General features: G+C 36.4%; 4 protein-coding genes across 4 annotated transcripts; 3 read left to right on the top strand and 1 right to left on the bottom strand.

The window, feature by feature from the left end:
- The first annotated feature begins 7,194 nt into the window (after window positions 1–7,194).
- Window positions 7,195–15,128, top strand: LOC132561324 (arginine kinase-like). The gene is made up of 6 exons (XM_060226047.1): window positions 7,195–7,440; window positions 10,204–10,463; window positions 10,720–10,868; window positions 12,278–12,443; window positions 13,340–13,544; window positions 13,791–15,128. The coding sequence occupies exons 1-6, from the start codon at window positions 7,248–7,250 to the stop codon at window positions 13,934–13,936; spliced, it is 1,119 nt and encodes a 372-aa protein (XP_060082030.1). The 5' UTR covers window positions 7,195–7,247; the 3' UTR covers window positions 13,937–15,128.
- A 6,571-nt stretch (window positions 15,129–21,699) lies between these two features.
- On the top strand, window positions 21,700–45,455 carry LOC132561305 (taurocyamine kinase-like). The gene is made up of 12 exons (XM_060226026.1): window positions 21,700–21,870; window positions 23,134–23,393; window positions 24,197–24,345; window positions 25,082–25,247; window positions 25,523–25,706; window positions 26,017–26,184; window positions 34,807–34,944; window positions 39,729–39,988; window positions 40,233–40,381; window positions 42,709–42,874; window positions 43,360–43,540; window positions 45,309–45,455. The coding sequence occupies exons 1-12, from the start codon at window positions 21,726–21,728 to the stop codon at window positions 45,452–45,454; spliced, it is 2,112 nt and encodes a 703-aa protein (XP_060082009.1). The 5' UTR covers window positions 21,700–21,725; the 3' UTR covers window position 45,455.
- A 1,177-nt stretch (window positions 45,456–46,632) lies between these two features.
- Window positions 46,633–58,664, bottom strand: LOC132561338 (beta-1,4-N-acetylgalactosaminyltransferase bre-4-like). The gene is made up of 7 exons (XM_060226061.1): window positions 58,358–58,664; window positions 56,114–56,346; window positions 53,640–53,827; window positions 52,901–53,023; window positions 52,599–52,694; window positions 47,552–47,696; window positions 46,633–46,650 (listed from the first exon to the last, which is right to left on the bottom strand). The coding sequence occupies exons 1-7, from the start codon at window positions 58,662–58,664 to the stop codon at window positions 46,633–46,635; spliced, it is 1,110 nt and encodes a 369-aa protein (XP_060082044.1).
- A 4,089-nt stretch (window positions 58,665–62,753) lies between these two features.
- Window positions 62,754–68,486, top strand: LOC132561337 (secreted effector protein PipB2-like). The gene is made up of 2 exons (XM_060226060.1): window positions 62,754–62,775; window positions 67,873–68,486. The coding sequence occupies exons 1-2, from the start codon at window positions 62,754–62,756 to the stop codon at window positions 68,484–68,486; spliced, it is 636 nt and encodes a 211-aa protein (XP_060082043.1).
- The last annotated feature ends 3,603 nt before the right edge of the window (window positions 68,487–72,089 follow it).

Below are 72,089 nucleotides of genomic sequence, written 5' to 3'. Positions count from 1 at the left end.
GTCAATATATATAAACTTTACTGTTAGACTGGCTATAATGTGGTACTTACACCGTCAATATATATAAACATTACTGTTTGGACTGGCTATAGTGTGGTACTTACACCGTCAATATATATAAACTTTACTGTTAGACTGGCTATAGTGTGGTACTTACACCGTCAATATATATAAACTTTACTGTTAGACTGGCTATAGTGTGGTACTTACACCGTCAATATATATAAACTTTACTGTTAGACTGGCTATAATGTGGTACTTACACCGTCAATATATATAAACTTTACTGTTAGACTGGCTATAGTGTGGTACTTACACCGTCAATATATATAAACTTTACTGTTAGACTGGCTATAATGTGGTACTTACACCGTCAATATATATAAACTTTACTGTTTGGACTGGCTATAGTGTGGTACTTACACCGTCAATATATATAAACTTTACTGTTAGGACTAGCTATAGTGTGGTACTTTCACCGTCAATATATATAAACTTTACTGTTAGGACTGGCTATAGTGTGGTACTTGCACCGTCAATATATATATAGTTTACTGTTAGACTGGCTATAGTGTGGTACATACACCGTCAATATATATAAACTTTACTGTTTGACTGGCTGTAGTGTGGTACATACACCGTCAATATATATAAACTTTACTGTTAGGACTAGCTATAGTGTGGTACTTACACCGTCAATACATATAAACTTTATTGTTAGACTGGCTATAGTGTGGTACTTACACCGTCAATATATATAAACTTTACTGTTTGGACTGGCTATAGTGTGGTACATACACCGTCAATATATATAAAGTTTACTGTTATACTGGCAATAGTGTGGTACATACACCGTCAATATATATAAACTTTATTGTTAGACTGGCTATAGTGTGGTACTTACACCGTCAATATATATAAACTTTACTGTTAGGACTGGCTATAGTGTGGTACTTACACCGTCAATATATATAAAGTTTACTGTTAGACTGGCTATAGTGTGGTACATACACCGTCAATATATATAAACTTTACTGTTATACTGGCTATAGTGTGGTACTTACACCGTCAATATATATAAACTATACTGTTAGGACTGGCTATAGTGTGGTACTTGCACCGTCAATATATATAAAGTTTACTGTTAGACTGGCTATAGTGTGGTACATACACCGTCAATATATATAAAGTTTACTGTTATACTGGCTATAGTGTGGTACTTACACCGTCAATATATATAAACTATACTGTTAGGACTGGCTATAGTGTGGTACTTGCACCGTCAATATATATAAACTTTACTGTTAGACTGGCTATAATGTGGTACTTACACCGTCAATATATATAAACTTTACTGTTAGACTGGCTATAGTGTGGTACTTACACCGTCAATATATATAAACTTTACTGTTTGACTGGCTATAGTGTGGTACTTACACCGTCAATATATATAAACTTTACTGTTAGACTGGCTGTAGTGTGGTACATACACCGTCAATATATATAAACTTTACTGTTTGGACTAGTCACACTATGGTACGTATGTAGTCAATAAGTAAAACCTTTCCTGTTTTCTTTTGTATACAGAAACGTATTTATATAGTCAATATAGGCAAAGCTTTACTAGTTAATTTCTTTTAAAATATTTGGCGAGGTTACAAAGATAGACAATCCCCTGAAACCTGTCAATCGTCTAGGTTGTATTACTATTAACACCTTTAGTGTCGTGTTCTGATTCAATATTAATCAATAGTTATAGATTTTAAAAGTGATGACGTCAGATGTACTGTATTTTCTGGTCTGTTATGTTTCGTACTCTGGTCTATATTCAATGTTAAACCTTTGTGATATAATTTTCCGCCCCTTGTGTTTGAATTATCTATAATTAAAAATATCAAAGTTCTTGCAGTCCTGAAGCGGACAACTTAGCATTGGAGTCACTTCAAAAAATTATATATCAATTATACAAGAGATGAAGGATCATTCGTGTGTTACACACTACAATACAGTTTCCGCATTCTAACCGTCATTATATTGAGATTGGAAGTCTATCTAACTAACTTCATTACTTTCTAACAGGTAATCTTGAAATATGATACCAGTCAATAATGGGGTTGAAAATGTTCCATTTTTAGTAAATATATGAAAATAGCTGAATTTTGTCTTCCTTAAACAAAGAGAATCACTGTTACATGTGTACATCATAATATTTGGTATACCTGTTGGTATATAACAATAGGTTGCTTGTGTAATAAAATAGCAGCTATACTTGTGTTAATATGCTACAAAGGGATCATTTGTATATAGCAAAAGATCATAACAATTTGAGATAAGTATCGAAAATGTTTGTGTCAAGCAAGCATGTGAACTTTTGCACTTTTGAAAAAATGTGAAATATGCATTGAATTCCGCAGAAGCTTGTATCATTTTAAAAAGTCTGTTTGATGTGAAAATTGGTCAGACAGAAATGACGTGACTGTGACCGATTTCTTAAGTCTTTGACAAGTTGTTTTCAACTCATATCTCAAGAGTTGACACGTCTAAGACAGAAAAAAAATACAAAAACTACAACTTTCTCTCCAATATAGGAGTTGTTAGAACTAAGACAATACAACCTCTATTTTTGCATCCCACTATTGACACAGGAAGTTTTCTTTTGAGTCCATACAAATTTGATATTTTGAATATTTAGCACACTACACGCGCTCTTGCTATACAAATAACCTTATGTCTAAATGACTGCTTACAGGCCCAAAGTAACAATACCTTTCCGCTGAAAGAGAAACAATCTAATATATTCAATTATTTATCCGATATTGGCACTGACGTTCGGGGCGAGTTGATGACGTCAGATCGAGCATTCCATACGTTTGTAAAAATGTCGTAAGTGAGTTGCGAATGATAAAGGAGCTTTTGAAAATTTTTTTCTATATTCTTTCTTCGACCTCTGAGTTTTCCATGATTGTGCAAAATGAAGGTTTTGTTATCCGATTAAACTACTGTCGTTTTAAACAGATAGACAAGCAATTAATTAAAAAAATCGTTTTTAATCTATTTTCAGCATCGCTTCAGTTGTCAGTTACTAAGGTGAAAACCAGAAAAGGATCCTATTGTGTAAAGTTTTCAGAATTACTTGAACCAAATATCAATTTAACAATAAATAAATGGATTTAAAGTTATGCAATAGCTAAGTCATAGTTATGAAAAGCATGCATACCCTGCGTATGCAAGGTGGTCATGCAAAGTCGTCTATTCGGTTTCCAAACACGGAATGTTTTGATGGAAAATTGAAGGCACTGTTAAAACGACAGCGGAGACGTCAGATTTGAAAGCAAGGAATATGCGATTTTAGGACGTTACAAACAAAGAATCGGGTATTGCGGGTATAATACCTCAAAACGCATGGCGTGTCTTAAAGTGAGTTACAAATTTTTGAAAAAGAAAACAAAATAAAAAGGGAGGATGAAAATATCTTTATTAGTGTTGCTAGGCTACATTATCCTTAAAATCAGACTCAATATCATGTACATGGACTTCTGCACAGGAGGGACAGAACTGTGGAGAGGCAAGTTATATTACTGGTACACATGTCTGTAGTCTGTAAGATATCAGTACACGGCGAGCAGTATTCATAGAAAAACCACAATAATCACAAATTAATGTTTAAACTGTTCGAGGCCAATCTTGTTCCTGAAATGGCTGCCTTGTTTTTCTCCAGTTTTATTTTTTGTTTGTTGAAAAGAAGATCTTATCAAAAGTGGTAACAAAGACCTTACCATTCTTCAAATCGTGACATGACATGCTGATGACGTCTTTCTTAAAGGCATATACCCACCAGAGTTGTAAATCACGGACGCAAAATATTCTTCAATCTCGGCTAAACCACAATATCTGCCTACAACGCTGCCAACAGCAATATCTTTCCACTAAGCCATATAATTTTGATTTTTTTCGCTGTTGTAAAGTTTCAGTCTCTGAAAAGTCCAAATCTCACTTCCCAACTTCTGACAAGTGACTAATAATCTTACAAAACAGGGTTTCGAGAAATGCAGGTCGTCATCGTAATCTAATTGAGAAATATTCTGTTTCCTTGTTCGTATGTAGTTATATGTGTTTGTTAGTATTACACGTATTTCATTGTTATAAAACAGACTCTCTTTACTATTACGTGGATTGACCAAGATTTCATGGTAGGCGCAGAAAACGCTTACTTATCAGGAACGCCTGGTCTTCTTACACTTCCAGTTTATGAAGTGTAGTCGTGACTTTTTCTTCATATTTGCCCTCGCTCTGTCGATCTTGAGTGTCATTTTGCTTTGTTACTTTCGGAATTTCTTGTAAAATTTTATTAAGTCGCTTGTTGAGTTCCACAGCTTCGGAGTGACTATACATTATATGAACCATGGTATATCCAAACACCTTAAAGCTTACACGTGTAAGGGTCAAAGAAAGATGGTCCGCTCGCTTTGTTGATACTGATTATCTCGTCGATATCTGGATCGTTGTAAGCCAGCTCGTGTCTATAACGGTTTTAGTAAGGGTATATAGCTGTGTTGTGCCATTGAATAGAGGTCTGTTCCTATTTCATTGGGTTTTCTTTCCAGAGTGACTCCCTATGTCGTATATTTGCAAACTCCCCCTTTTCCTCTCTCAAATTATCGTTATTACTGCTTGGTCAATAGAAGCTTTGTAATTGAGTAGAACTCATTTCAATAAGTAGATAACGTAATTAGTATGAAGCCATACAAACTAAGTATTTCGCTAGGGTTGACAGTGAACTTCGGCCGAGCCAGCCATCATGAGGTTACAGAGAAAACCAATCTCTGTCATTTATGTTGTTAATGTCTGATTTAAACGATACCTTCTATTCTGGTTTGGTGATCAAAACAGCATGTCGCTGCTGATCAAATCACTTGTAGTAAGTCTGATTATCTCAGCAGTCTTTAAATCTCAAGTTCATTTAAAACCAGCAGTGAATAGCACGCGGTTTAATCAACGATATCGCTAACATGCGGAAAATTGCATGTGTACTATTCAAATCTGAATATCATCGCCTTTGTTGATTACAAAATTATTACATATATGACAATTTAGTATTGTTTGTCTCTAGAAATATGTTCAAGGATATATGACGTGTCCCTTTTTAAACATACATTTAGATGTAGGTCTCATTATGTGCAGCGACAGCGTCACAAAATTTTAGGATATCGATAATTACATATTGAATTGAATTTCGTTTTGATAAGTTAATAAACAGTTAAATTGTTTTCAACAACATAAAAGCCATTGATTTGGTTTAGATATGCAACCCACATATCCGGTTAGATAAGATCTATGTTTTTTTTTATTTTTATGAGTTTTCTTCCTTTTTTGAAAAAAAATGTTTCCCTAATATGTAAAACTTAAACATCTTTAAGATGATAGCTATAACAGAGCCACGATGCGAGTCTCCGAGAGCTGTACTACCCTGGAATGTACAGGTGGGCTAACTAATATCCGACAAACTGGGTGTTCCGGATAAGCAATGACGTGGCAGGGTCGTCGTTTAGTTATCTTCGTGGCACACACGTCTAAGATCCCTCGTACAATCAGGAATTTGCTTTAGTTATCTGAGTTTGTGTTTTATTTCGTCTACATCTTGACTTAAAATATCTAAACATACCTGCAGGTCTAACCTGTAAACGATGTTTTTGGAATGTGTCGTTTAGCCTTTGTATATTCTTCTCTGCAGGGATATTTAGTTAGAGCGTGTTGGTCATTAGTGATATCGACATAGCAAGTATTAACACTTTACAGGGCAACCACTTATGTAATTTTACCCATTTTCTTATACATTGATTTTGATTTGTCTGATTTTGTTTCGTAAGATTTAATTAGTGGTCTGTTGTCCGTCAGTTTTGACAAATAAACACTTCAGTTAACACCTGATATTTTAGGGACATTTAAATGACAAAATTAAAGATCATATGCATTGCTATTGTAGGTCCGACCACGGCATGTGTATTGCGTACAAAGCCTGTTCCATTCTCTAGCTGACTGTAAACTCCGCTACCGAATCAGAACGATCCTTTATCGACCACTATTGTCAATCTCAAAGAGCTTCTAAAGTCAATCGTTTTATCGAATAAGAAATCTCCAATATCTGTCCTCAGTGATCAATGCCAATACACAGGTATAGTTTTACATGAATAGATTTAACGAGTGCCTGAATTACCATCCCCTGATCACGTCTCCGGGAGGTCATGCCCCCTAATAGGGGCTGTGTGGAAGGGAGGTTAACACATGTGTCATTATTACTTATATCTAGTGGGAATCCGGCAACTAATTGGCATGCATGTCTCGCCGTATCGAATGACAGTCTCTCTGAATGTTTATTAGTTACCAATAGAAGCCGGCAGTACAAGATAATGGCTGGTGAACCGTCCCTAGATACATTCGAGCCAAAGTTTTATGTCGTGAAAAAAATATTCAAATTTATTTTTTTTTCTAAATTGAAATATCAAATGAATCATAAATACAGCACTGGGATAGCTCACTCACATATAATCCCTCTGTAAAAAATTATGTAAGGTATATATATTACTTGCTTCCACTCAATCACACTATGTAAGCGTTCAGTTGATGTTATTAATTTATAAGAGAACACCACAAATATCTATGTCCGAAATCCACGCCGGTAATATCATAAAGATTGTACCTCAATTAATTATCGGATAAGTTATAGTGTCATTTTTAGATAAATAGATAAAGATATCGATAAACGAATTAATAAATCAATAGATAAATGAATATACAAACAGATAAATAAATAAATAAATAAGTGAAGTAGAAATTAACTAACTTAATTCTTATACATATAGCATTCCATGTCCTGTATTTTATCTCATATTTTCACACACTAAGTAGTGCGTATATGGAATTAATCCCATTGTGTGAATGTAAAAGATAATATGCATTGATTTGAATATTTTAGGTGGGCTATTATGGTATATACATGTACAGGTATCGAACCCTGCAAGCACTCACATGATCTAGAGCTTCTCTGGTCTACACAAAGCGCCGTTGCGATGGTGCTAAACCTGTGTTGTTCTTCCAACGTAATCATTCACAAACGCTCTCAGGTGAAAAAGGCACAAACGCTAGTAGGAAGGTTACTGGATCGCAGGCTAGTGTTAAGCCCCGCGTAAGGCCTTTTAAACCAGAAAGTTGAGTGAAACGTTTTCAAGTTAACAGCAACATACATCATCATGTGTGGGCAAGCTGGAAGTAAGATAGCCGACAGCAACGAAGAGATCGAAGATGTAGAAGTATTATGGGATATGCTACAAAAAGGGGAAACGAAATCCCTACTGAAGAAACATCTGACAACCGAGGTGTATGAAAAGCTAAAGGACAAGAAAACGTCTTTAGGAGGAACACTAGCTCAATGTATCAATTCAGGTAAGAAAATATGGGATTTAACAATATCTGTACCCAAGGACGAGGACATTTATTGTCGTACATAACGAATAACAGGAAATTGTTTCTGACGTAATAACAATCATTATCCGGATTATATATTCATTACATTTAGATCGATTGTTAATTGTAGCCTGTATTATATATTCTAACTAGAATTCATTGTGGAGAGTTTTATAATTTTATTATTTCATCTTACGGAAACACGAAAACCTTGAACGACATGACCAGCAGTATTACAGGGAAACATGATTATAGTAATTGATCTACAATCGGTTTACAGGTTCATTACGGCGTATTGTAAAGGGCTCCTTCACAGTGGCCCATCAGCATAAATATTGTAATTCCTTAATCCAATGTCGGAGTGGGATTTACGGATTGTAGGTACAGTTGGGCGGTTTTAATGTGAAAATGGACATTGTTAAAGGTCCCACTGATGATATAACAGATAGTGTGACTTCCTATCAAATGTCGGACATTTGATAGGAAGTCACACTATCTGTAATATCATTTGTGATATAGTATGGATTAAGGATTTAAATATCTTTATATCAAGAATTCTTTATTTTAGAAATGTCAAATACTCTTATACAATTATGTATATCGAATTGTTAAAAAGTTGACGAATCCAATTATGGTGATCCTCTGTCGAAGGAAGTCACCATACGTCATCAGGGATTCTTTATTTTGTATAAAATATCTTATTGTATGTAAAAACGTTGTACTGATATCTACCTTCGTATTATTTTCTTAGTTTTTATTTGGATCAGTGTCGTTTGAACGCTTATCCCGATTTTAGAAAACAACACGCGATTTACTTATGAATCAAACATTTAGAGGCTGTTGTAGGATGATCCTTTCATATGTTTCTGACATAAAGCAAACATGCAGTAATTATTAGAAAACACCGGTAATGATTACGACAATTTAATTAGGACAATTAATCAATATCACCCAACCTAACTTTAGCGTTTTAAAACTTGATGAAAACCGACCATCTCATTGACACCAATATCAACAGAGAAGGCAACATTAAAGCCTAGTATTACATGCACATTAAAGGGGTTACAGCCACAGGAAACACTTTTTGTTAATAGAATTTTTACTTTATATAAGCTGATGAAACAGTGAAAGACAATTTTGAAATGACTTCTCATTTCCACTTTGCATGTTAAATGTTTAGCACTTTAAAAACTTAAATGGATGAGAACAATGGATTGAGATACGAACTGCATGACATCATGGAGAGTGCATTTCTATATGAAAATATTCTACCTCCAACATAGATATTTACAGTAAAGTAGTTTATTCATTACTATTGTATGGTAGTTAGATTTATGATATTTACTCAATCGATCCATCATACTATATAATTTCCCTATTTCGATTTTCTATTTACTTTCTTAGTGTACAAACACCAGAGCGAAGTGTCAGTTTTATTATCTGGTTTAATACTCCGGAAGGTAACGACACAGGTGTAGCAAAGTAAACATCTTTATATACTTACCTGGTCACCAGTGTACCACAATGTACAGGTACCCCAATATACTTACCTAGTCACTAGTGTACCACAATGTACAGGTACCCCAATATACTTACCTGGTCACTAGTGTACCACAATGTACAGGTACCCCAATATACTTACCTGGTCACTAGTGTACCACAATGTACAGGTACCCCAATATACTTACCTGGTCACTAGTGTACCACAATGTACAGGTACCCCAATATACTTACCTGGTCACTAGTGTACCACAATGTACAGGTACCCAAATATACTTACCTGGTCACTAGTGTACCACAATGTACAGGTACCCCAATATACTTACCTGGTCACTAGTGTATCACAATGTACAGGTACCCCAATATACTTACCTGGTCACTAGTGTACCACAATGTACAGGTACCCCAATATACTTACCTGGTCACTAGTGTACCACAATGTACAGGTACCCCAATATACTTACCTGGTCACTAGTGTACCACAATGTACAGGTACCCCAATATACTTACCTGGTCACTAGTGTACCACAATGTACAGGTACCCCAATATACTTACCTGGTCACTAGTGTACCACAATGTACAGGTACCCAAATATACTTACCTGGTCACTAGTGTACCACAATGTACAGGTACCCCAACATACTTACCTGGTCACTAGTGTACCACAATCTACAGGTATTTTATCAATATACTTACCTGGTCACTAGTGTACCACAATCTACAGGTATTTTATCAATATACTTACCTGGTCACTAGTGTACCACAATCTACAGGTATTTTATCAATATACTTACCTGGTCACTAGTGTACCACAATCTACGGGTATTTTATCAATATACTTACCTGGTCACTAGTGTACCACAATCTACGGGTATTTTATCAATATACTTACCTGGTCACTAGTGTACCACAATGTACAGGTACCCCAATATACTTACCTGGTCACTAGTGTACCACAATCTACAGGTACCCCAATATACTTACCTGGTCACTAGTGTACCACAATCTACAGGTATTTTATCAATATACTTACCTGGTCACTAGTGTACCACAATCTACAGGTATTTTATCAATATACTTACCTGGTCACTAGTGTACCACAATCTACAGGTATTTTATCAATATACTTACCTGGTCACTAGTGTACCACAAACTTACATGTTTTAAGTGTCACATAGAATTTTTATATTCCGGTGAATAATCTGTTGATGATCTTTTGATTTTTTATTTGTAATTTGCAGGGTGTAAAAACATGCACAGCGGAGTAGGTCTATATGCCTGCGATCCGGAGGCCTACTCCGTGTTTAAAGAATTGTTTGATCCGCTCATCATGGACTATCACAAAATTTCCAAGGTTCAACATCCGAAACCAGACTTCGGAGACGTGGATAATCTTGATTTCAGTGATTTGGACCCATCTGGAGAAGTTATTGTTTCCACCCGAGTTCGAGTTGGGAGAAGTCACGCAGGATATCCTTTCCCGCCAGGATCGAACGAACAGGTAAAACTGGCATAGTAGAGGAGATAAAAAAAAGTCCTCTGAAATATTAATGGAAATATATCAGCGATGTAACGAATATCGTGACGGTATTTCTGTGGACATCACGTCCACTCTCTCGTATGCATGTATATTCACGCAAGAAAGTTATCTGAATTATGATATACCAATGTATATTTGACATTAAATTCACTTATATGGTAATTATCTCAAAACTGATGTTACAAATGACAATAATCTAGTCTGTTTGTGTGTACAGAAGCGTCGCGAGATGGAGGCGAATACAATCAAAGCCCTGGAAAAGTTGGATGGAGAGTTACAGGGCAAGTATTTCTCACTTGAAACGATGAAAAAAGAGGAAGAACAACAACTGGTGGCAGATCACTTCCTCTTCAAGGACGACGACAAGTAAGTGGATAACGAATATTCGGAACAAATCGGGATATCTTTGTAGTGGTTCATTATTTCAATAATTCGTGTCATTTCCTAATGAAACGAAACGACTGTTATTTGAAATTAGTTACGACATATACTTTAGCAGAATCTTAAAACACTTGTGGTACATTATCAGTACACTTGTGGTAGTGGTACATTATCAGTACACTTGTGGAACATTATCAGTACACTTGTGGAACATTATCAGTACACTTGTGGTACATTATCAGTACACTTGTGGTACATTATCAGTACACTTGTGGTACATTATCAGTACACTTGTGGTACATTATCAGTACACTTGTGGTACATTATCAGTACACTTGTGGTACATATATCAGTACACTTGTGGTACATTATCAGTACACTTGTGGTACATTATCAGTACACTTGTGGACATTATCAGTACACTTGTGGTACATTATCAGTACACTTGTGGTACATTATCAGTACATTATCAGTACACTTGTGGTACATTATCAGTACACTTGTGGTACATTATCAGTACACTTGTGGTACATTATCAGTACACTTGTGGAACATTTATCAGTACACTTGTGGTACATTATCAGTACACTTGTGGTACATTATCAGTACACTTGTGGTATATTATCAGTACACTTGTGGTACATTATCAGTACACTTATGGTACATTATCAGTACACTTGTGGAACATTATCAGTACACTTGTGGAACATTTATCAGTACACTTGTGGAACATTTATCAGTACACTTGTGGTACATTATCAGTACACTTGTGGTACATTATCAGTACACTTGTGGTACATTTATCAGTACACTTGTGGAACATTATCAGTACACTTGTGGTACATTTATCAGTACACTTGTGGTACATTATTAGTACACTTGTGGTACATTATCAGTACACTTGTGGTACACTATCAGTACACTTGTGGAACATTTATCAGTACACTTGTGGTACATTATCAGTACACTTGTGGTACATTATCAGTACACTTGTGGAACATTATCAGTACACTTGTGGAACATTTATCAGTACACTTGTGGTACATTATCAGTACACTTGTGGTACATTATCAGTACACTTGTGGTACATTTATCAGTACACTTGTGGAACATTTATCAGTACACTTGTGGAACATTATCAGTACACTTGTGGTACATTATCAGTACACTTGTGGTACATTATCAGTACACTTGTGGTACATTTATCAGTACACTTGTGGAACATTATCAGTACACTTGTGGTACATTATCAGTACACTTGTGGTACATTATCAGTACACTTGTGGTACCAGTACACTTGTGGTACATTATCACAACACTTGTCAGTCTGTGGTTCTTTATAGTTTCCGGATAATACAGCTGTGTTTTGTCTTAATTATTATTTTGTTCCACAGATGTCTCCGATCAGCATGTGGCTACAACGACTGGCCAGCTGGCCGTGGAATCTACTTCAGCAACGATAAGAAGTTTCTCGTCTGGATTAACGAAGAGGACCATCTCCGCTTTATCTCTATGCAGAAAGGAGGTAACCTTGCCGAAGTCTGGAAGAGACTTGTTAAGGTGAGAGCTTAAAGTTGTACGAAATGATCAGGGTAGCTCGATATTTGTAATGGTTAGCGCAACATCGTTAAATGAAACAAAATCGGATACATTACAAGGCATAAGTATCATTAATATAAGAGTAGTGGTGTGTAATTGGTTAGTGTCGCATCCGTAATCTAAGAGATAGCATCCGATTGGTCAGTATCACAGCTGTGACATTGTTGATAGGTAAATATGGTTTGTCAATTTCGCAGCTGTGACATTAATGAATTAAGAGATAAAAATAATGTGTCATTAACGCAGCTGGTACATTATTGAGAGAAAATACCTCATGGATCAGTATTGCATCTGTGATCGTATTTGATTTGGCATAATGCCCTTTGATTAGTTAATATGGAATTAATAACATAACAGAAAAAGTATTGGATACGTGTGTACATATAGATTACTTCCGATCACTTACGTCTCTTTAATAGTTTTTTATCGGCATGATTTCAATGAAGCCATAATGAATTAAAAATCCAATGTTATACTGTGTAAATGTGACGATCAGAAATAAAACCGTATTTGAAAAGAATGGTAAGCGATTTGGCATATCACTAAATTAGGCAGATACTGTACCACACGCTTAAAGGGAACTTAGAACTAGTTGACACCGGTAGGAAATATATTGAGATGGAATTTAACTAGACAGTTTAAAATCAATTTGATCTATACACAAGTATTATTTCAGTGTCATGTTTTTGATAATCAATATCTACCCTGATCCGAGCTCTTTATGTAGAAGGAAATGTTAACACGCTTTGCTACTTTCATAGCCTGAATAGGCCCGCAATGGTGACGTCATGTGCCCGGGACTCCCCGTCACCATACTCGCAAATCGATTAATAATCTTTCTGGTTGTTCTTATACAGGCCATTAAAGTGCTCGAGGAGAACCTGACGTTTGCACGGGACGATGGCCATGGCTACCTCACGTTCTGTCCTACCAATCTTGGCACTACGTGCAGGGCTAGTGTCCACATCAAAGTGCCGAAGTTGTCCAAAGCTCCACGTGAAAATGGGGAACCGGGATCTCGTCTGGATGAAGTGTGTGAAAAGTTCAATCTTCAGCCAAGAGGTAAGGATTGAAACCATAAGTCCCTAAAAATCACGTGAATCAATAAATCAATATTTCTATCTCCTCCCTACTGTCGGTGCTATCAAGTTAAAGCAATATGATGTCAATGCTTGGAATGGTACAGAGAGTGGTCCATAGTGGCCCATGTGTGCATTCGAGATCAATCTATACTTAAGTTGTCCATCCATGATGTCTTGTTTTGAAGCTGTGTGAGTAATATTGTTTCATGTTTATGTTTTGTTTCAGGTATCCATGGAGAACACACGGAGAGTGTGGGAGGAGTGTATGACATCTCCAACAAGAGGCGAATGGGTCTGACGGAAATTGAGGCTCTCATGGAAATGAAGAACGGTATTTTGGAAATTATGACCATAGAGAAAGAACTGGAATAAGCCATATTGACGCAAATTCACCTTAAAACTGATTTGATTATATATCTGTTATGACGACAACTACTGTTGGCCTTCGTTCTGAATTTCGCCAACAACACGGGGGACATCTAATAACGTTATCTGTGATAGTACTTTCATTCTAATAACATATAAAAATAGAGACAAAGGAAAGAAGAAATTCTCGAAACGGTGTTTGAATACGTGTGTGAACTGGAATTCTAACATCTGACATTAGTAATAGATAATGACTTCGTGATTCTGCCGAAGTTTTGATTGGTATAAACCCAATCTCTCTGTGTACGGAAGCTGAGTGAATATAGATAAAACTCTATGTATTAACATGAAGCCAGTATGGAAGACAGCTGTAAATATTTGTATTCAGTACTATATTATTGTTTGTGTGCGCTAAAGAGACCCGTTGTTGTAAGTTCACGGGTCAGAGGAGCATACGGGGTCCGACTGTGTGTTGTGCTATAAACAAATCTTTTCCTTTACAATGGTGCCAAATGAAAACGTCATTTTAGAAGTAGATTTCACAACATTCCCAACATTACTTTTCACAAAGCATGTTGATGTCATGTGTTACGCTACTGGTGTGATATGGACCAGCACACATAGATAGTCCGCTGGAGAGGAAGCGCACGACTTCCATGCTAATTATGCAGCGAAACAGGAAGTCGGGGTGCGCACGTCTGGATGAATATGGTTTCATGGGCACTGACCGGATGACTTTGATATCTAATATCCATGCATGTTTTTCAACAACAAAACATTGATTTTGTTGTTAATTAGCAGATGATAGATGGCAGTCATTCGTCAGATTGAATAATTAAAAACTGTAAAGTTTAATGAATGGGATTGTTTTTAGAATATGTTGTGTTATATACAACGCTTGAGTTTGAAGAATCCCAATGTTAATCAATATTTGACTAATCCAAAACATATATATCCATCACGTTATATAGTTACAGTGTCAGATACCGGACCTAATCATGCTTATCGCCACCTGGCGAGTAATTGGAGAAATAACTACGTATATCGGAAGTCCCCCCCCCCCCATTCATAAGTTTAATTCTATTACGCAAAGTGTAGATTTATAATCTTAATGGAAATTCAGTCAGATGGATATTTATTTGTAAACAAAGATTTTAAACGATGTTGTGTATCAATAAAGAAATTTGTTTAAATATGACCTGGTTTATTTTCATTTTTTTTTCATTCGTAAGCGATCGTATTCGGAAAAGATATTGATTTTTTTTCGAAATTTAAATGTGCCTGGAAAAAAATCTATATATTATTTAAAATTCATTCTATTGACCTTCGTCCTAACATGTTACATATGATGTGTCTCAGGATACATATCTTATGACTAAAACAGTGATTACACTCAGTATTGATGTGTCTTAGGACATATGTCTTATGACTAAAGCAGTGATTACACTCAGTATTGATGTGTCTTACGATAGATGTCTTATGACAAAAGAAGTTGTCACACTCAGTATTGATGTGTCTTAGGACATATGTCTTATGACTAAAGCAGTGATTACACTCAGTATTGATGTGTCTTACGATAGATGTCTTATGACAAAAGAAGTTGTCACACTCAGTATTGATGTGTCTTAGGACATTTGTCTTATGACTAAAGCATTTGTTACACTCAGTATTGATGTGTCTTAGGACATTTGTCTTATGACTAAAGCAGTTGTTACACTCTGTACTGATGTGTCTTAGGATATTTGTCTTATGACTAAAGCAGTTGTTACACTCTGTACTGATGTGTCTTAGGACATATGCCTAATGACTAAAGCAGTTATTACACTCTGTACTGATGTGTCTTAGTATATATATCTTATGACTAAAGCATTTGTTACACTCAGTATTGATGTGTCTTAGGACATTTGTCTTATGACTAAAGCAGTTGTTACACTCTGTACTGATGTGTCTTAGGATATTTGTCTTATGACTAAAGCAGTTGTTACACTCTGTACTGATGTGTCTTAGGGCATATGTCTTATGGCTAAAGCAGTTGTTACACTCTGTACTGATGTGTCTTAGGATAGATGTCTTATGACTAAAGCAGTTGTTACACTCAGTACTGATGTGTCTTACGATAGATATCTTATGACTAAAGAAGTAGTTACACTCTGTACTGATGTGTCTTACGATAGATATCTTATGACTAAAGAAGTTGTTACATTACATCCAGTTCTAATGTATCCTAAACAAGCAACATGTATTAGCCTGAATTAGGAAGATCATTATACTCAATAACATTGTGACTTAAAGCTTGGATGGATAAATCTGAGTCAGGATTAAGAAATACGCCCAGGACTGACGTGTCTTTGGTTAGTATTGAAGCAAAGATCTGTATACACTTTCTTAACATGTGGTGTGTAACTCCAACATTTAGGTTTTATTGAGGTTCAATGTTACAAGTATACTGTAGCGTAAACCCAAATATGAGGAACAAGCTGAAAACAAACAACACGTGAAAAGCTTCTTTAAGACATTCACACAAGGAAACTCGATTGATGGAATACATATGACCATTTAAACTAAATCTTTGATGAAATGATAAGGATATTCACCCAATAAATCTTAATGAGATTAGTGTCCTTGATTGTTAAGGACGGTATATCGGCTAGCGTGTTTTATGTTATCGAGTTATCTATGATAAAGGCTCGCTATAGATGTACTGTCAGAGCTTTGTATCACATTAGCACTGTCACAATGCGATCGTCAATGGTTACGTTAGTGTAAAGGTTCCGGAAGAATGAAATTGACGGACTCGTGTTTTAGAATAAAAGATGCACTTTGACCCTTGTTGAGATAGCGTCGTTAGGTAGGCTAATACACTACATACTTTACACTATTTGATATTGAGACACACACGAGGACCACTACAACTAACCTTGAACAGTAGTCTACATTCGGACATTCTGTACGCATACATTTCACTATGACGGTATAGAATAATTAATCATTACAAACTGCAGTATCATATATTGCTTTAGTCCCATTTCCGATATTATCTTTTCAACATGTCAAAAGATTTTCCAAAATCATGTATTGAATCACTTTTCACGTCTTAAGCCAAGCAATGTGATAACCGAAAAAAACATCAGAACGGCGGAGCCGACGAAACTCCTGAGCATTAGCCATGTTGAAACTGGTTAAGGATTTAAAAATCAACTGTCTTATATACTCTATCTACATGGCTTAGATTGAACAATTTCTCTAATCAGCTTTGATTAATAATCAGATGATCCAATAAGCTTTGATTAATATTCATATTTTCACACTGCAGGACTTCGATAAATATTCACTATTTATTAATTATTTTATAATTAACTAATAAGGCATCAAACTGTTCATGAAAACAAAGACAATTCTTTAATATACACAAGCTTCGATGCTTGAGTGTAATGTTGGAGTTACTTCTAGGTATGGTTAATTAATTGAAACAAACTATAACCCTCAGGTAAAGAGTTGTGAAAACTACCTGTACCTGTGATATTTTCAAATGTGGGCTCGGTGGGAATAAACCAAAAACCGGTATCACTGTATCATTCAGATAATTGGTAAGTCATTTTAGTCTTTGAATAAAAAAATCTTTCTGTTCTGAGTGTTGTAGAATGATGTCATTGTGAATGCACCGTGAATCATAGGGTCATACTTACATATATACAAATAGTCTTCAAAGTTCATTAACAGCTCGTCATGACGCAATAGCCTCGTAAAGGTCAACATGGTATCAGTACGGCCCGTCACGACACAATAGCCTCGTTCAGGCCAATACGGTATCAGTAACGGACCGTCACGACACAATAGCCTCGAACATGCCAACACTTATCATTTACGGCCCGTCACGAAACAATAGCCTCTTACAGTTCAACACAGTATCATTTGCATACGCAGCTATACATTATCTATTTTTTTCTTTACATTATTATCTTCTTTTACTTGCATCAAAGAGTTTTTTCCAATTTCCGTTTTGTCGACAACTTACTGTGAAATCATCACTCAACCATCAAGTCAAATTTAGCTTTGAGTCATTGACAAAAACGATACAGTTAATCCAAACCGTTTTGAAAACTCGGCTCGAAAATTAACCGGTTGTGCTCTCCATTGAGCCTGCAACGGTTGCAAATGTTGCCAACGTCGCTGCAAAATTAAACGTAATACAAAGGGCAACGATACCGGCAGTTCCGGCGACAGAGTACAACGGTAACCTCAGTAATTACATACACGGTTATGTTTTTGATTGTCTGAGTTCATTGATACATAATGCATCATTTCATTTTTTTTCAAATTCATTACCGTAAAAGTTGAGAGCTTGTTTTCAAACAATTAAATACATGAATTAAAAGGTAATGACATCACTGGAAATTTGTTAACATTAACAATTTTTAAAAATTTTTATCCGTACAGTGACGATGTAAATTTTTCATCAGATGGTAACTTCCTATGTTTCATTTACAAGCTGCAACGATTTAACGCCGTATTGAAACCGTCGTGACATCGGATTAAGAGGATTCAGAAACAGCTCGATATACATTTAAAGTTGCGATCCACTGTATTATATAACAGGACAGCGACAAGACGAGTTTGGTTGATATGATGTCATTATTCTTCAATACAGGTAACTTGTGCCATTGTCGGGGGATTATCTGTATTGTATTTGTTTAATGCGACAGCGAGTTAGATTCCAGCGTCGTTAGGTTCTCCACGATCAACACAAACGAAACATTTACTGTCCGGGAGGTCCAATGTAAACCTCAGCAGAGTTCAATATACAGAGCACAGATATCTAAATTACTATGATATTGTTCCGGAGTATATCAAATAAAACTCTGCCGAACAGAGTATTTTTAAATTGATCAGTGCACTGTTCATAACCAGACTAATCAGACATGCGATGCATGTACTTCCCGATTTAGAGACATTCAGTAATTTTCTTTACAGCTGCAGTGTTAATTAGAAACTAAACATGATCTGTCAAGTTCTTTCAGATGTAATTGTCGTGATCGAACTATGGGATATCTTACAAGTTTAAGACACATAATGGTGTACCAGGTCAGGGAAATGATACGACCCGACCGGAAACCTAGTTCCCAAACTCTCTTACCAAATTAACACTTGTTTGCAACAGGGTACCCGAGTTTAAAAAAAAAACAGTTTCTGGTTCACAGCTGTAAGTAAATGGTGTCTTCTGTGAAAGTCTTCGTTAAAGCAAGGGTCTTTTTAAAATGAATTTTACACATAAAACATGTTTGATTTCCAAGCAACCTTATCGAACAAGAGTCATTTTTTTGATAACTGGTATGGACACTTTCTGCAGCCATCTTATTTTGGTAACTGATGATGTCTATTTTAAGATTCGCACATCGCCGTTGTTCGATGGACCTGTGGGGTAATAAGTGACGTGCATGTACATGTGTAGATCAGGGTTTACCCGTGTATGTTTGTGTATCTCACCACGAACAGGCGTATGCCCTTGTAACTTGGTTCAAACAATACCCGAGGTTAACAAATATAAAATTGTCGATATACCGTGCTTGTATTAAAACTTCAATATACGGCTTTAGACGGCACCCACAATGACATGGCACCGTTTATGCAGACTTGCAAATCTTTTCAAAAGAATAAAATAGCGTATTGATAACGAGATTAAAGTATAATGTATAGAATTGATCAATACACATACGTACCAGCATTAGCCAATGAGACGAACTTTTACAGACTGGAATAGTCGACTTCGCCAGCGCGACACCACCTACGTGCCGACCTGCTCCACAAGGATACACCACTGTCAGCAAATTCGTACAGGTAAATTATTTAATTTAATATTAATTCACTTCTAATATATATTTCGGGCCGGTTTTCACTTTTCAAATGTTCCATTTATCCACTAATCGTAAATATTCTGTGAAAAACAATATAATGATATATTTCCAGTCTTCCTTCAAATGTGAAACGTGTGTCCTTGAAATTACAATCTATTGTAAATATTGTAAATGAAAAGTTACTGATACAAACTTTTAATTTCTGATATTGCATTTTAAGCTGTACAAGGTTTACTTTATTGTATGCAACATTTTAATCATTATCTTTTCAAAAATAGACATGCTTATTAGATATAAAATTACTTATGCAGGTATAGCGAAAATAGTCACGTGATTAGATACGACGGCCAGCAGTGGGTTATAAATATTGGGATTTTACCTTTATTTGCTTTGATCAGGAAAACAATCGTCTTTACGTTTCTCGACGTGGTTAAAAATCTGATCAATTCATTTGCAAATGTTTAAGATCACCTAGATATTTGTTCTTGAATATAACCAAAGGATGGCCTTGTACGTGCAACACCTCAAAGTCATTATAATAGAAAGATTTTTACAAATTTCTGGGCTTGTTTCTGCTAAGTCGTAAAATAAGACAGTTACCCGAAGCCTTACACACTATTTTGTAAACATAATAATTTCCAGCTAACTAGATGAACTAGAGAAAGATTGACAGCATATCATTGATCAAGTATCATGTAGACCTAAATCTTTACTAAGCCATCGAGATATTTTCATAAAATTTCAACTTTGAAACTTTGTTTTATTGCCTTTAATTGGCCATTTTATTGTGTGTATAAGCCTTTGTATTGAAAGATGCACATTGAAATTATCTTTTGTTTATTGTTGTCTACATTAGTTAAAATATATTGTCGAAAGTTCACTGAAGCAGATTAAATGCAAGTTACGTAAACGATAGATATCCTTTCCTAAATGGAACAATAGCTTTAAATACATCAGAAGAGTATAGACAATAGCTGACATATATACGTACAAAGTCAGCGACAGAGGCAGACCCATTCATCCAACATAGACATGTAAAGATTGTACAGGCAGATAAACAAACGCTTGGCAGTAAAGACCGACTTATTGATGTAAGATAAGAATGGCCAAAGTACTAGTCATAAACCGGGTATTTAAATGTTTTATTTGATAATCACGTGTGTATATATTTACCCTGAAACTCCGCTGCCACTGTCGGAATACACCTGCAAGATATGTTTAAGCTGATTTCGACAGAAAATAGCTTTTTCATTTAGTACTTTCATAATTTAGTATTTTCATACTACTTTACATTTAAAATTACAAAAAACTTCAAATAAGCGATTTTATTTGTAATAATGAACAAGTTTCCATACAAACATCATTAAATTTATGGACTATAACCGCTGAAAGTTGAAACTTTATTTACGCGAGGAGATTTTTTTTTTGCGTCAAGCGTAACGTCAACATCATGTGATAAAAAGATAAAACAGGAAACTCCTGAGGTTCCGATAGTCTGAATTTTTAAAAAGTGTTAAATAAATGTTGCAGGGTCAATAAAATGCAGGGCCCGTGTCATAGAATGTAAGATGTTGATGACACTACTTTGTCCCTGTGACGCGAGACAAAATACAGCGACTTTTATTTTAGCCATTGTTCATATATTCTCTACCTCGATTCCATGCACCAGTTGGCCGACCATTGACGATAAGTTAGAAAATGCAGTCTGACGGTGCAGATTGTGATGACGTCATAAACAATAGATAATGTTTATTACGTCATCACTTCAGTTTGGAAACCATCCGAATTTTATAGCTGGTCTTATTTGGATGCCCCAGACATTGGTAAAGTACAGTTTAAAAATATATATGTTTATATTACATTTACTATCTGCCGTTGTAGACTGAAACTTTTGTTTGTTTGTTTGTTTGTTACAGTTTTGTTTGCTCAAAGCATAAACAATCATGTCTCAAGATGATCTCTGGAAGAGACTGAAAAATGGTGAATCCGGCTCCTTACTAAAGAAACATTTGAGCGAAAAAATCTACAACGCTGTGAAGGATAAGGTCACTTTCCTAAAGGGCACACTAGCTGACTGCATTAGGTCAGGTAAGGTGGTGGCAATGCTGATTTTTTGGGGATGGTATGATTAAGTAGAATTTACTGTTGCTCCAAAGTTTCTTACTCCAACCACAAATCGGACGCCCTAAGTTTATGTGTGAAAAACAAATTGCATAATTGTGAAACTGCTAAATAGTAAGACTCGTATAGAACGCTCGGGTTCTCTTTCATGACAACTTATTTTTTACAAGCATTTATCGTAACTTTTAACCGGTGTACTTGGTGTTGCCCGCCATACAGCAATTCAAGATCCAGCAGATATCATTATTGGCAACCGTCGATATTGTTGTATTCCTTTGTGACTTACGCGGTTAGACCACATGATACACGAACTGGTATATTGTGTACGTTTGAATATTAAAGAAGTTATTCAAACGATGATCCCAAGGTATTTAAAAGGTGTAAATTCAATGTAAATTATAAGTAAGATGACTACCAATGTGGTAACAGGTAGTATAGATTCAGGGTGGAGATCTATTTAATATAACTGCGTTTACGTAGTAAACTAAAAATTTTGTAGATAGTCAAAAAGTAGAAAAAAAAAACATTTTTTTTCTTGGTATTCACAAAAACATACATTCAGATTTCATTTCCTTCATTGGTTACATGTCGGCAACGCACGTGTCTATAGTTCAGCAATGCGTTTCAACAAGTAGGGGTACCCGAAAAGGAATGCCTCTTATATTTTTTTCTTTCTTTTTTATTTTTTTTTAAAAGCCGACATTATCTTCAATATTTTTTCCATTTTATAAAACTAACTTTCCCATTAATCCCAATCACTTATCTGTCAGAACAAATTTCAGTAATACCTTTCATTGTTTAAAAACATTGTAGAATTTGTATTGTCGCATGACATCATTTTCCGTTTTTTTATAATTTCACTTTTCAAAATTTTAATGAATATGCAACATAGGAGACAAGGACAAAAGTACCTTATTTCCTGTTTAGAATAGTTAATAATTACTTTTATTTGAAAACAAAAAATATGCATCAAATGTTTCAAGTAGCGTCAGGTTACACGTGTATCAGGTGACAATCTTTAGTTATTGGTTGTATTTTGGTTTTAAGGCAGAAAACAAATGTTATATCTCAGCATGATGTAGAGATCACATTCCCCTTTAGCCAAGCAACTTTAGTCCACACGTGCTTGAGATAGAACCGTGGCTAGTTGAAGGTCAAGCGAGGACAGGGCATTCATCTTATTTCTGTACAATGATAAAAGTGATATATATGTTTTGTTGTGTGTTTCAGGATGCAAGAACTTAGAAAGTGGGTGTGGTATTTATGCTTGTGATGCTGAAGCCTACGATGTCTTCGCAGACATTTTTGTCCCAGTCATCAAAGACTATCACAAAGTGAGCGAGATCAGCCACCCCAATCCCAACTTTGGAGACATCGAAAACCTTGGGTTCGGTGACCTTGACCCATCTAAGAAGTACATTATCTCTACACGTGTACGTGTTGGAAGGTCGCTGGCTGGATGCCCATTTCCTCCTACAGCAACACTGAGGGTAGGTCGATTAAGATTGTGGAGGGTTCGGGGTGTTGGTTAACTTGTGAAGACTTCGAAAGCTAATGTTCGAACATAATCATGCATACAACTATTTTCATTTGGCATTCATGAGAACTATGAATGCAATGAAATCAGGATAAAGATTCGCACTTCAAGCTGAATCTTCCTTTATCCAGTTGTTATCCACTATATCCATGAATGCCCATTAATGTCCACTTTTCATAAGGGGAGGCAATCTCTATATGTTTACATCAATTACAAAATCCCTATGACATTGGCAGTGTATATCAGATATAGAATTTCTCCGAAACAGAGGTCACAAATCAGCTGATTTTTTCAGGTCTGACTGAAATGAGCCATACGATAACCTACTCAAATTACGAATGAAATGCTGGAGTCACTCGATATGTCATTATTTTTACCCAGTCTTAAAACCCTTAAAATTAGCCAAAATGTTATGTGATAAAGAAGAGTTAGATTCACTGAAAGGGAGATAACTTGGTAAATTACTACTCTGGTGCTTTGAATACACTTATCTTGAATATGCACAGGTTTATATTATATCGAACTTCGTTTTCAAATATGATTTATTTTCAAATAGCGCGGACATCTGAGATTTTTTGTATCCTGTCCGATATTGATCTTTTTCAGTCGAGGGTTGAAATTCTAAATCGAAGCAATTTGTGGCCGAATTTAAAAATTTGATATAAACACTTAATATATAAAACAAGAATACTTAAGAATTACAAAGCCTTTGAAATGAGAACAACTGTAAATTGTTATGAATGAATTGCTACACAGGACCGAATACAAATGGAAGCTAAGAGCAAGGCAGCGTTAGCGGCCCTGAAGGGAGAACTGAAAGGAACGTACTATCCCCTGTATGGCATGGAGAGAGCCACACAGGATCAGCTCACAATGGATCACTTCCTCTTCAACGACAGTGACAGGTAGTATTGTTTGTGCAAATTGATACGAATATCTTAAAGTTGTGATGTGTCACAAAATTTGAAAAAAATGTAGCTAGTAAAAACACGTGTGGGAGCACGGATATCATTCAGGAATTGTTAATAACAAATCTTCGGTACTTATCTATGTATATCGGGATAACTACCTATCCATTTGAGGTGCTACATAACAATACATATATTTACATTTGATCACCACAAATTCTCACAGATCTTTAAAAAAAAAACAACATATTACACAATAAACATCGTAAGAACAACGGCGAGTTCAACGAACATATACCGAAAGTAGAGTTTGGTGCCACTTGGGCGTCATTGACAACGCGAAGAGCAACAAAATAGTTCCAAGAGCAAATGATTATTTTCATGTTTTTGTTTTACTCTTTGCATTGATTACATCATATAACATTACAATTAGATATATTCACTTTACATTTAAATATAGATAAATACAAGCATTGAGGTCAGTCAACTTCATCTAGAGGAAATGGGCTGCAGACGTAAAGATTACGTATAGATATAACTGTTTAAAAGATATAACGAGTGAGTGACACCGATGATTTACCATTTAAATGGTAAATCATTTTTGTTTCATGTAATACAGTAGGAGTTAATGTTGTCTGTAAATCGAACAGGAATGCGGATTAGACATCCTGAAACGGAGTCATATACATTGTACTCATATCGATAGGTTATCTTACTTGTTTCCTACCGTCAGATTCCTGAGAGACGCCAGTGGATACGACGACTGGCCAGTCGGCAGGGGGATCTTCCACAACCCTAAGAAGACGTTCCTTGTATGGGTGAACGAGGAGGATCATCTCCGACTTATCTCTATGCAGATGGGCGGTGACCTTGCAGCTGTCTACAAACGATTAGTCACGGTACTTGTGATGTATTGAAATATGTCGATATTTTCTATGTAACCAATATAGCAGAAATCTTCTCTGTAAATCGATCTTGTTCAAAAATATTTTCTTTTGTTATAAATTTGAACATTTTCTGAGTTTATGATATTTTTATGAACCGTTGAATTATTGAAATTAATACATTCACATTCAATGCATTAATAGTACACAACATTGCTAACAGTAATCCAAATCGTTGCTGGAATATTTTCCATTGAAAGTTTTATTTATTATGATTGTTAACCCTGCAGGCAGTTGAAGCGTTGGGGAAAACTGAATTGAAGTTTGCCCATCATCACAAGCTGGGATTCCTAACCTTCTGTCCAACGAACTTGGGAACCACGCTCAGAGCCAGTGTTCACATCAGAATCCCCAAGCTTTCCAGCAGCCCCGAATTCAAAGCCTTCTGTGATCGCTATAACCTACAAGCTCGTGGTAAGGTTAAATATAGTTATTATGTTCAACACTTTTGATACCAATCACCTATGCTGAGGCTTTGAAGTGTCATAAAAAAGTTTCTCCTTATTTTCTAAAAATTCCCAGATAAAATTTTATTTTGGATTGCTTTAGATAAAAATGATATATCTCAATCGGTTCGTAAGAGCTAAATAGAAAATCTAGATGAGATTCCGGTTGGAAAGTTTTCACCTGTAATGGATATACATACAATTTAATTCTAATCAGTACCATTATGTGTGGGGATCTATTTAGTTCCCGAGTGATTGGAAAATGTTTTTGCCTGTAGGCATCCATGGAGAACATACAGAGAGTGTAGGAGGAGTGTACGACATTTCCAACAAGAGGAGACTGGGTCTGACCGAGATCGAGGCTGTACAGGAAATGAGAAAAGGCGTTGAGGCTGTGATTGCAGAGGAGCGGAAGTTGGACGGTTCCAGTACACCAGCACCGGTTGGCAGATTCGGACGAAAAGCATAAAAATTGTCCTCATTTCATGATGAGTCTGCAGATATTATGCTGGAACATTGCAAACCGTGTGCAAAAGAGATTTGCTGTAATTGTGCCAATACAGAACGTTTTATATGTATATATTTCCAGTGTGAATGAAATAACTTAGGTCCTCAAAATCTTGTCATTTTGTCGGCGAGCAAGACAATGACGTCAGAGCTTATCTTAATTAAAGTGTTTAAATGTTGTTAAAATAAAATACTGAGCTATGCTTTATTTTTGGCCCCTCCCAGCCCATAAAACACAGAGGGTGATGGGTGGGACAATTAGCAAGACAGGGGGTAACTGAGTGTAACACATTACGAGGAAATGAAGTACGACAGTAGGGAAGAGGTGGTGGATGAGACATTATAGGGAGGTGATGTAAAACTACATGGGACTAAAACTCCATTCATACGACGCGATTTGCATACCTCAGTATATTTTACACATATGTAAATTTACTTACATGTGCAATTTTTATCGGGAAACTGATTTGCTCATATGTAAATTCTGCACAGTTGAGTATATTTGCACCTGATCAGGACTAGGTGCAAATTAACGTTTTGTCACACCATCAACTAGGATTCGTTGTGTGTTAAACATTTTAATTGGTACCCCTGGTTTAGGGATGAAACCACCTCACATCACCGACCGTCGGGTCGTGTCAGTACTTTACATCCGTAGCTATATGTGGCGCCTGGACTCCCGAGGACCCAGCACCCAGGGGTATCCCTAGTTTTATTACTCTACACACTCACTCTCGCACGACTTCCTCACCTGTCACACCTAGACACGTACACGTCTCAAGACAACACCATATAAGGACAGAAAAAAGACATTCTACTGACTTGCCTGGAACACTTACCTACAAAGTGAAAATAACTGTGATTGATTACTTTCCCTGAAATAAAATCATTGAATAAAAATTATTCTCAACCACAGGTTAGTACTTACAAGCAAATACTATTGTTCAAAGTGCAAAATTAAACAAAACATTGGAAAATTTGTAACATTCCAGAAATGTATAAATGTAACATTTAAAGTGTAACATTATTCCTGAAATAAATGCATCTGAAATAAAATATCAACTTGTGCATATACAGTCTCTACAATAATACCCACTCATTTTCCACTATCTGGCCCACTACATAATCATTGTATCGGACCGGTCTACGTCTTTCTCTTGTCGACCTACATTCCTAAGGACTTTCTATTGGTTCTGGACTAATGACACCCTCTGGAACAGGGGAGACGACTTCACTGGGATGTGATTGTGGGGTCTCCACACTGTTACCAGATTTCGAACCAGGGGAGACAACTCTACCATGTACCCAACTCTGGCTCAACCCTGGATAACGTCCCTCCAGAACCTGACTCACTCCCAACTTCCATAGAATCCGACAAACTTGTAAACTTACCTGTTGATTCCCTACTAGTAACAGGTATGAACTCTTGAGCTCGAGGATCCAGTGCCCTACTCCAAGTGACCGGTCTTACACACTCAGTATCAGAATCCAAATCTGCATGCATACATGTTGTCGCAAATTATTTACTTCCGTGTGTAAATTTTGTCGTATGAACACGCAGCAAATTTACTTATGTAAGTATTTTGTCATGTGTATTGCATCAGTCTATATTTTAAGCGTTGTTATGGTTGTGTGTGCTTTGGCGGGAAAAATACGTCTTTAAACACGGCGCCTTTCAAACGACCAAACGAATTTTCAATGGTCATTCGTGCTCTACTTAAACGATAGTTGAAAGTAGACTGAGCTTCTGTAAGGGTAGATCTGTTGATGCATGGCTTCAAAGCCCAATCTTCAAAGGATACGCTGGGTCGCCTGGACTACGGGCATAGTACTTTCACCAAATGGCTTTCGCCACTATGAAAACAAGGAGCCATGATCTCCTTTGAGATAAATTTATGTCTCTAAAGATATAGCTGTGGTCGCAAACACCCTGCAAAAACAAGAAGCAAAATCCTTTCCAGTTCAAGTAGTCTCCATGGGAATGCGTAGGAGCTATGATGGGAATATGCAAGCCAGGGCCAAAGCATTTTCAAATTTTTCACAAATTTTTATTAATGTTTCCTATTTCATTCGAAAATTCTCATACCAATCTTCGTCCTTAAAGTCATTAAGTACGGTTCTGTCGTACCATTCAGTGTATCGGACTTTCCTTCTAGTTTCCTTGATTCGGGAACATCCAATAGCTAATCCTATGCCCAAATAGAAAGGGGATACCCTTTTTCTGTGAAAATTCACCAGTCTGAATCGGTCCATCTCCTTATTTCAAATAACAATTTGGGGATTTACTGATGGTACATAAATCTCTTATGAACGCATAGCAAATCAACTTTTCCTTATGTGTGTAAATTTATTGTAAATTTGCATATTTAAGCAAATTTTCGTCGTATGAATGGGTTTAAGACAAGAGGGGACAGTGTGTGACATTACCGGAGATAAAGTAAGACGAGAGGTGGATGAGAGTGACGTTATGGGGAGGTGAAATAGGACACGAGGGGACAGTGTGTGACATTACTGGAGATAAAGTAAGACGAGAGGTGGATGAGAGTGACGTTATGGGGAGGTGAAGTAGGACACGAGGGGACAGTGTGTGACATTACTGGAGATAAAGTAAGACGAGAGGTGGATGAGAGTGACGTTATGGGGAGGTGAAGTAGGACACGAGGGGACAGTGTGTGACATTACTGGAGATAAAGTAAGACGAGAGGTGGATGAGAGTGACGTTATGGGGAGGTGAAGTAGGACACGAGGGGACAGTGTGTGACATTACTGGAGATAAAGTAAGACGAGAGGTGGATGAGAGTGACGTTATGGGGAGGTGAAGTAGGACACGAGGGGACAGTGTGTGACATTACTGGAGATAAAGTAAGACGAGAGGTGGATGAGAGTGACGTTATGGGGAGGTGAAGTAGGACACGAGGGGACAGTGTGTGACATTACTGGAGATAAAGTAAGACGAGAGGTGGATGAGAGTGACGTTATGGGGAGGTGAAGTAGGACACGAGGGGACAGTGTGTGACACTACTGGAGATAAAGTAAGACGAGAGGTGGATGAGAGTGACGTTATGGGGAGGTGAAATAGGACACGAGGGGACAGTGTGTGACATTACTGGAGATAAAGTAAGACGAGAGGTGGATGAGAGTGACGTTATGGAGAGGTGAAGAAGGACACGAGGGGACAGTGTGTGACATTACTGGAGATAAAGTAAGACGAGAGGTGGATGAGAGTGACGTTATGGGGAGGTGAAGCAGGACACGAGGGGACAGTGTGTGACATTACGGTGAGCTAAAGTAAGACGAGAGGTGGATGAGAGTGACGTTATGGGGAGGTGAAGAAGGACACGAGGGGACAGTGTGTGACATTACTGGAGATAAAGTAAGACGAGAGGTGGATGAGAGTGACGTTATGGGGAGGTGAAGTAGGACACGAGGGGACAGTGTGTGACATTACTGGAGATAAAGTAAGACGAGAGGTGGATGAGAGTGACGTTATGGGGAGGTGAAGTAGGACACGAGGGGACAGTGTGTGACATTACTGGAGATAAAGTAAGACGAGAGGTGGATGAGAGTGACGTTATGGGGAGGTGAAGTAGGACACGAGGGGACAGTGTGTGACATTACTGGAGATAAAGTAAGACGAGAGGTGGATGAGAGTGACGTTATGGGGAGGTGAAGTAGGACACGAGGGGACAGTGTGTGACACTACTGGAGATAAAGTAAGACGAGAGGTGGATGAGAGTGACGTTATGGGGAGGTGAAATAGGACACGAGGGGACAGTGTGTGACATTACTGGAGATAAAGTAAGACGAGAGGTGGATGAGAGTGACGTTATGGAGAGGTGAAGAAGGACACGAGGGGACAGTGTGTGACATTACTGGAGATAAAGTAAGACGAGAGGTGGATGAGAGTGACGTTATGGGGAGGTGAAGCAGGACACGAGGGGACAGTGTGTGACATTACGGTGAGCTAAAGTAAGACGAGAGGTGGATGAGAGTGACGTTATGGGGAGGTGAAGTAGGACACGAGGGGACAGTGTGTGACATTACTGGAGATAAAGTAAGACGAGAGGTGGATGAGAGTGACGTTATGGGGAGGTGAAGTAGGACACGAGGGGACAGTGTGTGACATTACTGGAGATAAAGTAAGACGAGAGGTGGATGAGAGTGACGTTATGGGGAGGTGTAGTAGGACACGAGGGGACAGTGTGTGACATTACTGGAGATAAAGTAAGACGAGAGGTGAATGAGAGTGACGTTATGGGGAGGTGAAGTAGGACACGAGGGGACAGTGTGTGTGACATTACTGGAGATAAAGTAAGACGAGAGGTGAATGAGAGTGACGTTATGGGGAGGTGAAGTAGGACACGAGGGGACAGTGTGTGTGACATTACTGGAGATAAAGTAAGACGAGGAAGATGAGTGACATTACGGGGGAGGTGAAGTGAGACATGAGGAGGATGAGTGACATTACGGGGGAGATGAAGTGAGACATGAGGAGGATGAATGTGACATGACGAGGAGGTGTAGTAAGATATGAAGGGATCGCGTTTGACATTACGGGGAGGTGAAGTAAGACATGAAGAGGATGAGTGTGACATTACGGGGAGGTGAAGTGAGACAAGAAGAGGATGAGTGTGACATTACGGGGAGGTGAAGTGAGACATGAAGAGGATGAGTGTGACATTACGGGGAGGTCAAGTGAGACAAGAAGAGGATGAGTGTGACATTACGGGGAGGTGAAGTAAGACATGAAGAGGATGAGTGTGACATTACGGGGAAGTGAAGTAAAATAAGATGGGATGGGTGTGGTATGACGTGAAGTAAATTTAGAGGTGGATGAGCGTGAAATTATGGGGAGGTGAAGCAAGACAGAAGAGGTGGAGTGTAACACTACGTCAAGGTGAAAGGAGGCAAGAGTGGGTGAGTATGACATTACGGAGAGGTGAAGTAAGATTAGAGGATGATGAGCGTGACATTATGGGGAGGTGAAATAAAACTGCAGGGGAATGAGTGCGACATTACGGAGAGGTGAAGTGAGACAAGAGGGCGATAAGTGTGATACTACAGAGAGAAGTAAGACAGGAGGAGGGTGAGCGTGACATTATGTTGGGGTGAAATGAGACAAGAGGGGTATCAGTCACATTTCGGCGAGATGATATTGACTAACTCTCCCACTTCCCCGCCACCCCCTGGTCCCTAGGGGTCAAATTAACTTTCCGAATTAAAGAAATGCTAATAGACCTGCAATAATGCTTCAGACCAAATTTAGTTGAAATCTAAACAGGAGTAGCGTTTTAAGTATAATATTGTCTAACACCCCCGTTTCATGCTCCACCTATATGTTCCTAGTTGCCGAATCAAATTTGTGAATTAAGGAGATGATCCTACATCACTAATGATGTTTCGAACCAAATTTGGTTAAAATCCGCTGAGACATTAAGCAGAAGTAATGTTTTAAAGGAAAAAATAAGGACGGTGGACGATGCACGATAGCAATAGGTCATATTGACCCTTCTAGTCAGATGACCTAACAAGAGGGTATGAGTGTGACACTATGGGGATGTAAAGTAGGAGGAGGATGAGTGTTACATTATGGGGAGGTGAAGTGTTACATTATTGGGAGGTGGCGTAAGACAGGTAGGTGAGTGTGGCATTATGGAGTGATCAAGTTCGACAAGAGCGGAATGAGTTTGACATTACAGGGAAGGTGTAGTAAAACTACTACATCTGTACAAGTAAACCTCTTTTTCCAACTCTTACATATTGTAACAAGACACCTACGTCTGTAGAAGTACACCTCTGACTCCGACACTTACATATTGTAACAAGACACCTACGTCTGTAGAAGTACGCCTCTGACTCCGACACTTACATATTGTAACAAGACACCTACGTCTGTAGAAGTACGCCTCTGACTCCGACACTTACATATTGTAACAAGACACCTACGTCTGTAGAAGTACGCCTCTGACTCCGACACTTACATATTGTAACAAGACACCTACGTCTGTAGAAGTACACCTCTGACTCCGACACTTACATATTGTAACAAGACACCTACGTCTGTAGAAGTAAGCCTCTTTTTCCAACTCTTACATATTGTAACAAGACACCTACGTCTGTAGAAGTCAGCCTGACTCCGACACTTACATATTGTAACAAGACACCTACGTCTGTAGAAGTACGCCTCTGACTCCGACACTTACATATTGTAACAAGACACCTACGTCTGTAGAAGTAAGCCTCTTTTTCCAACTCTTACATATTGTAACAAGACACCTACGTCTGTAGAAGTCAGCCTGACTCCGACACTTACATATTGTAACAAGACACCTACGTCTGTAGAAGTACGCCTCTGACTCCGACACTTACATATTGTAACAAGACACCTACGTCTGTAGAAGTACGCCTCTGACTCCGACACTTTCATATTGTAACAAGACACCTACGTCTGTAGAAGTAAGCCTCTGACTCCGACACTTACATATTGTAACAAGACACCTACGTCTGTAGAAGTACGCCTCTGACTCCGACACTTACATATTGTAACAAGACACCTACGTCTGTAGAAGTACGCCTCTGATTCCGACACTTACATATTGTAACAAGACACCTACGTCTGTAGAAGTAAGTCTCTTACTCCAACACTTTCATAATGTTAGACATTTACGTCTAATACAATTCAATCTGGGACTTTTCTACTTGAAAATAACACTGACTTTTTCATTGAAAATAAAATCTACATTGCTTTATTTTTATTACCTCGCAGTGAATTAATTTCCGGGTTGAAAAGGTTCTTCTTGAGACGAAACAAAAAATGTTTATAGAATAATTTCATTAATATAAGTAACATAGTGATTTGGTATAATTATTAAGACGAGGCATTTGATTAAACGCCATCAACGGTTTCTTGTGATACGTTGAAATGAAGAGATTTATCAAGACGTGGCCTGTCACTTGGTCGCTGTTAGCATATTTTGCGAACTTTCATCTTTTAATATCTTGATAAAGTGGAACTCGTGTTGAATGTTTAATGCTGTTTAAACAGAACAAGTAGATTCAATGTTACCACAGATTTAGAATGGGGATTAGCCATGTTAAGGCTGTCTCGTACTACGTGCAATATAACTCGATACTACAGACTACTGTGGGTACTTGTAGGTTTGTGCATATGGCCATCTATGACAAAATCCATATCAGATCAGCGTTATAGGTCCTATCTAACTTGCTGCTGAAGTGCTAGACTTCGGACGCTGTTTGGGTCTATCTCTTAAGAAATTACTCAGTGGCGAAAAAGGCACGCCTGAACAGAAAGAGATAACTTAAATGCTAGAAATTTGTTAGAAACAAGGTTATCAATGGCCATAAACTTGCTGTAGATTTAGTTTGTTCATATGTTGTCTCTTGGTACTTCTATGCCTACGTTATTTGTGCGTCTTGCGTCCTAACACATTTGGATCAGTAGCTTCAAATCAGTCAGTCTTCATCTTTATGTGTTTGTTACCATTTTTTTTAACTTCAATACATTTTCTGTATATTTATGCAAAATTTTCATACTTGTATTCATTATAACTTCATTACCTAGTTTCCACATTCTCTTAGCCACAAACCTCGGAATGTGATAAACCGTTGTTACAAGCTGAAAGTAGCCGATAACGTCAGGATATCAGATGATGTCGGGCAGTGCTGAATAATCACCATGTCCAGTTGTTTTGATGTTGAGGATGTGCATAAGATTGATCATAGATGAAAATCTCTCATCTTCATACGGCCGGTTATACAGTGAAACCTCGCTTAAAGAACAACTTTGGCCATTACGCTATTAAGACCAGTCCTCCATCACACATCTCCAATCCTCCCCACCTAAAAAAAAATAAATAAAAAATACTCTTTTGTATGCTTTATGATTAAGACCTCACTACCAGGCTGAAGATTTCCTGTCAGTTAAGACCAGGTTCAAAAAGTCTGAAATACTGGTCCCAATGAATTTCACCTCACTAATAAGATCGGCACTGCCCCTACAAGTCACAAAGATCCAAAAAATATAAAACGTACCATTAAACGATATTTAAGTGACAGATTGGATTCTCATGAAAAAAAACGGACTGTTTGATGGCAACGACATGCAGGATTACAAAAATGGATACAAGTGACTGTAAGAGAAGTCTGTCCGTGTTTGTTCAAACTCGCCATTCAGCCCACCCCCTTCTCCAGAAAATTCGAGTCCAATGGAACTACCTAAAGTAGCCATACATTTTTTGCCACTTTCTTTACTTTTAAGAATTAGGAAATGTTTTAAACAAACAGGTTGGCCAAATCAAATATGTTCATAGAATGATTCAGCTTTTTATTTCTCGGCGTTGTCAACCTACCATGTGCTTTGGCTGTTATTTGGTTTTGGCGGGAAAATGTGTTACCGGTGACGTCACAAAGGAAAACGTCACAGTTTTTACTACGTCATCGGCTCAGCAACAGTCGCTTTGTTTTCATTCTGTGAGGTTGTGTACATAGAAACACCGCCGTAGTAGAACATTCCTTTTGTCTTTTGAACATGGCTTCTTTAGAAGAGTTGTGGGGTAAACTGAAAGCAGCAACCGATTCTAAATCATTGCTTAAAAAAAACTTGACCGAGGAGATATACAATGAGTTAAAAGACAAGAAGACAAGTTGTGGTGGAACACTGGCAGAATGCATACGATCAGGTAGGCACTGTAATGTAGCCGTTTCTAGGAAACAAATGTAGAATCTGAAAGTGAATTTGAATGAGACTAGGTCTAGGGGGATCTATGATTATCAAATGCAAACGGCTTATAAGCTCTGGTTTACTCTGAATCATCAATTATAAAAGTTATTTTTAATACTTTAACATCGTTTTCAAACTTTAACACAAATGATACATGTAAAACAAATTGTGTTCCACATACAGAATTAAGGTATATTTGGAACTAGTATTTACTATTTAAAGGTCAAATTGTTATTTCTTAAAATAAGGCTATTTAAGGGTTTCATTCAAATTTGGCTAACTGTCAGCAGCGCACGTGTCTATAAATAAAACCGGTAGGGGTACCCAATCTGAAACTTCTCTCATATTCTGTTCTTCTGTAGAAATAACACAGCTTTGATATTTTCTCCATTTTATAAAAGTTAAATAACTTTCTAATTAATCTTAGTTATTGATCAATCAAAAATATCAATTTCAGCGATACTTTTTATTGCTTTAAAACATGATTAAGAAAACATGGCCTGTTAAAAAAATACCTCAAATATTCATAAATACATGATTTCTTGTTTCGTATGATTGATATTCACTTGTATATGAAAGAAAATCAGAACAAAAAAAACAGAACTAGTAACTTCTGTTCAACTTAGTTCATCTACATAAAATATGCCAAACTAAAAATTGTTGAAACGAGGATGAAGTATTAGCAGGAGAAATAATAACATATTCGTTCAGCCTGTTATGCCTGTAATAGACTTGTTATAATGTTGGTCATAAATACAAATTTAGTGTAGTATGTACTTAATATTCCTAATCATATAAAAAGACATTTTGTACAAAACTAGAATTGTTTGATTTATTTGTGTTCAAGTTTGACAGCAGCGTAAATCCACAGAAAAATAAATTCTGAATGAATGATATTTTGAAAATGGTTTATTTATCAATTTCTAACCATGTAGTCGGACCCAACATTTCCTTGAGACTTGACTATATTGCCATAAAAGCAGTGAAAAATATATATAGGCAGGAAGCTAGTCCGATGGTAAGTGAACTTTTTTGGAAATATACCTTGCTACAGTCTGACAATTAAACAATAATTTAACCGGTTTCCGATTTTTCTGAAAATTTCGCCAATTTCGTGCAAAATGATACGTACCGAAAGTGAATTCAATTTTCCCGATGTTATTTCACTACAGGTTAGTAAGAGTTATCGCTCTTCTCACACCCGCTCGAGTTTCTAAAGTAGGAGGTTACATTAGTACGTCACAGGAAACGAAGTATAATTTATAGATGTCTTTTTTTATTATTATTATGTTTATTCAGGCAAAGGCATAATAAAATTACACATTACAAATATCACATTACATAAGCAATTCAATAACAATGAAAATCAGTAATAAATTATTGTGGATTTCTTAAAATTATTAATTATAAAATATAAGATATCACAGAATTTCACATACCTTAAAACATCACAGTTTAAACTAGTATCGCAGAAATTAAATTACACTATGCTTGCAAATCTTCTAAGTAAAATAGTTGAAAATTTTAGAAATATCAATAAAAAAGAGAGAAATTAGATAAAACCAGATGAAAATGCCTTTGGCCTTGGGTTACCCATAAAGCCTATAAAATAGGCTTATTTCCAATGGGGTCCATTTAAGGTGTAATCATTCCGGTTGAGATGTAAAGCCATGGAAAATGAGATTGAATTAATTTTCGCAGCATTAACTATAAATGAAACAGAGCACTACATTTGAAAGAAAATTACATTTACATAGAAGATATGAAAACAAATACTGAAAGTGAATAAAATGTTTTGCCACATTTCAGGGCATTTATGAAAAAGGATGGGATTTGAAGAGATATTACATAATAATATAATATGAACAATAATATAACATCACTACCCGTTTAACCAGACGCAAAGAAGTGGAGGTTGAGCTCAATAGTAGACGAAGAGGTTGTCAAATTCGCCTTTTGATTGTAGCATCAGAAATTGTTTTACTTTGTTTTTTAAATGATATTTATTTTTAGAATTTTTAATATTTTCTGGAAGGGAATTCCAATCTTTTGCGGCCGAAGTAGAAAAGGAAGAACTTTCTATGCTTTTAACGTTTTTTATTGAGAAGTTCATCGTTCCAGATCTAGTACCAAAACAGTTTTTGTTTAGAGAGTAAAGTTCATATAAATATTGTGGACATTTACCATTATAGATGTTAAAAGTATGGTTGAGGCGAAGTTGACGGACCCTTCGTTCTACATTAAGCATGCCTAGTTTTTCTAATTCAGTGACAGTGATCCTTGTTCTGTTATCAAGGTTAAGAATAAAGTCTAATTTGTTTATCAGAATGATGGCCGAAATGGAGGGAGCTGTCTCTTACGGGAGAAAAGTGTAATTTGCTCATTGTTTTAAGCAGGACTCGGAAAGAAAAAACCTCAGAGCAAACAGGACATAATATACAAATTGTTTATTGCGTTATTCAAAAGTTTAAACAGCAGGGGTCGGCAAAGAAAGCCACACCGTGAGGTAGGCCAGAATTATTCTCATGTTGGGTACCCGTGAACTTTGTGGTATTGGTAAAGCTGGTAGCAAGCGTTCTCTTAATGATACAACCCGTACTTGTACTTTCAATAAAAAAAACCAGAAAGTGTCCAAAGCTACTTTAACAAAGAAAAATTAGTGAAGAACATAGATATTATATCTATGGTCAGGAAGGACGTTTGAATTCGTGATATTAACATAAAAAATTGGAGTCAATCAAATAGATACAAAACTTTTAAAGAATTAAAAAAAAAGTTATTTATAGTGATGAATGCAAAGTTGAAATCAATTAAGAAAATCGTGTTATGGTGTGGCGACCACCCAGTGAGGAATGGACTTGTAGAAGCCCCGGCTGAGGGATACGTCCGAGTTTAATTGGGGTTGTATTACATGACATGGTGCGGGAACCTTCACCCTTATTACTGGTAATATCAATGCTGAAAATCATATAGAAATACTTTAACATTTTCTATGGCGTGTAATGGCTCTTCATTATGTAGCGGTATGATCAAAACCGCGGGTGTCATTTTGTTTACTTTTATTTAAAAAAACAGAGAGAGAGAGAGAGAGAGAGAGAGAGAGAGAGAGAGAGAGAGAGAGAGAGAGAGAGAGAGAGAGAGAGAGAGAGAGAGAGAGAGAGAGAGAGAGAGAGAGAGAGAGAGAGAGAGAGAGAGAGAGAGAGACAGAGAGAGAGAGAGAGAGAGAGAGAGAGAGAGAGAGAGAGAGAGAGAGAGACGTTAACACATAACGTGCATAAATGGTGCACAGGATAGCACAGATGACACTACATAATTCCGTCACCACAATAGCAGATACAAATGCCAGAAATATTCAGAGACAGTCTTACTGACAAATGAATTCAACCTTTCACTTGGAGAGTTAGAATTCGAATGTACCGAAATACTAAGGACAAATAAACCCACAAGACAGAAACTTTCAACCTATCTAACAACTTCGTCAAAGTCCGTCAAGTGTCACATGTCCAGTCCGTAGCTGACCACAACTCACGTTCATATATACAAAGCGTGAACAAAGAAACCTACTCGCGCTATACTCGGTATACGTACCGGTATACATTAAAAGGCAAAACGTTACGCGAGTTTTATGAATAATATACAAAACAACCAATTCAGTATATTGTACTAAACGACAAATAACTATATTTATATCCCAAAGAATTTGACAATCAATATAATAACTTAATAATTTTGACCCTGTTACAATTACCCCAATAGCTACATATTTCAAGATGACAATGCATCCGTGCACAGGACTCGTATATTTAGGACATTTTATTGAAGGAATTTACATCAACGCCATAGAATGACCAGTCCGGAGTCCTGATTTAAATATTAGCCATTCAATTCATTCAGCACGTAAAGACATAAATATCCTTACATAACACTCAAAATCTGCATAAATCTATAGCAAAACGTGATAAGGCAGTGAGAAAGACTAAAAGAAGCATAACAAATTACGATGTACGTGATATATATATGTGTATATATAATTATCTATCACGATTTTAAAATTCCAAATTCATTATAACTAATAATGATATTATTCTCACATTTGGCACAACATATATGTATATGTGCCTGATGTTTTGATGTTTAAAATTATACATCATTTTTTGTTTTTGTTTTTATTATTACACAGTTTTGATATTTATCTTGAGGTCATAGTCTGCAGAAAGTGTTTTGACAGTTATTTTGGCGAAATAGGGAACCCTGTCGTACATCCATGGTTGCAACTCTGAATAGAGTCACATTTCATAATTATTGTAGTAAGACATTTTTTTTCTCTTTGAAAAATTCTTGAAATTAGTACTGGAGTTAAAAAGGGCTCTCCACTGTTGGCTTTACCTGTATTGTTTGAAGTCAAGAAGTTAAAATTAATTTTAAAAGTAAAATGGCAATAACTCTTACAAAAATATAAGTGGAACTTGATCTGCATCTTATTACTCAAAAATATATCAAACGCGTATTCATTGTCATTATCTATTAAAAGATGAATGAATGGAAACAAAAACGAAAAAAAAAACAAAAAACGAAATTATGATGAATGTATCAATAGCATAATGATGGAAAGATGAAAATACTGCCAAAGGCAATAGTACTTCTACATACCAAAGTCGTAACATGGTAGGGGCATTCAAAATGATATCAGTAAAGACAGTTTAACGAAATGAAATCCTTGAGTGTTAATAACGTACATTACAGGTTGTGAGAACACTGACAGTGGTACGGGAATATATGCTTCTGACCCCGAGGCCTATGATACATTTGGTGCCGTTCTCATGCCCGTGATCAAGGACTACCACAAGGTCGCCGATGTCTCCCACCCGGCCTGTAACTTCGGGGATGTAGATAACCTCAACTTTGGCGACCTTGACCCCGAAAACAAGTTCATCGTCTCCACACGTGTGAGGGTTGGCAGGAGCCATAAGAGCTTCGGTTTTCCTCCAACATGCAACAAAGAGGTACATACCGGCAATCTTGAATTTCGGCAAACTATACAAAATGTTGCAGTTGATATGTTTAATGTTATTCTTGTATTATATTGCATTTTTCTGAGTAGCGTTCATTAAATGTACTTATGTGTAGACTCCTTTAGAAAAAAAAACAGCTACAGATCAAATAATAATAATTCCTGTGTGTTGCTTAATACTTGCATGTTCTATGAACGCCTTAAATGAATCATTTGGTGTTTTCTGGTGATTACAGGATCGTATCAAAATGGAGGAAATGTGTAAAGCTGCACTGGATTCTCTGGACGGGGAACACAAAGGCACATACTTTCCTCTGGTGGGAATGTCTGATGACGTCAAACAACAGCTTACAGCAGACCACTTCCTGTTCAACGATAAAGACAGGTGTTGTAGTATCAGAAATCCTAACTTAAGGAAGTTAGTTTGCCGCGTTCAAAACTCAAAATGGGCCAAATGTTACTCCTCTTGGACGAGTTATGGTCGGTCACATCTGGCCACATTACTGACAATATAGAATTGTGATGTAGTTGTGGTGTTCTGAAAATATGACGGCAGTTGGGTATCTTAGCAGGCATCTTAGTGAAATGAAGTTAAACATGCGTTATAAATCCTTATGTATTGCAGCCAAAATGGTATATCTTTACTAACACTCTTTTGAGTCTGTAAAAGTGTATAACAATCAACTTCCTGTTCAAATTGAGCAACATGTCATAAAGTTACGAAAACTTCGCCGAGTGGCGTAATAATAAGAAAAAATAAATAGTGAGGCAAATACTACGGCTGGATGAAGAGCGACATTTTCCCCATCTGTTCCGCAATATGTTTCCCCCTGTTTCGTTCTGTTGCTAGATAATGACGATGTGTTAGGGACGAAATAACAAAATGGTACACATCAGTCACCTTTTACGTAAAAACTTTATATTCTCCACATGGATGTATATTTTAGGATGGAGTGAAATGTCAACAGATGCCGGAATCGGTAGGATATCCCCACAATACCATTCACTAAAACGCCGAATTCGTCATAATTATTCATTTTGAGAATTGCTTGACAGGGTGATTTTAGAATTTGTACCCAAAATGTCGCTGGGAAAACTAAGAACACAGCTGGCGTGTTTCTAGTTATCGACTCGCATATTTCCTACACAATCACTAGATCAATAACCTTCATGCCAAAAAAGTAAAATCAGGTGTTAAGCAATATTTCGTAACATAGTGACCCCCACGAACGTTTTTCAATAAACTTGAAATGGCGTCAGCCGTTAACAGAGGTGGTATGAGGGGTAGTGCAATGCATTATGGGAAAGATAAGTTTTAAACGGAATCATTGCCAGTTTTACGATTGCCATGCAATATTGGCACCAAATTACTGTTCCACTTATATATAGGATCTTGCACGAGAAGAAAAAGGGACATTTCTTCGTCAAAATTGAAGTCATTTCTGCTCTATATCTATGTTCTTCTTTGTTTATCACCATGCTATTGGAGAGTTTGTAACGTCAATTCATTATCGAAACCTGAAATCATTATTTTTTTTCAATGCCTGCGCCAGGAATCGAACCCGGAACCCCTGGCTTACCAGTTTGACGCTCAACCAATCGAGCTATAGAGAAGTTCCCGGCGACTCCTTTCAAAGACCAAACACAGACAAACGACTAACCGCCAAACCAGACGAGACAATACTGACCGTTACCATATATGGAACATTACAAAACAACTGCACACCATATTAACATAACAATACACAAAACGTATGATGTAGATATACAGACAAACAAATAGACATTTACAAGTCCGCGCGCAAATAACGCTTACCAGTTTGACGCTCAACCAATCGAGCTATAGAGAAGTTCCCGGCGACTCCTTTCAAAGACCAAACAAAGACAAACGACTAACCGCCAAACCAGACGAGACAATACTGACCGTTACCATATATGGAACATTACAAAACAACTGCACACCATATTAACATAACAATACACAAAACGTATGATGTAGATATACAGACAAACAAATAGACATTTACAAGTCCGCGCGCAAATAACGCTTACCAGTTTGACGCTCAACCAATCGAGCTATAGAGAAGTTCCCGGCGACTCCTTTCAAAGACCAAACAAAGACAAACGACTAACCGCCAAACCAGACGAGACAATACTGACCGTTACCATATATGGAACATTACAAAACAACTGCACACCATATTAACATAACAATACACAAAACGTATGATGTAGATATACAGACAAACAAATAGACATTTACAAGTCCGCGCGCAAATAACGCGTACCGATTAATGCGACAGTTATAAAATATACTAAATGAAATCAAACACCTATTAATTAACTTTATTAAAATGACAGATTTTACACATTGTTACACGAGCATCGTAAAACGAACACATTTTAGATCCGCGATGCTTACCATCAATAAATACTAATCGGTACGTTTAATTTATAATGTGTCTATACATGGGATGTTATCATTTCTCAGTAGGCTTCAAATGACCTTTCTTCGCGTGTGTGTATTTTCATGGTGTATTATGAAGTTCAAGCAAACGTTGTTACTTAGTAACTTAATTTAGAACCTTTAGGCTTTTCCGTCAAACGCTTGTTTCTCGATTACTCTAACAGTAACAGTAGATCTATATTATATCTTTTTTTCACCAAATGTCCAGACTTTGTATAATAGATGCTGACATTGACCATTGCAAGGTTTCTGAAGGCCGCTGGTGGATATGACGACTGGCCGCACGGCAGAGGAATCTTCCACAACCCCGACAAGACCTTTCTCATCTGGGTTAACGAGGAGGATCATCTGCGAATTATTTCCATGCAGATGGGTGGTGACCTTGGAGCTGTATATAAGAGACTTGTCAAGGTTTGTCCATCAAATTTTACTGTTGATCCCAATATCTAAATTTGAATGTAAGTCATATACTGCAATAAATTTAAGTTTTGATGATCATTTTTTTTTAATTCTGAAAAGGACACATTTAATAGATGTTTGAGCATTTGTTAATTATATAGAGTAAAATACTATATTGATTAAGGAAGGTCAGTTACACAGTTTTGTTGTATTCAATAGGCTTTTGTCCGATTTGGACTTTCCTTTAAATTTGACGTCAATCTTCTGTGTATGTAGTCTTGTCCCCATGACTACGATTTTGTCACGACGGATATGCGATAAATGTTATTTACAGTATTTTGAATTACACATGTTAGTTAATGTTTAAAGTTACAACTGCATTGTCACGCAAATGTATCTATTATCAGAATAAATGGAATTTGTGCATTTTGGTTCTAGCACATGTTGTTTTAACTTGACTGCATTGAATTTGTGTCTGTACTTCACACTTTTTTCAGGGGATCCAAAAAATGTCAGAAAAACTGGAGTTTGCCCGTCACGACAAACTAGGCTTCTTGACATTCTGTCCTACCAATCTTGGAACAACTCTCCGGGCCAGCGTCCATATCAAAATCCCTAAGTTAGCTGCTACTCCAGAATTCAAGGAATTTTGTGATAAATATAACATCCAGGCCAGAGGTAATGCTGTTGTTCTAGAGCAATGTATTGATATAATTTAGTAGTGGAAGTGATGCATTATGTAATACTGATGTTTGATGAAGAAATTGTTATTATGTGCCCCTTTTTTATCCTAACTGTTGTTTACGTACACTGTAAGTAGGGAAAACCACATTTGGAAACAACAAAGAAAATACCGACATTTTATCGGAATCATAATTCAAACACAAAATATATTTACACGGAGGCTCATGAAAATTCAACAAGAATTACACCAGATGTGCCAGAAGAGTAAGCGTTTTCTGCTCTTCGACAACACTCACCATGTAAATGTTGGTCAATCCACGGTGTCAAGTTTCTAACTGAGAACATCGGAACCACCAGGTATACTAACGAACATTAAACACGACCAGCTTCAAACAACTGTATCGCACAAAGAAATCGTCACTTGTCGACATCTTTGCTTGACAGTCGTGAAACAGGAAAAAATCGCTACAATATCGATTCAACTGCGAAATGTAAACAACATAGATTGGGGATGCAGGGATGTTTCTGTAGAATAAAGAAATCGAAATCATCACACTTATGATACAGCTTAGTGGAAAACAGTCTCTGTTGGTTTCGTTGTCAGAAATGATTGAGGTATGCGAATGATGGGAGATGGGCATATTCTATGAACATGGTAAATAAAGCTCTTGTAATCGAAAGACGAGACGTCAGAAATATATCTGAAAGTTGAGTTCTTATGAAAGTCACGAACAAAGAGACGTCAATGATAAAACCGTATCAAATGAACAGAAAATCGAATGATGCCATTCTCTGTTCAACAGTCACCTGGGGCAATATATAAAGAATACATGGTTAGTGTCGTAAGATATAATCTCTATTCTGGCGAGGATGATGAAAGACAAACTGGCGAGCCACTTATTTTCTCGCACCTCAGGGATATCTCGCGTAATACCCATCCCAGATCTGTCTAGTTCCGTTAAAAAATAAGTTTTTCACTGTAAAATGTATTGTATTTTCCATAAACGCGGCCTACATTGTTAATGCGGCAATATCCAAACGTTTAAAAGTTGAGAGGTTGGGTGGGTAAGTTGAGGCTCCCACGGGATACGCCAAACTCTGATGAAATATTCAGAGTCTTTGGTGCGAGAGTAAAAATCTATTACATATAACTGAGCGAGATCGGGGTATCTATCTCGGGCTAAGGTCCTGTAACATCCTAACCTTGGCTAACGCTTCGATTGGAATTGTGTTACAGGATCTTAGCCCTCGACTGAGATACCCGATCTCGTATCGTTACAGGTAACATATTTTATAAGTCTTTCTGTCCCGAGCCAAAATGCATCTTATATTTTAAGACACTGACCATGTTTTATATTTGTCCTTAAACATTGATTGAAAATGAGACTATTGAAACTTTAAAAAGTTTTGTTATCCAATCTGTGTTTACCTGACATTGCAGTTACGCTGAATTTTGCCTGATGACGAACGCAGGAACAGTTCCAAACTTCATCGGATATAACAGCGATTTTATCGAATTTTCATTAGCCAACTTGTTAATTACAACATGTAAAATCGCCTATTTTAACAACTGTTTATATTTCTAAACGTAATATTTCAGTAAATTCAGAGAGTAATTCTGTCGAATTATCGCACGTAGTTAAATACAGCTGTTTTCCGTCACTGTCTAGTACAGCATGTGGCAGGTGTATTCCGATAACGGCAGGACCAGTTGCAGGAAAACCTTCATTATCCTATACTGAAATAATAACCTCCATTGTAGGTATCCATGGAGAGCATACAGAAAGTGTTGGAGGAGTGTATGACATCTCCAACAAGAGGAGACTGGGTCTGAGCGAGTACGATGCTCTTCAGGAAATGAAGACAGGCGTGGAAGCCGTGATTGCAGAAGAGAAAAGATTGTCATAGATTCCTGGTGCAGGTGTAGATGGTCAATACTCGGATAATTATCTGTCCATCAAACATGCTCTTTAATAAAAATATAGATATATTTACATTTCCTGTTTATTTTCTATGTATGAGTTTCAATGCCACAAAGAGATGAAATTGACATAGGCTTACTACTACAATGAACAGCTTCATCATGCTTATTGAAAATGAATCAAGTGACACCGACTTGAATAAATTACTGTAGTTACTGCACAACGAACCATTTTTTTCTTCTTTAGCTCCATTAAAGAATGGTACGGATTCACACCATTAAGACACCCCGATTAAATATATGCATTGTCAACATCAGAAAAAGAGATGAGGTACAAGTTATTACAACTTCTTTATACCTCCTAATTTACATTACATTGGAAAACAATTACTATCAAGGAAACATACATACATTGAAAATACAACAATTATTACTGTCCAAATCAAAATCTGTTGCTAAACTTTATTAAGGGCTGCACGTTTGAAGATGTTTGAATTAAGGTCTACGGTAAGAAGATTTTCAAACAAAGTTGTATCCAAATTGATTTCAACATTCAAAGAATAGAAAGTTTGGATTATAATATTCCTTTCATTGGTGTAAATATAAGATTATGGAAAACAGAGAAAGACGTTTTCAAAACGAAAAACAATTTGTCACATCTTTATTGCTAAATATGACGATACTATACGGATTGCGTTTATACCAGAATGCATGTGAACATCAAATACGTATTAATAGGTATGGAAGCAATGATATATATTCCTGTTACTGAACATTCATGGAAAGCCTGTTGTACGTCTTCGTTAAAATGGATGAAAAACTTATATCGGTCGGTCATGGGAAAATTGTATTTTCTTACATATGAAACAATAGAAGGTGTATCAAAATCTATGCATACCAACACATAATATCGTTAGATTTGAAGATCACAGGTGTACACAAATTAAAAAGGCAAAGTCGATGTTAATGATTATCCATTGTACTTTTCAATATTTGCTGTATAAGTTTCTTGTATGGGTTCATTTGAATATGTGAATGCTCTGTGACAATATGGCGAAATGTTGCAAAGAGTTCAAAGGAGTACTAGTGTTACCAAGATAACGTTTACTCACCACGGTAAAATAATAACGACAGTACAACGTCATTACAAACACATGCATAGTATTTATTCTAAAGTTGTCATCTTCAAGTAGAAAAAACTAAAAACATCTGAGAAATATCAATTGCATTAAATGTAAAATCATTACGCTGGAGTGTCATGGACAAAACCTAGGCCTTTCCTTTCATACCTTTCGGTTCTTATGTGAACATCCAATTAAGGTAATCATTTTTCTCAAATAAATGCGCCTTGGAACAGCATTTTATAGCTGGACCTGAAGCAAAATGGAACGCCATATTTATCTTTCACATGCACAACGAGGCAGCGAGGTCTCTTGTACAGCTGCTGTGAAGTCAGCATATCGGGAGCTGGACGTGTTCATCACGTATTCACTAAAATGTAAAGAATTGGCAAATATAAAGAGGTTGCATAAACACTACTTTTGTATTGCAGAAATCACATATCATATAATGTGGACTCTAAACCAGTAGAGACTTATAAAACAAAAACACTATTGTATTAGTGTTATAGTATGGATATATTTAACCATCGAACTGTTGTTTAACAGTAATTATTGTCTAGGTGATATTATTACATGACTTTCTGCTCACATGATAGAATGATGAATTGGTTTAGAATTATGAATAAAAGAAACCCAAAAAACGAGTTTTAAAAATGTCACATTCAATGGAAACAACTTTAAGATTCCGCATATCATATAAATTCCTTTTGCAAAAAAATTAAAACTGCATTTTATTAGACAGACGCAAATTTTAGATTAGCGATGTTAGCATCATAATGTGTCTTTCATAACGTGATAATGCACACGTGTGGTCTCAATATTTTATTTTCTTAACTGAGTGTCATTACACCAATAGTAGTGTTATTTTGTTCTGTTATAACGACAGTTTGGTTGCAGCATCTTAAATAACAAGAACTTGATAAAACATTTCTGCAGAAAAGATTCGTCGTCAGTGTTACCTACCTTGTAGTCTGATTGTTTCACCAACACCGACACCATCGTGTACAACTTGTTATACGTGATATTTAACACTTGGTATTTGAGGCTGTTCAGTCCGTCAGTTTTATATCGCTTATTTGCTTTTTTAAGGAGACCAAATCTAGAAAAGATTTACATCAGATATAAAAAATGTAAATGGTGCTCATATGAATATACAGCATTTGGATATTAATTCTTTATTACAGACAAGTAATACTGCCTTCGGTTGTGTCTTTACGTAAAGGATAACAGATTGAATAAATTATGTGCAACGGAACAAACTGAGATTTGTATTGTATTTATGATCAGGTGTCTTGTAGTTTTGTCTTATTTTGTGTCTGTGATATTTTGTAGTTTGATTTTTTGTTGTCTGTAATGAGATAACTGGTGGTTTGTTTTGTAGTGTGTCTGTGATGATATATCTGGTGGTTTGTTTTGTAGTGTGTCTGTAATATTTTGTAGTTTGATTTTTGTTATGTCTGTGATGAGATATCTGATGAGATATCTTGTGGTTTGTTTTGTAGTGTGTCTGTGATGAGATATCTGGTGGTTTGTTTTGTAGTGTGTCTGTGATGAGATATCTGGTGGTTTGTTTTGTAGTGTGTCTGTGATGATATATCTGGTGGTTTGTTTTGTAGTGTGTCTGTGATGATATATCTGGTGGTTTGTTTTGTAGTGTGTCTGTAATGAGATAACTAATGGTTTGTTTTGTAGTGTGTCTGTGATGAGATATCTGGTGGTTTGTTTTGTAGTGTGTCTGTGATGAGATATCTGGTGGTTTGTTTTGTAGTGTGTCTGTGATGAGATATCTGGTGGTTTGTTTTGTAGTGTGTCTGTGATGAGATAACTGGTGGTTTGTTTTGTAGCGTGTATGTGATGAGATAACTGGTGGTTTGTTTTGTAGTGTGTCGGTGATGATATATCTGGTGGTTTGTTTTGTACTGTGTATGTAATCTGGTGGTTTGTTTTGTTGTGTGTCTGTGATGATATATCTGGTGGTTTGTTTTGTTGTGTGTTTGTGATGATATATCTGGTGGTTTGTTTTGTTGTGTGTCTGTGATGATATATCTGGTGGTTTGTTTTGTAGTGTGTCTGTGATGAGATATCTGGTGGTTTGTTTTGTAGTGTGTCTGTGATGAGATATCTGGTGGTTTGTTTTGTACTGTGTATGTAATCTGGTGGTTTGTTTTGTACTGTGTCTGTGATGAGATATCTGGTGGTTTGTTTTGTAGTGTGTCTGTGATGAGATATCTGGTGGTTTGTTTTGTAGTGTGTCTGTGATGATATATCTGGTGGTTTGTTTTGTAGTGTGTCTGTAATGAGATAACTGGTGGTTTGTTTTGTAGTGTGTCTGTGATGAGATATCTGGTGGTTTGTTTTGTAGTGTGTCTGTGATGAGATATCTGGTGGTTTGTTTTGTAGTGTGTCTGTGATGAGATATCTGGTGGTTTGTTTTGTAGTGTGTCTGTGATGAGATATCTGGTGGTTTGTTTTGTAGTGTGTCTGTGATGAGATATCTGGTGGTTTGTTTTGTAGTGTGTCTGTGATGAGATATCTGGTGGTTTGTTTTGTAGTGTGTCTGTGATGAGATATCTGGTGGTTTGTTTTGTAGTGTGTCTGTGATGATATATCTGGTGGTTTGTTTTGTAGTGTGTCGGTGATGATATATCTGGTGGTTTGTTTTGTACTGTGTATGTAATCTGGTGGTTTGTTTTGTAGTGTGTCTGTGATGAGATATCTGGTGGTTTGTTTTGTAGTGTGTCTGTGATGAGATATCTGGTGGTTTGTTTTGTAGTGTGTCTGTGATGAGATATCTGGTGGTTTGTTTTGTAGTGTGTCTGTGATGAGATATCTGGTGGTTTGATTTTTGTTATGTCTGTGATGAGATATCTGATGAGATATCTGGTGGTTTGTTTTGTAGTGTGTCTGTGATGATATATCTGGTGGTTTGTTTTGTAGTGTGTCTGTGATGAGATATCTGGTGGTTTGTTTTGTAGTGTGTCTGTGATGAGATATCTGGTGGTTTGTTTTGTTGTGTGTCTGTGATGATATATCTGGTGGTTTGTTTTGTAGTGTGTCTGTGATGATATATCTGGTGGTTTGTTTTGTAGTGTGTCTGTGATGAGATATCTGGTGGTTTGTTTTGTAGTGTGTCTGTGATGAGATATCTGGTGGTTTGTTTTGTAGTGTGTCTGTGATGAGATATCTGGTGGTTTGTTTTGTAGTGTGTCTGTGATGAGATATCTGGTGGTTTGTTTTGTAGTGTGTCTGTGATGAGATATCTGGTGGTTTGTTTTGTAGTGTGTCTGTGATGATATATCTGGTGGTTTGTTTTGTAGTGTGTCTGTGATGATATATCTGGTGGTTTGTTTTGTAGTGTGTCTGTGATGAGATATCTGGTGGTTTGTTTTGTAGTGTGTCTGTGATGAGATATCTGGTGGTTTGTTTTGTAGTGTGTCGGTGATGATATATCTGGTGGTTTGTTTTGTAGTGTGTATGTGATGAGATATCTGGTGGTTTGTTTTGTAGTGTGTCTGTGTGATGAGTGTGTCTGTGATATCTGGTGGTTTGTTTTGTAGTGTGTCTGTGATGTCTGTATCTGGTGGTTTGTTTTGTAGTGTGTCTGTGATGAGATATCTGGTGGTTTGTTTTGTAGTGTGTCTGTGATGATATATCTGTGGTTTGTGGTTTGTAGTGTGTCTGTGTGATATATCTGTGTGTCTGTGATGATATATCTGGTGGTTTGTTTTGTAGTGTGTCTGTGATGAAATTTCTGGTGGTTTGTTTTGTAGTGTGTCTGTGATGAGATATCTGTTGGTTTGTTTTGTAGTGTGTCTGTGATGAGATATCTGTGATGAGATATCTGGTGGTTTGTTTTGTAGTGTGTCTGTGATGAGATATCTGGTGGTTTGTTTTGTAGTGTGTCTGTGATGAGATATCTGGTGGTTTGTTTTGTAGTGTGTCTGTGATGAGATATCTGGTGGTTTGTTTTGTAGTGTGTCTGTGATGAGATATCTGGTGGTTTGTTTTGTAGTGTGTCTGTGATGAGATATCTGGTGGTTTGTTTTGTAGTGTGTCTGTGATGAGATATCTGGTGGTTTGTTTTGTAGTGTGTCTGTGATGAGATATCTGGTGGTTTGTTTTGTAGTGTGTCTGTGATGAGATATCTGGTGGTTTGTTTTGTAGTGTGTCTGTGATGAGATATCTGGTGGTTTGTTTTGTAGTGTGTCTGTGATGAGATATCTGGTGGTTTGTTTTGTAGTGTGTCTGTGATGAGATATCTGGTGGTTTGTTTTGTAGTGTGTCTGTGATGAGATATCTGGTGGTTTGTTTTGTAGTGTGTCTGTGTGTCTGTGATGATATATCTGGTGGTTTGTTTTGTAGTGTGTCTGTGATGATATATCTGGTGGTTTGTTTTGTAGTGTGTCTGTGATGAGATATCTGGTGGTTTGTTTTGTAGTGTGTCTGTGATGAGATATCTGGTGGTTTGTTTTGTAGTGTGTCTGTGATGAGATATCTGGTGGTTTGTTTTGTAGTGTGTCTGTAATGAGATATCTGGTGGTTTGTTTTGTAGTGTGTCGGTGATGAGATATCTGGTGGTTTGTTTTGTAGTGTGTCGGCGATGAGATATCTGGTGGTTTGTTTTGTAGTGTGTCGGCGATGAGATATCTGGTGGTTTGTTGTGTGTCTGTGATGAGATATCTGGTGGTTTGTTTTGTTGTGTGTCTGTGATGAGATATCTGGTGGTTTGTTTTGTAGTGTGTCTGTGATGATATATCTGGTGGTTTGTTTTGTAGTGTGTCTGTGATGAGATATCTGGTGGTTTGTTTTGTAGTGTGTCTGTGATGAGATATCTGGTGGTTTGTTTTGTAGTGTGTCTGTGATGAGATATCTGGTGGTTTGTTTTGTAGTGTGTCTGTGATGATATATCTGGTGGTTTGTTTTGTAGTGTGTCTGTGATGAGATATCTGGTGGTTTGTTTTGTAGTGTGTCTGTGATGAGATATCTGGTGGTTTGTTTTGTAGTGTGTCTGTGATGATATATCTGGTGGTTTGTTTTGTAGTGTGTCTGTGATGAGATATCTGGTGGTTTGTTTTGTGGTGTTTGTTTTGTAGTGTGTCTGTGATGAGATATCTGGTGGTTTGTTTTGTATGTGTCTGTGATGATATATCTGTGGTTTGTTTTGTAGTGTGTCTGTGATGAGATATCTGGTGGTTTGTTTTGTAGTGTGTCTGTGTGTGTCTGTGATGAGATATCTGGTGGTTTGTTTTGTACTGTGTATGTGTCTGTGATGAGATATCTGGTGGTTTGTTTTGTAGTGTGTCTGTGATGAGATATCTGGTGGTTTGTTTTGTAGTGTGTCTGTGATGAAATTTCTGGTGGTTTGTTTTGTACTGTGTATGTAATCTGGTGGTTTGTTTTGTAGTGTGTCTGTGATGAGATATCTGGTGGTTTGTTTTGTAGTGTGTCTGTGATGATATATCTGGTGGTTTGTTTTGTAGTGTGTCTGTAATGAGATATCTGGTGGTTTGTTTTGTAGTGTGTCTGTAATGAGATATCTGGTGGTTTGTTTTGTAGTGTGTCTGTGATGAGATATCTGGTGGTTTGTTTTGTAGTGTGTCTGTGATGAGATATCTGGTGGTTTGTTTTGTAGTGTGTCTGTGATGAGATATCTGGTGGTTTGTTTTGTAGTGTGTCTGTGATGAGATATCTGGTGGTTTGTTTTGTAGTGTGTCTGTGATGAGATATCTGGTGGTTTGTTTTGTAGTGTGTCTGTGATGATATATCTGGTGGTTTGTTTTGTAGTGTGTCTGTGATGAGATATCTGGTGGTTTGTTTTGTAGTGTGTCTGTGATGATATATCTGGTGGTTTGTTTTGTAGTGTGTCTGTGATGATATATCTGGTGGTTTGTTTTGTAGTGTGTCTGTGATGATATATCTGGTGGTTTGTTTTGTAGTGTGTCTGTGATGATATATCTGGTGGTTTGTTTTGTTTTGTGTTATATCTGTGATAAGATGCTTGGTAGTTTGTTTTTGTGCTATACTGCTTTCATGCTCATGTTTGATCATTCTGTATCTGGCAATATTCATTGAATACCTCTCCACAGTGTATCCTTCAGTACGTACTCTGTCAATATACCAACTATCATCTGTATACTGTTTTATAACAATTCAGAACACTTAAACTACCTTATAATAAAATTCCAAATTGCCATCGTTGGAAAAGAATTAAATGGTAGAAAGATGGTCATTCACAGGAGCTTGAGTGATCACTTTTCAACAATCTTCATTATCAGATAGTCATAGTATTTTGGTTACTATTCTCGCCCTCACCTTACGCTTAAGTCGTCATCCTCTCCTCCCCAACCAAAATATTTGTTCGAGAATCCGTTTATCCTAACAAAGACTTCTTTGGGTAATTGTGAGACTCCTCCAAACAGATTTTTGTAAGGAAGTCTGCAAGCAAAACAGTGTTAACTACAATGTCATACAAGCAGTGATTCAACATGTGAACTGTGTAACACGTTTTATTTCATGTTGTTTCTGGTGATGTGTTGAGGCATATCTTTAAAAGAATCCTGTTGTTTCTGGTGATGTTTCGAGGGAGATATTTAATAATACCTGTTGTTTGTGGTGATGTTTCGAGGAAGATATTTGATAATACCTGTTGTTTCTGGCGATGTTTCAAGGGATATTTTTTAAATTTCATGTTGTCTTTCGTAACGGATCAAGGAATATCGATAAACAATAAAGTGAATATGAAATAAAACCAGGACACTAAGGTCTTAAAATTTAACAACTAAGAACAGTAACACAATATACTACCAGGACTACTTCTAAAATAGAATTGGTCATCCAAATGAACTGATCAAATCTATGGTTTGGTCCTGTCTCTTTTTCAGTACCGTGAATTATAAAGTTAAGTTCAGAATTCTCCTAATCACATTATCTTAATGTATTTATATTTGTTTGGATAAACTTACATATGCATATGTTGATGCAATTTGTAAAATAATATCGGCTACAATACATGTTTATTTCTTTTATTGTAAAATGTTGCCGATTCTTTCACCTGTATTGGAATTTATCAATAGCAGCCGATAGATGGCGGGGCTGCTTGCCACATCCGTAGTGAATCCGGTCATCCTCCGGTATCAGGTCAACGTCATGGAAAACGAAACAATTGTAGTTGTTGATCTTCACAGACTCGGCGTAACCGATGTTCATCAACAAGGCCCGGTTAAACGTGCTGTTACCAGACTGTTATTGTAACAATCCAAATTATACCAATTATGTCAGGTAATGTTAAGGTAAGGACAGACGTTTAAATGTTTGTGTTCTATTTGTTGAAGGATAACAATGATTGCTGTATGTTATATGAAATGAAATAAACAAGACTTTATATCTAACCTGTCAGAATTAATGAATGAGGGTTTGACATTTACGTAGTAGAGTTATTCCAATGAAGGCAAGTTGAAAATACACGTGAATAATATATAGAAATGCAAATGAATTCATAGATACAGTAAATGCCTGTAATAAGTTGTGACATGTCGCAGTTTTGTTTTCGTCTTCAGCCTGGAGTCGAACAAGGGGTGATGAGATGCATTTTTCTACATATCATGTATCCCTCCATGTATATGTATCTTGCGCCCCTCATCGGTGCCGATAATTTGTACCCCATCTTTTTTTGTACATATAGACTGAAGTTAATGTCATTCAGATCTATATATTATATAACAACAGTGATTGATATTATGGTTGTATTTGAAATGTTCCTGACATTTAATAAATGACCATTTGACAACATTTCTTTTCTCTGCTGTTTTTTGTTTATAAGATATGTACAACAAACAACAAGCTGCAGTCTCTAAGCTGGGTTACCATGCTAACACAAATGAAATTATAGATACAGTAAATGCCTGTAATAAGTTGCGACATGTCGCAGTTTTGTCTTCGTCTTCAGCCTGGAGACGAATAATTAATAAAACTGCTTCACATCACTGTTCCATCCTACTATTATACAAAGTGATCCTAGCAGCCGAATTATTAATAAAACTGCTTCACATCACTGTACCATCCTACTACTTGATTTTTAACCAAAGGATAGATACAGAAAGCATTAACCTCATTGCTGAATTTCAATTTGGTATGACTTCCAAGAATTAAAATTTACCATGCGAAATAACACGTGCATCACAGAGCATTTTGTTTTCGGGAGATTCGTCGTTAATACCATGGATATGAAGGGTGGATGTCAAGAAGTCGAGTTTAGAAATTAAAAATTGACCAAAAACAAAAGATATCATATAGATTTGAATGTGAGCCCATGCTTGGTAGTTCATTACATATAATATAAAATAAGTCTTCAGATTCAGTTTCACCACTTTTATATTTACCTGTTCATGTAGGTTGAAAAAAGACCACCAACAGATAACCATTCCTACCTGCTATCAGCAAAGTAAACAACCCCCAGCTACCATCAAAGTAAACCACCCAAGCCATCAGCAAATTACACGAGAATAGCACAACACAGTCTCTTCACCAAGCTATCAGCACAGTTTACCCCCCTCCCCCAGCTATCGGCACATTTAACCACAACAAGCTAACAGTAAAACATTTAGCAACCCCAACTATCAGCACAGTAAATTATACAAAACTGCCACCACAGTTAACCATTCTCAGTTACAGCACAGTTAAGTAACCCCTGCTATCAGCATAGTCTACCATCTCAGCTATCGGCACGACTAACCATCCCAGCTATCAGTATATTTGTTGTCCCCAGTTATCAACGTAGTTAACCACCACAGCTATCAGCATAGTTAACCGTTCCATCTATCAGTACAGTAAACCACCCGAGCTATAAACACAGTTAACTACACCAAGCGATCAGCATAGTTAACCAGCCCTAGCTGCAGCACAGTTAACAACCCGCAGTTATTAGCAAAATTAACCATCCCCAGCTATCAGCACAGTTTATCACCATAGCTACCATCAGAGTTAACCATCCCTATTTATAAGCCAAGTTAACCATGCAGCGCTATCTCATAATAATGTTTATCAAGCCTATACCTATTGATTAACGTCGTTAAACATTACTGTAGTAACAATGAATAAACTGCATTCTGCTCCTTCAGAAAAAGAATTGGCATAGCCCATGGAGCGCTTTGAAATAAGTCATACAAATGGTTTATCAATATACCAATATACATTGTTCGTATTTTTTCGACAGCTTATGTGATTCTCTTCATTTGAAATGAAGAACCAATCTTAATGTTAATTGACGTATGTTTTAATGGATAAATGGCGAGCAGATCATATTCCTCCGGCATCTTTGGATTTATTCATCACGCCTACTCTAAAGACGATTTGTTTGAGAGAAAACCATTTTCCTTTTCTAGATCTGTGTAGTAATCATTGCTTTGTGAAGTATTTAAACATTGTATGATGGTACACTAAAATCACAACGAGAACAACAGATCAAATCTTACAACAGGAACGTTATTTGGAGACATAACACCATAGTTATATTTATAATAATATTACCTGCTCTATAACGTAAATTCCGTAGTGTATTTGCTGTCGTTGAAGAATGGGGTGGATGTTATAGAGAAAAGTCTTTAACTGTTGCTGTCTGTTCCTATATGGTATAATGACGGCCACTCTGTGATCACTTTGACACTCCAGAGGAGTATAACAGCCACCGGCAAGTAACCACGAGTATTCTTTTTCTATCTCTGGAAAGGATGGCGATCTCTTATAAGTAGCCAGTGGTCCAACTGTAAAGAGAAACGCGACTAACGATGGAGAGCATATTTCATCATACAGAGCTACTGGACTCGATTAAATACGTAAATGTATATCTAATACTGCAAAACACTAAATAAAAACTGAAATTTGAGGATTAGGCATAAAAAATCATGAAAAAGAATATCCTTATATTGCTTATCTGATATTTTTCATTTTAATCTGTTACTTAATTTGTCTTTAATTACTAAGTAAAAGAGCATTAAAACATTGAAACGCCATTTTATTGAGTTATTCCCCTTTGCAGTTGTTCGTTTTTTTACAATCGTGTTCAACAACAAAGTACTGATAATTTCCGCATTCATCTCAATGTCAAAGTCAATGTTGACAAGTAATAAACATGAAATTAATCAAACATTGCCACTAGTTGTTATAAGTTTTGATCCCAATGCGTTCAAACTACCGAACATACAACAAAATGACGTCCATTTCCTTAAGTTTGAGAGTTCTTTTTACTCATGTACTGTTTTAAAACAAGGACGAATTTATTTTAGTTAAGTATTTCTAAATAGTATACAAATATTGGGCACTCACTATTTATGTCTTATACGTGTGATTTACAAAGGTTTGTCTTACTAAGCCTACCGAATAGATTATAAATTATTCAATTACGGTACTGTTGCACCTTCCCGTCTAGATTTTGACTTTTCTTTCGATCACTTTAGATTTTCCTCAGTCGCCTACGATGCTTCGTGATAGCAGAACGAAACAGCTGTATGACGCTTTTAAATTGATTTTAAACCTAATGTATCTAAGTATCAATTTTAAAAAAAAGGTGTTATTCATTTGTTTATCTTTTGTACTATCTTATAATTATAAATAATGAGAAATAGAAAATAATATTATGAATTATGTATTATCAAGACATCAAGGACTAAACCTTCCGCTGATCTGAATCAACATTTCAATGATAATTTTATCTTTATTTTCATACAATAACTTAGTGTAATATTACAGCATTGGAACATAGTAACGACTATGTTTATTGCTCTGTTATTGATACTATGGGCAGTTGAAAAAGAAACAGTTCGGCATTCATACAGTATCATTAATTATAAGTAGCAGGTGCGTCAATACTACTGTGAATAATTTGTCATTGAATGATAAGTAGCAGGTGCGTCAATACTACTGTGAATAATTTGTTATTGAATGATAAGTAGCAGGTGTATCGATACTGCTGTGAATAAATTGTTATTGAAAGATAAGTAACAGGTGTATCGATACTACTGTGAATAAATTGTCATTGAATGATATGTAACATGTATGTCAATACTACTGTGAATAAATTGTTATTGAATGATAAGTAACAGGTGTATCGATACTACTGTGAATAAATTGTTATTGAATGATAAGTAACAGGTGTATCGATACTACTGTGAATAAATTGTCATTCTCCCCAATGATAACTCTAAAACAATATAAACCTTTTTCCCAAGAAAGCGAAATAGAGGATAGAAAAGGATTAGTTATTACATAGTGTCGGACAGTTTCATTTCAAATTACATTGACTGCTGCATTCAAATTTCCACCCTCTCAAAAATACAAATCGTAGGTATAAACAATACACGTAAATGTCCAGCTTCTACAACGTACGAGACATGATCACATCAAAGGGAATGCCGTATAGACAAGGTCGTGGGTACTTTTTACCGCAGTAAGCGTAGAATCAGCGATTTTGGCATAGATATAACAAAGTACCCATTAGAGACGAGAGCGTGTTACAACCGGACAAGGAAATAGCTAGATAGCCATGTCTACCTGTATTACTGAATTTGTCAGGTAATAACTTGGTTTACGCTTGATCAATCAAGCACTCATTGGAAAAAATCAAACATTTTTCTTCAAGGTAATATATGTGTGACTAAGAATTGTGGCTCATAGAATATATATATATATAAATGGATTGAGAGTCGGGTATTAGTTTCAAATCCCTATGGTCCGAGTCTGGGCAGCGGAGCAGTAAGTAGAAAACATACGACCTACCTAGTTTTGGCGGGTTCTCAGGACATTTGGCTAGCGAACTCTGGATGGTATCATTGGTTACGTCCGTCCTCATATATGAACTTCCATTGAATTGCACAGTTCCATTGAATCGTTGAACTATTTGTTCTATTTCATATGATATATTTCTACTATAAGTCAGCAAATTGCTCATTCTAGTGTGAATACCATGGTAACTGAAGCGTTCATACACCATGAAGAACACTAGATTTGAAGCCGTGAGGACAAGAACGGCAATTATGCCACTTTTAAATACGTAGCTTCGCGAACATCTACTATTTTCCGCCATTCCTCGAATTTCAAAATATTCCGCATCCGAATTTTCTGGAAAAAAAAGAAAGAGAGCATACCAGACATATAAGGCAAGAACAACTGTAACGTATACAGCATTTGTCGCGTATCACGTGGTAATTTTCATCAATTACTTAGTTTCTACGTACACACCGACAGATACCAACAGATGCAACCCAATTCAATGAACAGTGACAACTGTTGCCGTCATTTCGAGTCATACTATGTACAAATCAATTTTCGTTTTGTTTTTTTTTTTGTATTTTTTCATTACAATAGTGTCGTATTTCTGAAAGATAAAATACTGATGTGGTGATTTTGTTTATCTGAAAGCGAGACATATGTTTAGGAGTATGTCTTTGTGAACAGTTAACAGATGGTCAATTTCAATGACACAAACCAAACGTTTTGTCATTTTTTGTAGACCTTCATCATTGACATATTTAGGTAAAAGCTGTCTTTAAAACACGAATTAAAATATTTTTTTACAGTAAGTCTATTGGTATTGTAGACGGCAGGGAAGTCAATTTCGTCCATTCTGTTAATAATGGTACATTTTGCGAGAGGTACTGAAAACACTATCAATTTAACAATTAACATATCAGTTTATAGTCTATAGTACCAACTAAAATCTTCAATGATGAAAGCTTTTATCTACCATTTAGCAGTTATAAAATTGAAATTTGTGATGATCTAAAATTTGTTTTCAATATTTTGGAAGTGTACAAAGCTAGGACAGTTCATCAGGATCAATCATTTTGTTGAAAGATATGAGTCTACCGTGATAATACCTGCAAGGGTTAAGGAAACCCAGATGCTAAAGCTGACAAACCCTCTGCAAATTTCGGGAGCAGTTATGCCCTGACTAAATTAATGAAACATTCTTTATCCTTCTATAAAATAAAAACTCACAACAAATGTAAAATGAAAAAGTATCTCCATGTTATTAAACTTAGTTTGTATGTATTATTGTGCTTATTTTTTGTGTGACATGAAGATGGACGTAATTGATGCTCGTTAGCTTACCTGTTGTTTCAATTGCGAACACTGTGATAACGAAGTTCTATTATATATGTAGTGTAACACCCGGGATTACGAAGTTCTATTATATATGTAGTGTAACACTGAGATAACGAAGTTCTATTATATATGTAGTGTAACACCCGGGATTACGAAGTTCTATTATATATGTAGTGTAACACTGAGATAACGAAGTTCTATTATATATGTAGTGTAACACCCGGGATAACGAAGTTCTATTATATATGTAGTGTAACACTGGGATAACGAAGTTCTATTATATATGTAGTGTAACACCCGGGATTACGAAGTTCTATTATATATGTAGTGTAACACTGGGATAACGAAGTTCTATTATATATGTAGTGTAACACTGGGATAACGAAGTTCTATTATATATGTAGTGTAACACCCGGGATTACGAAGTTCTATTATATATGTAGTGTAACACTGGGATAACGAAGTTCTATTATATATGTAGTGTAACACTGAGATAACGAAGTTCTATTATATATGTAGTGTAACACCCGGGATTACGAAGTTCTATTATATATGTAGTGTAACACTGGGATAACGAAATTCTATTATATATGTTGTGTAACACTGAGATAACGAAGTTCTTTATGTGTTTTTTGCTTGTAAATAGATCAGATAATTAAAAAGATAAAATCAACACAGTAAGTAGTTCGTTTATGATTTCAGGCCTAGCGGCCATCTTCAGGCGATTGTTTTTAATGATTTTGTTACACCAAATTCCATGTCATTAAAAACTATCGCCTGAAGATGGCCGTTAGGCCTGAAATCGTTAGCGAAGTATTGATTTTTTTTATCTTTTAATGACATATATACTTATATATCTATGTCATATATATGAATATATATATTTGGGATACCTATTGTATTACAATACCTGGTACTCATTTGATAATTTGATAGCAGAGTCTTATAGCAATATCATTTTGAATACAATCACTTTGTGTTAATCAATAATTTGCACGTTGAAAATATTCAAGATTACCCCTGATACTTGAATATAGTGTTTTATTAGTAATAAAGCGAAACGTTTACCTTGTGATATCCTTGTGTGAAGGCTGTAAACGGTGCTGTGACATCCCCTGGTCAGCAGTCATTGGGTTTAGGAAAACATCACGTCACATGTTGTTTCATTTTCTCTCCAATATGGTATTTCGTCTACTTCCGGTTTTTGTCCAGGGAGAAATCCTAGATAAGGGTCAGTGTGTGACGTCTCTGGACGATAACGATGTTTGTCGAAACTCTTATATCAGGTAAAACCACTAGGTTTGTTATCAGTAAAGCCTGCTTACCTGTACCTGTAGAGACTTAATGGCGTTCAAACCTTCCTTAAAGCCATTAGCGCAATATCCTCGTGTAAAGGTAGAGTGCATTCGAGTTATTCACTTATATACTAAATTTACTAGGTTTTGGATGAGTTCACTTTTTTACAGAAAAAAACTTGAACCTGAAAATGCAATTTTTTCTTTACGAAGTATTTGTTTGTACGATGTTCGATGGTCTAGCTGAAGGCCTAAATATATGTGGATTTTTCTTCATGTTTCCCATTTTTCTTTATCTATTTATTTACAACTACATTCTTTATTCTAGTGTTAATGTCTCAGTGGTATTCAATATTCTATAACTTACTGACTATTGAATTGACATGTCTGCATACTTGTTTGTTATTGTATGGAGAAGATTTTGATAGGTTATGCCTTGTGTCCAATTCCTATTTTCACTACAAAGAGTAATGATATGTTAAAATAAAATCCATTCAGTTGTTGTGAAAATCATCACTTGATACAAGGATTTACCAAAGGCATCACTTATTCAATACAACTTTTCCACAACATTTGCTTGAGTTAATCAATTAATTAATCTTTTGTCGTTTGATGGGGTATCCTAAAGGGATTTCAAATCAAATTACATGTCGGAAGCTATGATATTTCGAGAAAATTATTAGACTAAATGATTAATTAACTGTTTCACAAGAAGTATGTTGAATTTTTTTAAATATATGAGAAATCATATCTTGTAGCATATAGTTTTACTCTTATACATGTGAAAACTAAAGCAATGCAGAATCATGATTACAAGAGTTGAAAGACGTCGTGCTTTGAGAGGAATAAGAAGACAGTTATAGATAAGAAAAGATGGAGGAAGGGACAGAGAAAGAATAATAAGGAATAATAAAGATTCATTTTCACCTTTGCCAACAGATGTATAGTTCTGAGTGGTATACATACATTTTAATCAGGTTCTTTAGGGCAGAAATGAACAACGTAGTTTGCAGACTTCTGGCGTAGTGTATATATAGTTTCAAGATCAGCATTACTAAGTTATCCACACTGTTTTTATCATATAAACCAAATGATAAATGTTTCCCAATGAAAGCAAATGGAATCAATAACACATCTAACAGACTCAACATTTGATTATAAAAAATGTACTTCTTCACAATCCCAAGGCGTGTGAACTTCAGTTTTATAATGGAAACGAAATGGACTATCAGCCAGACCTGTTTTATAAAAGTATGTGCTACTTATCAAAATGTGTTGATTAATTCTAAATTGAAGCCATTGTAACTCTGCCTCCATTTATCTTTGTCAAATTCAAATATGTCCTCCCATGTTTTCTTCTGGTAGATATGGAAGCGTTTGATTCCTTACGATTTATGTGACACTTTCTTTTATTGATATTTCCTTTTTGCCAGTGCAAGTATTAAATTAATGATTCTAATTGGATTTTTAGGCTAAACGTACTCAGTACGCATAGCCTATTGCGACGGCCTTTCAGACAAAATTTACCGATCCTGGCTTTCTCATTGGCTGAAATATCGAAAAGAGTTAGAGCCCTCTAGCGGCAATTTTCTGCTTAAATAATGCTGCGATTTTTCATATTACGTATAACTTTTACACATTTTGGCATTTTACGTAGGTTAACATATACTACAGGTTTTAATGGATTATTGTGAGATAACTGTATTCTTACTGATGTCGCCAGAACTGTAACAAGCCATTCTTCAAATACAGAGAATAACATTATCCTGAAAATGACTAGTAATCCTTACCGAGGTAAGATATCTTTAGTGTATGACACCACTTTGGTGGTGAATCGCAGGGACAGTGGTTTTGCTGTACATCACAAACTATGAACTGGTTTTCCAGTTATTTACATCAACGTTCATGGTTGATCGACATGACATATAACCCTATAGTGCGTTATTTATTGTTATATAGCTCCCTATACAAACACTCCACCCAGATGTCACAGTTGATAACTCCATAAAATACGTTTCGTTGTTATGTGTAACTCTGGAACAGTAGAGTGTTAGTTATTTAAAAAAAAAACCTCCATATCAATTGATATAACCAAGTGATTTTCAATATCGCATTATATTTCAACAGACCGGCAAGTCCTTGTACACATGTTTCTACGTGAATTGATTAAAACGTGAGTTGCATGTCCACTCGCGGTGTAAATGCCACCTGTAATCTAGCAGATTCTAGAAAAGACAAAAACACGTACAAGAAAGTCATAATTACTCAAATTCACCGACAGATGGATTAATCAATATACTAGCAGCTTTACATAGCTCTTACATAGCAAATTTGAATGTTCAGGAAACCTGATACCACCACATGTTAATCTATAATACTTATTTCATATTACAGTGATATCATCACGTGTTAATCTATAATACTTATTTCATATTACAGTGATATCATCACGTGTTAATCTGTAATACTTATTTCATATTACAGTGATATCATCACGTGTTAATCTGTAATACTTATTTCATATTACAGTGATATCATCACGTGTTAATCTATAATACTTATTTCATGTTACAGTGATATAATCACATGATAATCTGTAATACTTATTTCATATTACAGTGATATCATCACATGATAATCTGTAATACTTATTTCATGTTACAGTGATATCATCACGTGTTAATCTATAATACTTATTTCATGTTACAGTGATATCATCACGTGTTAATCTGTAATACTTATTTCATGTTACAGTGATATCATCACGTGATAATCTATAATACTTATTTCATGTTACAGTGATATCATCACGTGATAATCTATAATACTTATTTCATGTTACAGTGATATCATCACGTGATAATCTATAATACTTATTTCATGTTACAGTGATATCATCACGTGATAATCTATAATACTTATTTCATGTTACAGTGATATCATCACGTGATAATCTATAATACTTATTTCATGTTACAGTGATATCATCACGTGATAATCTATAATACTTATTTCATGTTACAGTGATATCATCACGTGATAATCTATAATACTTATTTCATGTTACAGTGATATCATCACGTGCTAATCTATAATACTTATTTCATGTTACAGTGATATCATCACGTGATAATCTATAATACTTATTTCATGTTACAGTGATATCATCACGTGATAATCTATAATACTTATTTCATGTTACAGTGATATCATCACGTGTTAATCTATAATACTTATTTCATATTACAGTGATATCATCACGTGTTAATCTATAATACTTATTTCATATTACAGTGATATCATCACGTGTTAATCTATAATACTTATTTCATATTACAGTGATATCATCACGTGTTAATCTGTAATACTTATTTCATATTACAGTGATATCATCACGTGTTAATCTGTAATACTTATTTCATATTACAGTGATATCATCACGTGTTAATCTGTAATACTTATTTCATATTACAGTGATATCATCACGTGTTAATCTGTAATACTTATTTCATGTTACAGTGATATCATCACGTGTTAATCTGTAATACTTATTTTATGTTACAGTGATATCATCACATGATAATCTGTAATACTTATTTCATATTACAGTGACATCATCACGTGTTAATCTATAATACTTATTTCATGTTACAGTGATATCATCACATGATAATCTGTAATACTTATTTCATATTACAGTGACATCATCACGTGTTAATCTATAATACTTATTTCATGCTACAATGTACCATCATTTACTTATCCAGTTACCTATTTATTTATTGATGTCTTAACATAATAATTTTTGTCCTGTCATTATCTGTTATAATGGATTTTCCGTTAAAAAGTCATATGACTTTATATATTTGTTATGGATATTTAAACACAAAATATTCCAAGAGGATAGCGAAAAAAATTGGTATATTGGATAACACATGTGCTAGTATCAGAGAGGAAACAAACACGGATTACAAGGGGGAAATCTGTGCTGGAGTTAAAAGACAATTGTGAGAAATAACGGTGAGTTGTACAATCTGTTTGAATTAGTTAAAATATGTAAAATACTAAAATCATTTTAGCTTTGCGGAACTAGTGGTATATTTTAACGTTTTGGTGAACAAGGACATAGTTTCTGTGGATTATTGATATGTTTCAATGAGAAAAGGAGAACGATGATTTATATTCTCCTCAGAACGAGATTTTAAAAAAACTATTGTGTAAACTGTTTGCAATATGTACAAAAAAGAAATCTTATCGCCATTCTTATTAATACTAATGTTCAATAATGAAATTTTATTCATTCATCTGTACAAAATGTATTATTAGCTTAATCATAACTAAATACATACATGGTAAGCTTTTGAGTACCTACATGTAATGTATAGACATTAAAGGATATTGGATTCGTCCCCTCAACATATATACAGGCCATACGGACCATGCATCTAGCACCCTAGCCATTTACAACTTAGAATCAAAACTTAGCAAATAGATATACATAAGTACTTGTCAAGTACGTTATACATGGACGAAAATACTCTAAAACTATTTTAATTGCGTCAAAGAAGCGGATTGCATAAATAATAAAGAGTCGGATTGTATCATCTGTTTGTCCTGATGGAACATCTGTTTATCTTATGTAGTCTACGGTTTCATTCAGGATTCATAAACATATGCAGTTTAAAATTTCACATCCTTATTACCCGTATAATTTACCGGGTGATGTCCCTCCACGTATGTATTCTTTCAATTGCTTTTACATATATATTAGATATGTGTGGATTCCATTAGGTCTCATTAACATGTGTACGGCCCAGATGTGTATGTAGTTACTTTCAGAAATCGGTTAACTATCAACAAAGAAATAAAGATAGAAAGATTTCTTTTTTTTTTTGGATATTTTTCCTTGAGAAAATTATAAATTCATTCTTAAAATGATCAAATCTAATGTGTCGTTTATTTGCCTAAATCTTAATATTAGTTTAGTCATCAGGGAGATTTGTGCTATTTCAACAGGATTCTTATCAGGTAGTCACGTATACCATACAAGAAGAAGTCCAATCTTCTAGAAACACATTCAACGATAACATTTAAAAACATTAAAAACAATTAAGAACGGAGAACCGAGCCTTGGGGAACTCCTACTTGAACAGGGTCAAAGGGTGAGGTATGACATTAAATTTGTACCCTCTGTTTTCTGTATTACAAATAGTAACCGAAGAAAGTCAAAGTCATCTATGTTCCCTTCCGGGAGAGCATTTCTCTTATTCTACACTGTGAAGGGAACCACTGTAAAGGGTACCTCTGTGAAGGGTACCTCTGTGAAGGGTACTACTGTGAAGGGTACCATTGTGAAGGGTACCTTTGTGAAGTGTACGACTGTGAAGGGTACCTCTGTGAGGGTACCTCTGTGAAGGGAACCACTGTAAAGGGTACCTCTGTGAGGGTACCACTGTGAAGGGTACCTCTGTGAAGGGAACCTTTGTGAGGGTACTACTGTGAAGGGTACTATTGTGAAGGGAACCTTTGTGAGGGTACTGCTGTGAAGGGTACCTCTGTGAGGGTACTACTGTGAAGGGTACTACTGTGAAGGGTATCTCTGTGAAGGGTACCACTGTGAAGTGTCCTCTGTGATGGGTAATACTGTCAGGGTACTACTGTGAAGGGAACCACTGGGAAGGGACTGTGAATGGTACCTTTCTGAAGGGAACCACTGTGAAGGGTACCTCTGTGAAGGGTACCACTGTGAAGGGTACCACTGTGAGGGTACTACTGTGAATGGAACCTCTGTGAGGGTACCACTGTGAAGGGTACCTCTGTGAAGGGTACCACTGTGAAGGTAACCTCTGTGAGGGTACATCTGTGAAGGGTACCACTGTGAAGGGTACCTCTGTGAAGGGTACTACTGTGAAGGGAACCTCTGTGAAGGGTACTACTGTGAAGGGTACTACTGTGACGCGTACCACTGTGAAGGGTACCACTGTGAAGGGTACCTCTATGAAGGATATTACTGTGAAGGGAACCTCTGTGAGGGTACTGCTGTGAAAGGAACCTCTGTGATGGTACTACTGTGAAGGGAACCTCTGTGAGGGTACTACTGTGAAGGGAACTTCTGTGATGGTACTGCTGTGAAGGGAACCTCTGTGATGGTACTACTGTGAAGGGAACCTATGTGAGGGTACTGCTGTGAAGGGTACCACTGTGAAGGGTACTACTGTGAAGGGTACCTCTGTGAAGGGTACCACTGTGAAGGGTACTACTGAGAAGGGTACCTCTGTAAAGGGAACCTTTGTGAGGTTACTACTGTGAAGGGTACCTCTGTGAAGGGTATCACTGTGAAGGTTACTACTGTGAAGGGTACCTCTGTGAATGGGAACCTTTGTGAGGGTACTACTGTGAAGGGTACCTCTGTGAAGGGTATCACTGTGAAGGTTACTACTGTGAAGGGTACCTCTGTGAATGGTACTACTGTGAGGGTACTGCTGTGAAGGGTACCACTGTGAAGGGTACCGCTGTGAAGGGTACCTCTGTGAAGGTTACCACTGTGAGGGGTACTACTGTGAGGGTACTACTGTGAAGGGTACCACTGTGAAGGGTACCGGTGTGAGGGTACTACTGTGAAGGGTACCACTGTGAAGGGTACCTCTGTGAAGGGTACCTCTGTGAAGGGTACTACTGTGAGGGTACTACTGTGAAGGGTACTACTGTGAAGGGTACCACTGTGAAGGGTACCGCTGTGAAGGGTACTACTGTGAAGGGTACCACTGTGAAGGGTGCCACTGTGAAGGGTACTACTGTGAAGGTTACTACTGTGAATTGTTCTACTATGAAGGGTACTACTGTGAAGGGTACCACTGTTACGGGTACCTCTGTGAGGGTACTACTGTGAAGGGAACCTCTGTGAGGGTACTGCTGTGAAGGGTACTATTGTGAAGGGTACCACTGTGAAGGGTACCACTGTGAAGAGTACCACTGTGAAGGGTACCATTGTGAAGGGTACCACTGTGAAGGGTACTACTGTGAAGGGTGCCACTGTGAAGGGTACCACTGTGAAGGGTACCTCTGTGAAGGGTACCACTTTGAAGGGTACCACTGTGAAGGGTACCTCTGTGAAGGGTACTACTGTGAAGGGTACTACTGTGAAGGGTACCACTGTGAAGGGTACTACTGTGAAGGGTAGTACTGTGAAGGGTACTACGGTGAAGGTTATCACTGTAAAGGGTACTTCTGTGAAGGGTACTACTGTGAAGGGTGCCAATGTGAAGGGAACCTCTGTGAAGGGTACTACTGTGAAAGGTACTACTGTGAAGGGTGCCACTGTGAAGGGTACTACTATAAAGGGTACCTCTGTGAAGGGCACCTCTGTGAAGGGTACTACTGTGAAGGGTACCACTGTGAAGGGTACCACTGTGAAGGGTACTACTGTGAAGGGTACCTCTGTGAAGGGTACCACTGTGAAGGGCACTACTGTGAAGAAAACTGAGACAAAAGGGCAATCCAGTTAAGTTTTCACTCAGGTAGAATTATGTTCGAAATATACAGACACATGTCATCAAACTATGCATTAATTAATATAAATCGGAAATATAACGAACTCATTAAGTCTATAATTTGTGTTTATTTACAAATATTGGATAGATAACGTATGCAAATGAAGTCAACGCTAGCCTGATAATCGTCTTCACATTGTATGCTTATTTATTATCACTAATTGATGTCAGCTACTATACAAAGTCTTAATAATTAACTCAAATAAGTATAAAATATATAAATATAAACTTCCTTCCTTCTTAACGTCCATTCGAGGAATGGCCCCTGGAAGTCCCGATAATGGCGAGAGTTTTACCACTGACCCACCCACCACCAGGTTGCTGCTTCACGTTTAAACACTAGCACTGCCATGTCTATGCAACATGATATAACTAAGGTCTGAATATTGCTGTTTTTTTCTTAAATTATAGCCAACTTTATCAAGAAATTGGTCGGAAATTATCTGATAATCATATTTATCAGTCTCCCAATATATGAGAGTTTGATAAGTGTAGGAGTTACCTCCCATGTAGCATGCTGGTGAGAAACATATGTAACTCATGAGTGTTGACAATTTACCACTTTCGTTTCCAAAGCCAAAACTATCAATCCAAAGGTATCTGTTTTGAATAATATTGACTAAATATTACGCTTCATTATCAATACCTTTTCATTGACGAGACTGTCAAGAAAAACCTTAAAACTTTACTTCTAAATGATTGATATATGCCTCTTCGCCTAGCATTCTGACCAGGAACTCCGGAATTCCATTGCCTCTAACAAATGAGCCAAAGGAGCTTGCTCCGTAATCTGAGCGGCAGAGATTTTTTAACGTAAAAACCAAACCGACCCGCTCTTTGCACGTATGTATCAGTCCTATTGTTTAGTTGACTGATCAGCTACGGTTTCGATGTCCTCAGGTTCCTACACTCGACGCCATTACCAGGATTCGTTGTATTATTTATCTGATAATCATATTTATCAGTCTCCCAATATATGAGAGTTTGATAAGTGTAGGAGTTACCTCCCATGTAGCATGCTGGTGAGAAACATATGTAACTCATGAGTGTTGACAATTTACCACTTTCGTTTCCAAAGCCAAAACTATCAATCCAAAGGTATCTGTTTTGAATAATATTGACTAAATATTACGCTTCATTATCAATACCTTTTCATTGACGAGACTGTCAAGAAAAACCTTAAAACTTTACTTCTAAATGATTGATATATGCCTCTTCGCCTAGCATTCTGACCAGGAACTCCGGAATTCCATTGCCTCTAACAAATGAGCCAAAGGAGCTTGCTCCGTAATCTGAGCGGCAGAGATTTTTTAACGTAAAAACCAAACCGACCCGCTCTTTGCACGTATGTATCAGTCCTATTGTTTAGTTGACTGATCAGCTACGGTTTCGATGTCCTCAGGTTCCTACACTCGACGCCATTACCAGGATTCGTTGTATTATTTTGGCTGATACTGTTTTCGTCAGGTTTCAAAGTCGGGGTCAATATAAGACTCTCGTAACTGATACCTGTATCCAACAGTTCCTTCGTCTATATTGTTCCTAAACATCCTGTTGATATGTCTGGTTTTAGTGATACCTTGTCTCGGTAATGTGTCTAATGAATCCCGCATGGAATACAAAAGATTTCTCCATATTTATAACTTTATTGATATCAAGGGAGGTAATTGGCAATTTTATACATCACGTGTAAAGATAGCGGGTTGTTAGCGAACTTGATTCTGTCCCGATACACATAAAGCAAAAACAAAAGCAAAAAACTGATTAGCTATCAGAACATCCTCCAGCATTGTACGTAAGTCCAACAAAATTATTCTTCCAGCATCCATCTACATTAAAACAATAACACTGGAAAGGAACGGAAAAACTGTTTCCAAATAAGAGCGTGTTGCTCGCCTTTCTCGCCTAGAATGTTTGTATTGAAAGCCAGGCTGTTTAAGTGTTGTCAAACATTGTTACAGTTTATATCATGTATAAAACATTGGCATCTTTTAAGAAGGGATTTCAACTGTAGTTCACGTAACTGTTACTGTTCTATATGTAATCAGTAACTGTTCTATATGTAATCAGTAACTGTTCTATATGTAATCAGTAACTGTTCTTTATGTTATCTGTAACTGTTCTTTATGTTACCTGTAACTGTTCTATATGTAATCAGTAACTGTTCTTTATGTTACCTGTAACTGTTCTATATGTTACCTCTGTCTGTTCTTTATGTTACCTGTAACTGTCCTCTATGCTACCTGTGACTGTTCTTTATGTTACCTGTAACTGTTCTATATGTAATCAGTAACTGTTCTTTATGTAATCTGTAACTGTTCTATATGTAATCAGTAACTGTTCTATATGTAATCAGTAACTGTTCTGTATGTTACCTGTAACCTTTCTATATGTTACCTGTAACTGTTCTATATGTAATCAGTAACTGTTCTTTATGTAATCTGTAACTGTTCTATATGTAATCTGTAACTGTTCTTTATGTTATCTAAAACTGTTCTTTATGTAATCAGTAACTGTTCTATATGTAATCAGTAACTGTTCTTTATGTAATCTGTAACTGTTCGATATGTTATCTGTAACTGTTCTTTATGTAATCTGTAACTGTTCGATATGTTATCTGTAACTGTTCTTTATGTATTCAGTAACTGTTCTTTATGTAATCTGTAACTGTTCTTTATGTAATCTGTAACTGTTCGATATGTTACCTGTAACTGTTCTTTATGTTACCTATAACTGTTCTATATGTTACTTGTAACTGTTCTACATATTACTTGTAGCTGTTCTATATGTTACCTGCAACTTTTCTACATGTTACCTGTAACTGTTGTATATCCTACCTGTAACTGTTCTACATGTTACCTGTAACTGTTCGATATGTTATCTGTAACTGTTCTTTATGTTACCTATAACTGTTCTATATGTTACTTGTAACTGTTCTACATATTACTTGTAGCTGATCTATATGTTACCTGTAACTTTTCTACATGTTACCTATAACTGTTCTATATGTTACCTGTAACTGTTCTAAATGTTACCTGTAACTGTTCTACATGTTACCTGTAACTGTTCTATATCCTACCTGTAACTGTTCTACATGTTACCTGTAACTGTTCGATATGTTATCTGTAACTGTTCTTTATGTTACCTGTAACTATTCTACATATTACCTGTAACTGTTCTATATGTTACCTTTGTTCTGTATGCTACCAGTAACTGTTCTATATGTTACCTATAAATGTTCTATATGTTACCTGTAACTGTTCTATATGTTAACTGTAACTGTTCTATATCTTACCTGTAACTGTCCTTTATGTTACCTTTGTTCTGTATGTTACCAGTAACTGTTCTACATGTTACCTGTAATTGTCCTATATTTTCCCTCTGTTCTACATGTTACCTGTAACTGTCCTTTATGTTATCTTTGTTCTATATGTAACCAGTAACTGTTCTCTCTGTTACCTGTAACTGTTCTATATGTTATCTGTAACCGTTCTCCATGTTATCTGTAATCTGTAACTGTTCCTTCCTCCTTCCCTCCGCATTTTTTTCATCTGCTAG

This window comes from Ylistrum balloti, unplaced genomic scaffold (genome assembly GCF_031769215.1).
Source record: "Ylistrum balloti isolate Yb309-2 unplaced genomic scaffold, AGI_CSIRO_Ybal_v1 Utg371194, whole genome shotgun sequence".
Taxonomy (NCBI): Eukaryota; Metazoa; Mollusca; class Bivalvia; order Pectinida; family Pectinidae; genus Ylistrum; species Ylistrum balloti.
Note: the sequence above shows the minus strand (reverse complement) of the source record. Positions and strands in the feature narration are given on the sequence as shown.

Bases quoted from the DNA above. Each gene is read 5' to 3' on its own strand.
- LOC132561324 (XM_060226047.1), top strand. From the start codon at position 7,248: ATGTGTGGGCAAGCTGGAAGTAAGATAGCCGACAGCAACGAAGAGATC. The intron at 7,441-10,203 runs GTAAGAAAATAT...TGTAATTTGCAG, and splicing joins AGCTCAATGTATCAATTCAG to GGTGTAAAAACATGCACAGC. The intron at 13,545-13,790 runs GTAAGGATTGAA...GTTTTGTTTCAG, and splicing joins GTTCAATCTTCAGCCAAGAG to GTATCCATGGAGAACACACG.
- LOC132561305 (XM_060226026.1), top strand. From the start codon at position 21,726: ATGTCTCAAGATGATCTCTGGAAGAGACTGAAAAATGGTGAATCCGGC. The intron at 21,871-23,133 runs GTAAGGTGGTGG...TGTGTGTTTCAG, and splicing joins AGCTGACTGCATTAGGTCAG to GATGCAAGAACTTAGAAAGT. The intron at 43,541-45,308 runs GTAATGCTGTTG...CCTCCATTGTAG, and splicing joins ATATAACATCCAGGCCAGAG to GTATCCATGGAGAGCATACA.
- LOC132561338 (XM_060226061.1), bottom strand. From the start codon at position 58,664: ATGGCGGAAAATAGTAGATGTTCGCGAAGCTACGTATTTAAAAGTGGC. The intron at 53,024-53,639 runs GTGAAAGAATCG...TTTTGCTTGCAG, and splicing joins ATTGATAAATTCCAATACAG to ACTTCCTTACAAAAATCTGT. The intron at 47,697-52,598 runs ACAAACTACCAA...TCTGATGTAAAT, and splicing joins GAAAGCAGTATAGCACAAAA to CTTTTCTAGATTTGGTCTCC.
- LOC132561337 (XM_060226060.1), top strand. From the start codon at position 62,754: ATGACTAGTAATCCTTACCGAG. The intron at 62,776-67,872 runs GTAAGATATCTT...ACTACTGTGAAG, and splicing joins GACTAGTAATCCTTACCGAG to GGAACCTCTGTGAGGGTACT.